The sequence below is a fragment of the Quercus lobata genome, chromosome 2 (assembly GCF_001633185.2).
Source record: "Quercus lobata isolate SW786 chromosome 2, ValleyOak3.0 Primary Assembly, whole genome shotgun sequence".
In the NCBI taxonomy this organism is placed as follows: Eukaryota; Viridiplantae; Streptophyta; class Magnoliopsida; order Fagales; family Fagaceae; genus Quercus; species Quercus lobata.
In genome coordinates this window covers 56,644,278-56,716,366 of record NC_044905.1, presented here as the reverse complement: position 1 = coordinate 56,716,366, position 72,089 = coordinate 56,644,278, and the positions used below count along the sequence as shown (strand labels likewise).

General features: G+C 37.5%; 1 protein-coding gene across 1 annotated transcript; it reads left to right on the top strand.

The window, feature by feature from the left end:
- The first annotated feature begins 23,771 nt into the window (after positions 1–23,771).
- On the top strand, positions 23,772–56,945 carry LOC115966938 (transcription factor MYB114-like). Its single transcript, XM_031086066.1, has 4 exons — positions 23,772–23,889; positions 24,150–24,279; positions 56,450–56,713; positions 56,795–56,945. Exons 1-4 carry the CDS (start codon positions 23,772–23,774, stop codon positions 56,943–56,945), a joined length of 663 nt encoding a protein of 220 aa, XP_030941926.1.
- Positions 56,946–72,089: the final 15,144 nt, after the last annotated feature.

Below are 72,089 nucleotides of genomic sequence, written 5' to 3'. Positions count from 1 at the left end.
TTTTGCTCAAGTTCTGGGCTAGGTACATGGAAAATTTGCCTTTTCCCAAGTCCTAGGCCATGCCACTTGGAAAATTTCTGTTTTGCTCAAGTCCTGGGCTAGGTACATGGAAAATTTGCCTTTTCCTAAGTCCTAGGCCATGCTACTTGGAAAATTTCTATTTTGTTCAAGTCCTGGGCTAGGTACATGGAAAATTTGCCTTTTCCCAGTCCTAGGCCATGCCACTTGGAAAATTTGTTCATGACCATTGAATTTTTCAATCTTCAGAAAAAAAAAAGTTCCTTCGTAGCCCCTCATTTTCAAGTGGGCTTACTGAACTGATCTCTTTTCTTTTCTTTAAAGGGATGAGGATTTGTTTTCTTCTCCGAGGATCTTCTAAAATATCCTTTCTTGGTTGTGAACAGATTCTTTATGTAAAGAATCTTCTTTTATGAGTCATCTAAGGTTGCTCTCAATGGTAGACTGATGGCCAGGAGCTCCACCAAGATGATTCGGTCATGGTGTTTTCTTCAAGTGGGGGATCTTCGTACGGGGATCTTCGTACGGGGATCCTGGAAAAGGATGACTTCCTCTAGGCATGCTCGTTGAAGACTGTCTTCACAAACCTCATAGTCTGTTTCTTTACAAGGATCTCTACCGCTACTACTTTTTTAGAGATCTTCTCACTTAATAGGTATTTCTCTTCTTCGGGGAACTGGGTTAGTGAGTTTGTTACAACTTAGCTCTTGATAGCTCTGGGGATCCTTCAGACCTATATTGTATTGGGAAATTAATATTAACCACCGGGCTACTCTTCAAGATTGCAGGAGTTGATTGAGGAGGGCTTTTATTGGATGAGAGCTTGTCACCAATAGGATTTGGTGGGATGAAAAGTAATGATTCAGTTGTTGAGATGCATGACTACCATACACGCCCTTTCTATGTTGGGATACCTCATTTCAGTGTCCTTCAATGCTTTGTATGCTTGGGATCAAGATCCCAGGTACAATAATAGTGATTTTGCCATGGATAGTACCCATATGGTAGGCAAATGACTCGTGATTTGTTGAAATTTTATGAAAGACATTTGGTTGCCCAACTCCCCATATGAAAATATTCCCCTTCTTCAACAGTTTGGATAGTCCACTAATGACCAAGGTTGGTCTTGGTGTGAACTTCCTAATGTAAGAAACTCTTTCTAAGAAGCTCTTTGAGTCCCCTGATCGTGGTATGCCTCTTTATGGTTGATATTGTTGTTGCCTTAGTTGGATCTATGAGGAGATCGATGTTAGGCGGAGGAAATTTATCCTTTGGATGTGCCTTATTTAGTTTGAAGGAGTTCACGCCAATAAATCTTCATATTTTTTCAATAGCTCCACCAGTTGCTCTTTTTTCTATACTGACTGCTAATTAGGATGGGCCCTGGGTTCCTTGCGTCAGCCCCCAAGTTCACCTTTTCTAGTTTTTCCTTTGGTAGGATTTATGTCTTCCTTTCCATATCTGTAAGTTTCTCCAGGATCTTTGTAAACAGTATATTAGCCTTCCTCCTTCTTTCTTTTTCTGTCCAAGGGATCCCTCAAACCATGGGCATTGCTTCCTTCTTCTAGGATGGGAACCCCTCGGGATCCTGAAGATGGGAAATTCTGACTCATCGTATCCCCAGGTTCTCCCAGGATCTCTTCCTGGGCTATCACGTAAGATGGTGGTCCGAGATCCTCTTGTAGGCTACATTCAGGTCCCGAGTGCCTTCATAAGCAATATTCTGCTTTCCCTCCAGGTTTCTTCTTCTTCTGCGATAGGAACCTCTGGGATCCCAAATATGGGAGCTCCCCGGGATCCTAACAATGAGATATTCTTCAGCTGGAGCAGATTCATCATAAAGTATATTTTCCACAAAGTTTACTTTGTGTTGGATGAAATGACTAAGATTGGCAGTGACTTTTGTGGGCTTCCCATTCAATCCCTCTTTCACGTACTAGTGGCACATTGAGAGGATTAGACAATAGTTGTGATGTCATGGTTGGCCTTCAGAGCTAGTTGTAGGTGTCCTCCAGTGGTCTTTGTATCTCCTCCAAATCTTGTTATTTCCATAGGTGAGCCCAATTATTGAGCTGTAAGAAATGATAGATGCATTGTATAGTTGTTGAGCTTTCAATAATGTTGATTTTGCTGCTAACTTGCAATATAGTGTTTCTATTGATTTTATTCAAAATATATTTAAGGTCCACTACATAATAGGCTTTAGCCCCCAAGACATGAGGCGGTTGTTGAATCATGCTTGATCCACCTTCTCTTGATGCTATTATGGAACTTCTATCCATTTTCCGGATGCCTCCATTTTTTTTTTTTACAACCATTTTACTTTGCTGGATTCATGGAAATACTTCGCCTTTGCTAGAACTAACGATCTTTTAGGCTTTGCTGAAATTGAGGGTGTACTTAGCCTTGCTGGAATTAAGGATCTCCTCAACTTTGTTGGGATCAAGGATCTCCCAAGCTTTACTTTCCTGGAGTTAAGGATCTCTTAGACTTTGCTGGAATTAAGGATGTACTTAGCCTTGCTGGAATAAAGGATCTCCTCAGCTTTGTTGGGATCAAGGATCTCCTCAGCTTTTTTGGGATTAAGGATCTCCCAGGCTTTACTTTCCTGGAGTTAAGGATCTCCTAGACTTTGCTGGAATTAAGGATGTACTCAGCCTTGCTGAAATAAAGGATCTCTTTAGCTTTGTTGGGATTAAGGATCTCTTCAGCCTTGTTAGGATCAAGGATCTCCTCAGCTCTGTTGGGATCAAGGATCTCCCAGGCTTTGCTTTCCTGGAGTCAAGGATCTCTTAGACTTTGCTGGAATTAAGAATGTACTCAACCTTGCTGGAATAAAAGAACTCCTCAGATTTGTTGGAACCAAGGATTTCTTAGGCTTTGTTGGGATCAAGGATCTCCCAGGCTTTGCTTTCCTGGAGTCAAAGATCTCTTAGACTTTGCTGGAATTAAGGATGTACTCAGCCTTGCTAGAATAAAGGATCTCCTCAGCTTTGTTGGGATCAAGGATCTCCTCAGCTTTTTTGGGATTAAGGATCTCTCAGGCTTTACTTTCCTGGAGTTAAGGATCTCCTAGACTTTGCTGGAATTAAGGATGTACTCAGCCTTGCTGGAATAAAGGATCTCTTTAGCTTTGTTGGGATTAAGGATCTCTTCAGCCTTGTTAGGATCAATGATCTCCTCAGCTCTATTGGGATCAAGGATCTCCCCGGCTTTGCTTTCCTGGAGTCAAGGATCTCTTAGACTTTGCTGGAATTAAGAATGTACTCAGCCTTGCTGGAATAAAAGAACTTCTCAGATGTGTTGGAACCAAGGATTTCTTAGGCTTTGTTGGGATCAAGGATCTCCCAGGCTTTGCTTTCCTGGAGTCAAGGATCTCTTAGACTTTGTTGGAATTAAGAATGTACTCAGTCTTGCTGGAATAAAGGATGTACTCAGCCTTGCTGGAATAAAAGATCTCCTCTGCTTTGTTGGGATCAACAGTCTCCTTAGCTTTGTTGGGATCAAAGATCTCCCAGGCTTTGCTTTCCTGGAGTCAAGGATCTCTTAGATTTTGCTGGAATTAAGGATGTACTCAGCTTTGCTGGAATAAAGGATCTCCTCAGATTTGTTGGAACCAAGGATTTCTTAGGCTTTGTTGGGATCAAGGATCTCCCAGTCTTTGCTGGGATCAAGGATCTCCAAGGTTTTGCTGGGATCATGGAACTACTCCATTTTGCTAAACCCATGGGTGGAGCCAAGGAACTTGTCCATTTTGTTAACCTGCGCCATATGATATTATTATGAAGTTGCTGCAAAATTATTTAGCCCCACAACGTGAGGAAATTGCTTTGCTATGTAATTTACATTTCATCAAATCTCTTTGATTCACTTACTTCTCTTTCTTCTTTTTCTTTTTAAACAAATGAAACAATATCATGAATTTTTTTTTTAAAAGAAAAAATACATTAGCCCCCAAATGTGGGGCCATTTCTCTATTATGTAGCTCATAGAATCTTCATTTCATCAATATATTTCGTTTGTTCACTTCTCTATTTTTCTTTAAAGCAATGAGACAATATTATGATTGTTTAAATATTACTACATGACCCCCTGTTTTTCTTTTAAAAAGCAGGGCAATGATCCATTATGTTCAAATTGTAAAGCAGAGAAAATAATAACGCATAAAACTTATCTTGTGTTGGGAAATTCCCCAAAATACTATATAGAGTCCCTCGGTAGAACATTTGTTGGAGGAACCCGCATTTTTGGGATCTTGATGTTGAATGCACTAAGAGGAGCTTTCCTTCCTCTAGGTGTTTCCTAGCTTTGGAGCCGTGCTTGCGAAGGGACTGCTTTTTCCCTCTCCTTTTTCCCAGTCCCCAGTGGAGTCGCCAAAATGTGAGAGTGCTTTTTTCTTTAGCACACTCAGGCCCAAGGATCCTGGGCCAAATAGTTGTATTTTGGTGGACTGGGCTTGGTTCACCGCAGCTAAATATGGGCTGATTACGAACCAAGTTGTGCGCAAGTCACATAAATCTCCTCAAGGCAAAAATGCGATTCCTCCTGGTACCCTGGGCATACTGTCGTGGGATCCCGAGACGTATTAGGCCTGTAAGAACCCAGAATCTCTGGTTCTCTGCACTGTTAGTTGTTTGTTTGTCTACTTGTGCATATTTTTAATTTTGTTTTATCAATCTTTTTGTTTTTAGTGTCAAAAATCCAAAAATCACATAAAAAAAATTAGAAAATCAAAAAGCTTGATTGACTTTGTTGAGCTTTTGTCTCAAAACTTGTTTTGTCTTGTACCTTTGTGCTAATGGCTTTGTGCATTTTCGAGCATTGCTTGTTTTCATGCACTCATATCACTGTGGGAAAAATCTTGAAATCTATGTGATTGTTGTAAATAGATCTTCAAACTTGTCATGAATGATTAGTGAATGGTTTTGTTGATCTTGAGACATGCATAGACTTATGTCTATATATCTTCCCACTCTTTATTTTTGTTTTGCTAAAAAGAGCTCACCAAATGTAAATCTCCAAATGAAAAGAGATATTGAGCTGCAAAAGCCTGTCGCACGTTCTAGTATTCGACTAGGAAAAAGGGTAAGCGACTTTATATTAAAGAAAATATTCATTCAAAAGGCCAAAGGCTTGTTCATTAAAGTGTAATGTCATATATCACTCTCACAATGAGAGATGATTGTCTCAAAAGATCAAAATGATCAAATGATATGTTTGAAAGTGGAGTCAAATGTTAAGATCCAAGTTATGTTATCAAGTTGTGTGGGAGGTCATATATACATATTTCTATAATTGAGATGGGTCACATGATCTAGTGCAATTGTGTATGCCTTGGTTGAATTGATCATTGAAGTTTCACATTAGACTAAGGACTATCTCATTGTTGATATCCACACACAACACACAAGTTTATGTTCAAAAAATGCCATATTCATTTGTGTGATTTTACTTGATGAAATGTGTTTTCACATGCTCAATCTTTGTTAATTCAAGCACAAAAAGATTTTTGAGTGTTTTAGGTGTTTTTGGAAAGTATTTTGTTTGAAAAATCTGAAAATTTCAAAAATCGAGTTTTGCCCTGTTTTGGCGGCTCAGTCGCGGGTATGTCAAGTCGCGTGCCTCAGCCGCGTCTTCACAGGTCGTGTTTAGTGACTTGTTCGCGAGTGGAAGGTCTAGTCGCGAGGGTTACTTAGAGATTTTCACGGCTCAGCTCGCGACTCACTCGTGGGTAGACCGTCTAGTCGCGAAAAACACTTTGAAAATTTTTTAAAATTTTTGTCTTTGAGTGTTTTGGTGGCTTAAACTGGCGACTATGTGGAAACTCAATCAAGTCGCAAAAAACGTGTGTTTGGTAGAAATAGGGGAAGTTTTTAAATCTTTTTCAGTTTTCCCTCGAACATTTGTGACTGTTCATCTTCTCTCTAAACTATCTCCTTCCTAAACACTCCCCTTCCTAAACACTCCGTGCTCCCATTTCCAATCTCCATTGTTGCATATTTTCTGCTCAAATTCTTCAAGTCACAGGTATGGGTTTTCAGTTTTGAACTCATTTCTACTTGATTTTGTGTTTTTCCCCTTGATTTTTCGTATATGTTTATGTTTTAGAGGTGGGTTTGTGTTTCGGCTTTTGCTCTATGTTCATGCTTAGCTTGCCGATGCTGTTGCTAAAGTTTGTTTTGATCTTGGTTGTTTCTTTTTTGGTCTTCATCCTGTGCTTAGCTAAGTGTGTCTTTTAGTTTATCTGATCTTGAGCTGTTGAGTTGTTTCAAAATGTTCCGTTTGAGGATGTGAGTTTTACTGTGTTGAATGTGCATGTTATATTGTGTTAATCTGTTGGGAGCATCTGTTAGTTTCAAAATGCTGATTATGAGTCATATCATTTTTCCATTATATGTCTCAATGACATATATCTGCCTTTAGGATAGTTCCTATATCTGCTGATTTTTTCCCTGCATTCTCCCTGTTGTTCTTGTGTTTTCTAGTTTAGGCTTGTTTATCCATGTGGTTGATCTAAGTTGCTTCTTGTTTAAGTGTTCAAGTTCATTTGTGTGGCTGAAATCTCTTTGTTAATTACATGGTACTGACTAGTTCTACACATAAATTGTTCTATGCTGTTGTGGCCTCTTTTGATTGTTCACAGATGGCTCCCTCACCTCCGAAGAAGAAAACTCCTGCAAAGAAGGCTGACAAAAGATTGAAAATGGATTCTAAACTGTTTAGGTCAGTTCAACACTTTGAGAGATACAAGGATATCTTCTTGAAAGCAGGAATTATTGAAGAAAGATTTTTAGATTTGGAGGACTTAAGACAATCCTTTATCCCCAGCTGTTTTGAAGGAAGAGGATGGGAAAAGTTTCTGAGTGATCTCCCTGTAGTGTGTGAACCCCTTAATAGGGAGTTTTATTCAAATGCTGTGATAAGGGAGAATGAGTTAAGTTGCTGGGTTAGAGGTAAAGAATTCATTTTGGATGCACATGTCATTGATGATGTGCTAGGGCTTGAAGGATTAGAAGATCAGGAATTTATCAATTACAATGATAGGAGTGTTTCTATTGAAACAGTTCAACAAAGGATAGGTGGGCAGAGAGAAGGGAAATGTTTGAATACCACTGCCTTTCCAGTGGACATGAGGTGTCTAACAATAATCATGATGTTTAACCTCTATCCCATAAAGAAGTTGACTATAATCAACTGTGCTAGAGCAATTTTTCTGATGGATCTCAAAGAGAGGAATTTCATTGACATAAGTTCCCACATATATGACACCATTGTGGATGAGACAAGAACAACCTCTAGGCCAAAATTGATCTTTCCCAGTTTGCTAATGAGGATTTTTAGAAGAAAGGGTGTTCCAATCCCTCAAGACATTAGTCCCATGTCCACACCCTCTGCAATTAAAAGCTTACCTGCAAAAGGATAAGTGTTAGGCTTCCAGGAGAAGAAGATGAAGGTGATGAAGGAGAGGGTGTCCCAATGGAGACTGAAGCAGAGGCAGCAGGGCATGCATCAACCTCAACACCCAGGAGGAGTGACAAAAGGTCTAGAGCATCAACTTCTTCAGATACACCTCCAGATGCTTTCCAAATCATTCTGGAACGACTTGATGCGATCAGAGAAGTCCAGACTGAGCACTCTGAGAGGATGAGAGCCATGCAGGACCAGATTGATGTTTTGTCTGCAAAACTTGACAGCTTCACCACTCAGCATGAACAGTGACCCTTTGGCCATTCCGATCAAAAAGGGGGAGATGTTTCTTTCTGTTGTTAATGACATTGATGATGAGAAGCAGAAAAGCAGCTCTTAAGGGGGAGTAATGTGTTGAGGGGGAGTTGTCAAAGTTGTCAAAATCAGAGACTTTGTTTATATATACTTATGTTTTGGGTATTTAATGTTTATATGGGTTTGATACACTGTGGTTTTGGTGTATAGTTGTTTCTAACTCATATCTTATACTCTTGGTTTAATCTTTTATACATTTTGATGATGTTATTAAGGATGTTTTGTGTCTGTACCCATGTGCTTTTGTAAGCTTTTAGGGTTAATGTTTTATGCATAGTTTGTAGGCTTTATGGTATGTACCTTGCTTAATGCAGCCTTTATGCTATGTTGAAATCAGTACTTCAATCTAAATGTCTTGCATTTTGATTTATGTAATGTCACTCTTGTGCCCTTGTAGGATTGTTCCAAGATGCATATACCTCGTATTATGCATTGGTTGAGCGTTGAGCATACAAGTATCTTGCCTTGTGCTTGTTAACTTGTATGTCCTTGTGTTCATTCCAAGTGTGAATGAGCACTGTGATCACTACCTTGTGGTGTTCACTTGGTTGATCAAGCCATGGTTTGTTTCTTAACTCCATCTTTGCTTGATCACATATTGCCTGTTTCATATGCATTTTATGATTTTCTGCTTACAATGATCATGGTGTATTGTTGTGTTTCAGGAGTATTATGTTCATATGATTCAAGTGCTTCACAGCTTCTAGAGTTAGGTGTAAGTGAGTTTTGTTCAACTGTTCCTAACTCACATGTTAAGTCTAGAGTCTGTTTTAGGGTTTTGTCACGGAATAGCCAAATGGGGAGATTATAAGGTTGAATTTATTCAACCATCTAATTGGCTTTATTCCGTGCCAAATTTGCTTGTAATTCAGCATTAAGTAACCCTGTATTTAGGTGGGTTTGATGTAAGGGTAGTGAGTAAGATAGAATGAAGATTGCTCAAGAGTGTTCAAGAAAACAGAGACTCGCGGCTGGGCCTCGAGGGTGACTCTTGGCTTCAAGCCACCAGACGCAGCACATGTGCCAAGCATGCTGGAAGATGAACAGTCATGCAAGCTGGAGCACTACAGGACAAAACAGGACAACTGGCCATACAGTTATCTCGCGACTGGATCTCGCGACTTAGTCAAGCAGCGAGCCACCCCTGTTTTGTAAAACCTGACGTTTCACATTCCTCTTTCACTTCAGTATAAATACCCCTTTTACCCATGATTGTAAGAGAGCTTCCAAAGAGAATTTTGAGAGAGAAACCCTAAAGAAAAACAAGATTGATTCACCCACAATCTATACATTAGAATCTCTTCAAATTCCTCAACTCTCTTCCTCTCCATTGTCAAATCCTTGAGAGGCATTATACCAAACCTGATTCTCACCATTATCATTACTGTGAGAGAGCTGTTTGGATTTCTGGGAAGCAGTTAGGAAGGAACCAATCTTCATTGGTTGATACTACGGTCTAGTAGTGGAATCTGGGAAGCTAGAAAAGAAAAAGGTTCAGCGCAACCTCGTTGGAGCAAGAAGCTTGGAGGGCTTAGGTGCACTGGGTAGATTAGGCCTGGAGGGTCTATTGCTGTCCATGTATCCCAACTATATTTTCTAGTGGATTGTTTACCGCTTGGAGGGCGGCGGAAAGGTTTTATGCCGAGGGCTTCGGTTTCCTCTTCGATAACACATCGTGTGTTGTCTTTGTGTTTGCATCTTCCTTCCTCTTTATCTTTACCTTTAAAAACTTCACTTCTTTAGTGACATTTCCAAATGAACTACTTCCTCCGGTATATCCCAATCCGGATTTGTCTGAAAAGCTCTTTTGAGATGAGATAACATCATCTAGCTTCTTGGTGGTGACCCTCTCTATTTTAGTATTTGCTTGCACAACCTCATTCTCAAGAAATCTCACTTTTGTGTAAGTTTCGAACAACTCACCATTCAGTGTTTCTATCTCACATTTGGCCTCCCTATATCAAATTAGGAGACTTTTGTAGTCCTCCTCTGCCTTCTTCATTTTTCTCACAGCAGCCTTGGCCACCCTTGTGTACTCACCTGACTTCTCCAAGAGTGAGTTATAATTCTCTTGAAGATTTGTTGTGCTTTTATCTTCTTCAGCATCTGATTCTTCAACAATTCCTAGTGATTCATCATCACTATGTTCTCCAAGGTCTTGTACAAGCAGATTCAACTCATCTGAAGACTCAACATGAGCAATGGTCATAAAAGCTGAATAGTTCCCCTCTCCATCACAGCTCTCTTTAGATTCTGAGTCAGACGAATCCGAGTCACTCAATGTCGTGGCATACACTTTACCTTTCAATTTCAAATCATTCGGACATTCCTTCTTAAAGTGTCCATGCCCGTTACATTCGAAGCAAGTGACACCTTGTGTAGGTTGGGATTCTTTTCCATCTTTCTTTTTGAATTCCCTTTTCTCCCTTCCAGAACTTTGGAATTTTCTTTTATCATCAAATTTGCCATTATTTTTGAATTTCAAGAACTTTCTGAAATTTTTGACAAGGTATGCAACATCTTTGTCAACCACATCTTCTCCCGATGAGTCTTGATCTTCCACCTTCTCATTAATGGTCTTTAGAGCAAGAGATTTACTCTTCCGTTGATTGGGCAGCGACATCTCATAAGTCTGCAGAGAACCAATCAACTCCTGTACTTTGATGTCATCAAGGTCCTTGCTCTCTTCAATTGCTGTCACTTTAGCACGAAAACTTTCCGGCAATGATCTAAGGATCTTTCTTACAATTTTTGAATCCTCCGTTTTCTCCCCCAAGTTGAACTTGCTGACAACCACCTCATTTAGCTTCCCATAGAAAGAGTCAAAAGACTCATCCTCACTCATTTTGAGCTCCTCAAACCGAGTGGTCAGTATTTGCAACTTGGTGTCTTTCACTTTCTTCGTGCCTTTATAGGTGGTTTCCAAAATCTCCCATGCTTCTTTGGCAACGGTAATGTGAGAAATCCTGTGAAATTCATCTGGAGACACACCACAAAAAATAGCATTGAGTGCTTTACTGTTAGCATTAGATACAGCAAGTGCTGCCTTATCCCATGTGGATTTGGTTGCCTCAGGTCTGGTCCAACCAATCTCAATAGCATCCCAAACAGATTCATCAATAGATCACAGAAAAGCTCTCACGCGAACCTTCCAAAAAGCATAATTACTACCATCAAAATATGGAAGTGCATTTAGGGACTGAGACCGATCCATCTCAAAAGGGAGTCAAGGATCACACAATGGTAATGAAACCAATAACAGTGTACCCACTCTGATACTAATTGAAAGTTCAAAAACGTGTATAAACACCTTTGAACGTTTAGACCCCCAAATTACAACTTAACCAATTCAAGCAATATGTCAAACAACTAGTGTGCGGAAACTTAACATATGCTATAGTATGAAATTGGTAAAAACTATCTAAGCCGAAACAAAACACAATCCACAGCAGATAATAAAAAGGCAAAGATAGAGAGGAAGGAAGATACAAACACAAAGACAACACGCGATGTGTTATCGAAGAGGAAACCGAAACCCTCGGCGTAAAACCTCTCCACCGTCCTCCAAGCGTTAAACAATCCACTAGAAAATACAGTTGGGATACATGGACAGCAGTAGAACCTCCAAGCCTAATCTACCTAGTGCACCTAAGCCCTCCAAACTTCTTGCTCCAACGAGGTTGCACCGAACCTTTTTCTTTTCTAGCTTCCCAGATTCCGCTACTAGACCGTAACATCAACCAATGAAGATTGGTTCCCTCCTAACTGCTTCCCAGAAATCCAAACAGCTCTCTCACAGTAATGATAATGGTGAGAATCAGGTTTGGTATAATGCCTCTCAAGGATTTGACAATGGAGAGGAAGAGAGTTGAGGAATTTGAAGAGACTCTAATGTATAGATTGTGGGTGAATCAATCTTGTTTTTCTTTAGGGTTTCTCTCTCAAAATTCTCTCTGGAAGCTCTCTTACAATCGTGGGTAAAAGGGGTATTTATACTGAAGTGAAAGAGGAATGTGAAATATCAGGTTTTACAAAACAGGGGTGGCTCGCGGCTTGACTAAGTCGCGAGATCCAGTCGCGAGATAACCGTATGGCCAGTTGTCCTGTTTTGTCTTGTAGTGTTCTAGCTTGCATGACTGTTCACCTTCCAGCATGCTTGGCACGTGTGCTGCGTCTGGCGGCTTGAAGCCGTGAGTCACCCGCAAGGCCCAGCCGCGAGTCTCTGTTTTCTTGCACACTCTTGAGCAATCTTCACTCTATCTCACTCACTACCCTTACATCAAACCCACCTAAATACAGGGTTACTAAATACTAAATTACAAGCAAATTTGGCATAAAATAAAGCCAATTAGATGGTTGAATAAATTCAACCTTACACTTGTGTTTGCATCTCTCTTCCCTTTATCTTTGCCTTTTATTTTTTGCTGTGGATGTGATTTATAATTAGCTTAGATTGATTTCCAATTCTGTTCATAGCTTATGTTCATTTTCCGCACACTTGTTGTTTGTCATAAAGCTTGAATTGGTTATTTTGTATTTGGGAGTCTAAACATTCAAGGGTGTTTTTATACACATAATTTGAACTTTCAATTGGTATCAAAGCGGGTACACTTGTTGTGGTTTAAATACCTAAGTGTGATCCTTGACCCCTTGTGTTTATTTGTCATGGATTGTGCTTTGTATGCCTCTTTGCATGATTTGGTTGGTGATGAATGTAACATGCCACGTGTTTGTGAAAATACCTTTATGAGTGTTAACCCTCATAAGTGTGATGACATGTTATTTGAATCTATGGGTGTTGTTGACAAACTCTTGAAGAAAAATGCTAAGAAGTTTCATAAGAATTTGAGCAAGTTATTTTGTAAAAATGATGATTTGATTGCTAAGCTCAATGAATCCAATAAATTGGTTGAGAAATATAAAAAACTTGCTGAAATTTCTCTTGAAAAGCTGAAAGAGTTTGAATGTTTGAATATGAACTTGGATGCTAAACTTGTTTTGTCTGACAAACTTGTTGATGATCTTAAATGTGAAAATGAATCTCTTAAGATGCATGCCAAGCGCTTGATTGCTGAACCTATTGTTAAAAATGATGAAAATATTTGTTGCAATCATGTTGTGGTATCCGACTTTGTGCCTAGTGTGTGTTCTACCTTAAAGGACAAATCGGTGTACATTACTCCACATAAAAGAAATCAAAAGGTGGAGAGCAAGGTTGTTAAGTCAAAGCCTTTGTTTAGGTCTCAACCTAAGGTTTTGAATGGATCTAAGTTTGTTCCAACTTACCACCATTGCGGTGTGATTGGTCATATAAGACCTCAATGTTATAAGTTGAAGAGGGAACAAAACCATGTTACTAAATCCCTTCCCAAAAAGCCTAGTGGACCTAAACACATTATTTGTCACCATTGTGGTGCCTTTGGTCATCTAAGACCTCAATGCTCTAAGTTTCATACTTTTAAAAGAATCAAAAGAAAAGAAAAACTTGAGCTTTTTGGAAGATGTGCTAAAAAGAATAAACCGGTTTTGAGTGAAAATAGCATGTTGTTAAAGAAAGTGTTTAATACTCTTAACTCCTTGACTATGTGCATCTCCAGTTCTCATTCTTCCAACCCTCGTCTCAATTCTCTTGAGACACTCATTCCAAACTATCATTCCGTTTGGATGAGGAAGGGTTCCTTTGGTTGAGCTTTTGCTCTTTTGGTCCTTGATCTAATTCTTTCGATCTTTGTAGAATCCTTCATGCATTAATTGTCATAACTTCATGCATTTTGTGCATCTTGCATTTATTTGTATGCATTGTTTCGTTTTTTATCTTACTTTTATGTTTCTGTTTTGTGTGAGTAAAAATCCAAAACCACATAAAAAGTGAAAAATTCAAAAAGTTTGATCGTATTTGTTTGAGTGCATATCACATGTGAGTTTGGCCTTGTACCTTTGTACAAATGGCTTTGTGCATTTACGAGCTTAGCTTGTTATTCTTGCACTTATATCTTGGTGGGAAAAATATTGACATCTTTGTGTGATTGTTGTAAATCGATTTTCAAGCTTGTCATGAATGATTAGTCAATAGCCATGTTGGTTTTGACACTTGCGTAGACTTGTGCTTATATCTCTTCCCACTCTTTTATTTTTATTTCTTAAAGAGCTCAATAAATGTGAATCTCAAAATGAAAAGAGATAACGAGCTACAAAAGCCGTTGCACATACTAGTATTTGACTAGGAAAAGGGAAAGCGACTTGTATTGAAAATGTCTGATGCCAAAAGCCAAAGGCTTGTTCATCAAATTGAAATATCAAAAATTTCAGGCATCAATCTAAAAAATGAGATGTATTGCTCAAAATGAGTTGTATTGATTCAAAATGATCAAATGATATGGATTGTAAGAAGCCAAATGAAAAGCTTCAATCTTATGTAATCATTTTCTTGTGGGAGGTCATATATGTTCATTTCTATAATTGAGATAGACCACTTGACTTAGTACTAGTTGTGTATGACTTGATTGAATTGATCATTGAAGCTTCACTCTAGACTAAGGACTATTCCACATTTGATACACACACAACACACTTGCCTAATGTTCAGTGAATGTCTTATTCATTTGTTAGATTGTACTTGTCTAAATGTGATGTGTGTGTGCTCAATCTTATATGGATTAATCCAAAAATATTTTTGATCATTTTATATGTTTTTGGAAGTGATTTTTATCACTTTTTGTGTTTATGTTTAGTGCTTACTTTGTTTTTCAATATTTAAATATATTTTGTTTTGAAAAACAAGTGTCAGAATTTTTGGCCACTCATTTTGGCTACTTGCGTGAGCTGCCAGTTTTGGCTACGCGGTTTGGCGGCTTGCAAGCCGCGAGTTTAAGCTGCGAGTTCATACAGAGAGGTTTCGCAGCTCACTCGCGACTTGGCTCGCGACTCGCCAGTCACGAGATGCCCAGAATCAGCTTTTTAAACAGCCTTTTCATGGGAAACTTGTTTTAAACCTCTCCCATCCTCTCTAAAACCCCTCTTTCAATATTTTTACATCAAAACCCAACCAATTTGCATGGTTTTTCAATCCATTAACATCTCTAAGGTAATTTTAAACTCTTTTTATTGATTTTGATCCTTAGATTATGTTTTGGAGAGTTTTATGCTCTTGGTTGGGATTTTCATCATAGGGGTTGGGAAAACTTATTTTTTGTCAATTTTTTTCATGGGATTGGTTTCTTTTGTTGATATGCATTTGGTTGTTGGCCCCTTGTGGCAGAAAGAACATGTATTGAGGGTGGATTTCATGATGTTCATGCATTGTTTCACATTTTTGTTCATAATGTGCATACTAGGTGTTTGATAAAATGTCTCTTAGACATTTTCTCGCCTGTTTGGACTCCGATGAGTACCAAACTTTGAGGTTTCTCATGTTTCCTCATTAGGAGCATGTTTGGTTCATTGGTTGTGTATTTAACACACCTTGCCCCACATGTGTATTTTTCATGCATTGGTCATGCATTGCACTTAGTCACCTCTTGCACACACCTTTGCTACCCTTGTCATGCATTGGTCTATGCTTTGCTTCTTCATCCTAGCATGTCATGTCTACCTTATGCTCTGTAGCATTTTACATTGTCTTAGGTTTGAGCTTCATTTTCTCATTCATCTCACACCCCTCATGCATCATTAGCATTGTTCATACCTTCATCTCTTGCCCTCGTTTCTTCTTTACCCTTTGTCTATTCCTGACAAAAAGGGGGAGAGTATACTCTAGAGAGTATACCGGAGTGTTTTGTCATTTCTATATAACTCTTGTGCATATCCTTAGGGGAAGAAATTCTATTTCTCATGCACATTTGTAGGGGGAGAGATATTCCATAAGGGAGATGCATATACCAAGGGGGAGTAAACATTGAGATAATAAGAAAACTTTGTTCTGTTTGTTTTCTTGTTGGCTTTATGGTGCTTTGAGTTATGCTTTGTGGTTCTCATTGTATCATGTTTTTGTTTTGGACATGCATATATCCCTATGCTATTGTGCTCCATTGAATGCATATTCGAATGATCATTTGCTTTGCTAAGTGATCTTTGTAGTCATTTCTATATGACTGTTTTGGTGTTTGATCAAGTTGTTCATATTTTTTACATCATGTTTACTTGATCGCAACTTGTTACATTATATTTATCCTTTTATTACTTGCTTTACCTTGAGGGTCTAATGTGTTTTGTGCAAGTGTTTCAGGTTACAAGTATATATGTTCCTAGTGCATCACAACTTCTCATCATTTTGAAGGGGAGAAACTTTAAGCACTTTTAGTTTATATTGTTTAAGTTTTTATTCAATATAATGTGCTTTGTACCCATGTCGCTTCTTTAAGCTTTAAGGGTTTATGTTCTTGTAGGCTTTATGGTTTGTACCATGATTTATGCAGCCTCTATGTTTTTGTTAAATCAGTACCTCTATCCAAATATCATGCATTTTCTGGTTAAGTACTGTCACTCTTATGCCCCTGTAGGATTGTTCCTAGATGCATATACTTAGTGTATTTTTGCATTGGTTAAATGTTGGGCATACAAGTAACTTGCATTGTTCTTGTTAGCTTGTATGTTCAAGTGTTCATTCCAAGTGTGAATGAGCATTGTGATCACTACCTTGTAGTGATTGCTTGTTTGATCAAGTCATGGTTTGTTTCTTAACTCCATCTTTGTTTGATCACATATTGCTTGCTTCATATGCATTTCATACTTTTCTGCATACAATGATCATGGTGTATTGTTGTGTTTTTCAGGAGATTCATGTTCATATGATTCAAGAGCTGCAAAGTTTCTAAATTTAGGTGTGAGTGAGTTTTACCATTGTTCCCAAACTCACGTTTAAGTCTAGAGTCTGTTTTAGGGTATTTTGTCATGAAATAGCCAAAGGGGGAGATTGTAAGGTTGAATTTAATCAACCATGTGTTGGCTTTATTCCATGAAAAATTTGCTTGTAATACAGCACTTAGAAACCCTATATTTAGGTGGGAATCATGTAAGGGTAGTGTGTGAGAGAGTGTGAAGAAATGCTCAAGACAGTGCAGTGAAGCAGAGACTCGCAGCTAGGACTCGCTGGTGGCTCGCGGCTTGCAAGCTGCCAAAAGTTGCACACGTGCAGAGCGTGCAAGGGAGCTGAATAGTCATGCCAGCTGGAGCACTACAAGACAAAAATCCAGACTGGCCACTCAGTTAGCTCGCGACTTGAACTCGCGACTCAATCATGTCGCGAGGTCAAGTCGCCAGCCAGCCCTGTTTTTGGAAAAACTGACTCTTCGTATTCCATTCTCACACCAGTATAAATATCCCTCATTCCCACAAGATATGTGTGGCTATTCAGAAAGAAAAACCCTAAGAGAGGTTTCTTCAAAACACCCACCCAATTAGAGAGAGCTACTCATTCTTAGAGAGAAATCTTTGTAGTCTCTTCTCATTCCCTCTCTCATTGTCATACCTATTGAGAGGAGATTTGTATCCAAATACTACCCACACCCATTTAGAGTGTTGAGTGTTTTTGGAGTTTTGGGAAGCATTGGAAGATGCCAAGGATGGCGGATGCTATGGTCTAGTAGCGGAATCCGGTAAGCTAGAAAAGAAAAAGGTTTGGCACAACCTCGTTGGAGCAAGAAGCTTGGAGGGCTTAGGTGCACTGGGTAGATTAGGCTTGGAGGGTCTATTGCTGTCCATGTATCCCAACTGTATTTTCTAGTGGATTGTTTACCGCTTGGAGGACGGCGGAGAGGTTTTACGCTGAGGGCTTCGGTTTCCTCTTCGATAACACATCGTGTGTTGTCCTTGTGTTTGCATCTCTCTTCCCTTTATCTTTGCCTTTTATTTTCTGCTGTGGATGTGATTTATAATTGGCTTAGATTGATTTCCAATTCTGTTCATAGCTTATGTTCATTTTCCGCATACTTGTTGTTTGTCATAAAGCTTAAATTGGTTATTTTGTATTTGAGGGTCTAAACGTTCAAGGGTGTTTTTATACACATAATTTGAATTTTCACTAGGTGTTTGATAAAATGCATCTTAGAAATTTTCTCGCTTGTTTGGACTCCGATGAGTACCAAACTTTGGAGTTTCTCATGTTTCCTCATTAGGAACATGTTTGGTTCATTGGTTGTGTATTTAACACACCTTGCCCCACATGTACATTTTTCATGCATTGGTCATGCATTGCACTTGGCCACCTATTGCACACACCTTTGCTACCCTTGTCATGCATTGGTCTTTTACCTTGCTTCTTCATCCTAGCATGTCATATTTACCTTTTGCTTTGTAGCATTTTACTTTGTCTTAGGTTTGAGCTTCATTTTCCCATTCATCTCGCACCCCTCATGCATCATTAGCATTGTTCGTACCTTCATCTCTTACTCTCGTTTCTTCTTGACCCTTTGTCTATTTCTGACAAAAAGGGGGAGAGTATACTCTAGAGAATATACCGGAGTGTTTTGTCATTTCTATATGACTGTAAGGTTGAATTTATTCAACCATCTAATTGGCTTTATTCCGTGCCAAATTTGCTTGTAATTCAGCATTTAGTAACCCTGTATTTAGGTGGGTTTGATGTAAGGGTAGTGAGTGAGATAGAGTGAAGATTGCTCAAGAGTGTGCAAGAAAACAGGGACTCGCGGCTGGGACTCGCGGGTGACTCGCGGCTGCAAGCCGCCAGACGCAGCACATGTGCCAAGCATACTGGAAGGTGAATAGTCATGCAAGCTGGAGCACTACAGGACAAAACAGGACAACTGGCCATACAGTTATCTCGCGACTGGATCTCGCGACTTAGTCAAGCCGCGAGCCACCCCTATTTTGTAAAACCTGATGTTTCACATTCCTCTCCCACTCCAGTATAAATACCCCTTTTACCCACGATTGTGAGAGAGCTTCCAGAGAGAATTTTGAGAGAGAAACCCTAAAGAAAAACAAGATTGATTCACCCACAATCTATACATTAGAGTCTCTTCAAATTCCTCAACTCTCTTCCTCTCCATTGTCAAATCCTTGAGAGGCATTATACCAAACCTGATTTTCACCATTATCATTACTGTGAGAGAGCTGTTTGGATTTCTGGGAAGCAGTTAGGAAGGAACCAATCTTCATTGGTTGATGCTACGGTCTAGTAGCGGAATCCGGGAAGCTAGAAAAGAAAAAGGTTCGGCGCAACCTCGTTGGAGCAAGAAGCTTGAAGGGCTTAGGTGCACTGGGTAGATTAGGCTTGGAGGGTCTATTGCTGTCCATGTATCCCAACTGTATTTTCTAGTGGATTGTTCACCGCTTAGAGGGCGGCGGAGAGGTTTTAGGCCGAGGGCTTCGGTTTCCTCTTCGATAACACATCGTGTGTTGTCTTTGTGTTTGCATCTTCCTTCCTCTCTATCTTTGCCTTTTTATTATCTGCTGTGGATTGTATTTTGTTTTGGCTTAGATAGTTTTTAACCAATTTCATATTTTGTTTTGAACTTTCAATGACTCTTGTGCACATCCTTAGGGGGAGAAATTCTATTTCTCATGCACATTTGTAGGAAGAAAGATATTCCATAGGAGAGATGCATATACCAAGGGGGAGAAGACATTGAGATAATAAGAAAACTTTGCTCTGTTTGTTTTCTTGTTGGCTTTATGGTGCTTTGAGTTATGCTTTGTGGTTCTCATCGCATCATGTTTTTGTTTTGGACATGCATATATCTCTATGCTATTGTGCTCCATTGAATGCATGTTTGGATGATCATTTGCTTTACTATGTGATTATTGTAGTCATTTCTATATGACTGTTTTTGGTGTATGATCAAGTTGCTCACATGTTTCACATCATGTTTACTTGATCGCAATTTACTTGTTACATTATACTTGTCCTTTTATTACTTGCTTTACCTTGAGGGTCTAATGTGTTTTGTGCAAGTGTTTCAGGTTACAAGTATATATGCTCCAAGTGCATCACAGCTTCTCATCACTTTGAAGGGAAGAAACTTTAAGCATTTTTAGTTTATATTCTTTAAGTTTATATTCAGTATTTTGTGGTTTGTACCCATATTGCTTATGTAAGCTTTTAGGGTTTATGTGCTTTAATTTGTAGGCTTTATGGTTTGTACCATGCTTTATGCAGCCTTTTATACTTTGTTTAAATCAGTACTTCTAACTAAATGTCATGTATTTTCTTATTAGGTACTGTCACTCTTGTGCCCTTGTAGGATTGTTCCTAGATGCATATACTTAGTGTATTATGCATTGGTTGAGTGTTGGGCATACAAGTAACTTGCATTGTTCTTGTTAGCTTGTATGTTCAAGTGTTCATTCCAAGTGTGAATGAGCATTGTGATCACTACCTTGTAGTGATTACTTGTTTGATCAAGCCATAGTTTGTTTCTTATCTTCATCCTTGCTTGATCACCTTATGCCTGTTTCATATGCATTTCATGTTTTCTGCATACAATGATCATGGTGTATTATTGTGTTTTAGGAGTTTCATGTTCATATGATTCAAGAGCTGCTCAGCTTCTAGATTTAGGTGTGAGAGAGTTTTTCCATTGTTCTCAAACTCACGTTTAAGTCTAGAGTCTATTTTAGGGTGTTTTGTCACGGAATAGCCAAAGGGGGAGATTGTAAGGTTGAATTTAATCAACCATGTGTTGGCTTTATTCCCTGATAAATTTGCTTGTAATACAGCACTTAAAAACCCTGTATTTAGGTGGGTATCATGTAAGGGTAATGTGTGAGAGAGTGTGAAGAAATGCTCAAGACTGTGCAGTGAAACAGGGACTTACGGCTGGATCTCGTAGGAGGCTCGCGGCTTGCAAGCCGCCAAAAGTTGCACATGCACAGAGCATGTAGGGGAGATGAACAGTGATGCCAAATGGAGCACTACAGGACAAAAATCCAGACTGGCCACTCAGTTAGCTCGCAGCTTGAACTCGCGACTTAGTTAAGTCGCGAGGTCAAGTCTCCAGTCAACCCTGTTTTGGAAAAACTGACTCTTCGCATTCCATTCTCACACCAGTATAAATACCCCTCATTCCCACAAAATATGTGTGGCTATTCAGAAAGAAAAACCCTAAGAGAGGTTTCTTTAAAACACCCACCAAATTAGAGAGAGCTACTCATTCTTAGAGAGAAATCTTTGTAGTCTCTTCTCATTCCCTCTCTCATTGTCATACCTATTGAGAGGAGATTTCTATCCAAACACTACCCACACCCATTTAGAGTGTTGAGTGTTTTTGGAACTTTGGGAAGCATTGGAAGATGCCAAGAATGGCGGATGCTATGGATTGTAGCGGAATCCGGTAAGCTAGAAAAGAAAAAGGTTCGGCGCAACCTTGTTGGAGCAAGAAGCTTGGAGGGTTTAGGTACATCGGGTAGATTAGGCTTGGAGGGTCTATTGCTGTTCATGTATCCCAACTACATTTTCTAGTGGATTATTGACCGCTTGGAGGGCGGCGGAGAGGTTTTACGCCGAGGGCTTCGGTTTCCTCTTCGATAACACATCGTGTGTTGTCCTTGTATTTGCATCTCTCTTCCCTTTATTTTTGCCTTTTATTTTCTGCTGTGGATGTGTTTTTAATTGGCTTAGATTGTTTACCAATTCTGTTTATAACTTTTGTTCATTTTCCGCACACTAGTTGTTTGACATAAAACTTGAATTGGTTATTTTGTAATTGGGGGTCTAAACGTTCAAGGGTGTTTATACACATATTTGAACTTTCAGATATGAATTTTGAAAAATAGAGATTAGATCATATTGGGATGAAATGCATTTTTTTTACCAAAAAACGATAAGTTGCGAGTTGGCGTTCAAGAATAAGCATGTCCAAACAAAATTAGTGATATGGCTAACTTTCAAAACCTTAAAAAATTAGGATTTTTGTGTATAGGGTGCGATGTTTTTTTTTTTTTAAAATAAAAAAATTACATGGTTGAATTATATTTTTTTCCTTATGAGAGGGAGAGAGAGAGAGAGAGAGAGAGTCAACAAAGTCACCGCAGTCCTCTGTAGTACATGGTTCTGGTTGCAACTTGCAATATAGGTAGCTGATGGTCCTTGGTTGTCTAAGTTTTCCTATAGATGTCTATCATTAGGAACATAATTAATAATTGAGGAACAGAATTAATAGTTCAAGAATAAGCATGTCCAAACAAAATTAGTGATATGGCTAACTTTCAAAACCTTACAAAATTAGGATTTTTGTGTATCGAGTGCGATGTTTTTTTTTTTTTTTTTTTTTTTTTTTTTTTTTTTAAATAAAAAAATTACATGGTTGAATTATATTTTTTCCTTATAAGAGAGAGAGATAGTATCATGAACGTATGGTCTCAAATCTCCACAACAAAGTCACCGAGTCCTCTGTAGTACATGGTTGTGGTTGCAACTTGCAATACAGGCAGCCGATGGTCCTTGGTTGTCTAAGTTTTCCTATAGATGTCTATCATTAGTAACAGAATTAATAGTTGAGGTATAGACTTAGAGCAACCGCATCAGCAATTGCAAAATCTTGCATAATACAAAAAGTGCATCATTTTACACATTTTAACCCAAAAAATGCTCACATCAGTCAGTATAAAAGTGTGCAAATATGCACCATTGCTACAGTAACCATGCATATATGCACAGTTACTGTAGCTCTTCCATTTAATATTTTAGTATTTGTTTCTCTCTCCTCTTTGTACCTCTGACTCACCTCACTCTCTTTTTCTCATTTACTCTCTCACCTCACTCTCATCGATCAAATCTCTCATTTCATCAGATCAACTCTCTCGTCGACCCAAGCCCTATCGCCGATTTGTTGGTTGCTAGGTTGTTTGTTTGTTTGTTTTTTTTTTTTTTTTTTTCCTCCTGATTTTTTGGTTGATTGTGGGTGTGGGTCGGTGGGTCTTTGGGTTGATCGGCTTGTTCTTTGGGTTGTGTGGGTTCCGATTGGTTACTGGTGTCGATCTTGTTGCACAGTGGAAGGCCGGAGGCGTTGATCTTGTTGCTTAGGGTGAGGCGTCGATCTTGATAAGTGGGTTTCGCTTAGGGTGAGGCACTCAGATCAACTCTCTCATTTCATATGGCTGGGTAGAATTGATAGTGTGTGGGTTGTGTTGGGTCTGTGAGAGAGATGAGTGTTAAAGAAATGAATATTTTATTGAATAAATGTGTAGAATAGATAAACTGATGTGGGTGTTTTGTAAAAGTGGGTATGTAAAATAGAAAAAGTAGGTTTTTTCTTGCAAAAATAAATGAAAATTTTGCATTAACTAATTCTGCTGCTCTTAATAGTAACCTTAAATTAAGAAGATCTAAATAAGAAATAAAAACTAAGCATTAGGAACTGACGCCGTAAATTGAAATATTAAGTTGATAGATTTTTCTTCTTGAAAAAACAGTTGATACATTAACAAACAAGAACTAATTAATATATGTACTTTAAAAAAAAAAAAAAAAAAAAAGTTAAAAATAACAATTTTTTTTTTTGGGATGAACTTTAAAATAACAATTTCAGGCTTACAGCAAGTTTTAAGAGTATAAATTAAACGGATTCCAATTTGAGAGTACACCATAAATAACAAGTTTTCATAGTTGAGGTACAGAATTAATAGTAACCTTAAATTAAGAAGATATAAATAAGAAATAAAAACTAACCATTAGGAAGAAATTATATATAATGTTTAACGTGAGTTTCCAACCCCATCGCATGTGGCACCACAACAACCCCCAACACACCTCGTGGCGAAGCCTGGAACACATGAAAGTTGTGAATATCGGGGACGCACGTCAACCTTAATAGATTTTTAAATATAGGAACTCTGCTAACTGTGATGTCTACAGTATAGATATAAAAGGATACATAACTGACCAGCTGATTCAAGCGCATGCCAGAAAAAGAAAAGTGTAACCCACGTGAACTTATTACTTCGCTTTTTACTAAGAGAAGACTATCACTTTACAACGTGCCTTTTATACCTCCATTTGGGAGGAAATGTTAAACATGGAAGGCTCTTTCGGTGTGAGAAAAGGTGCATCGACTGGGGAGGAAGATATTCGACTTAAGCAATGCATTGAGAAGTACGGTGAAGGAAAATGGCACCTGGTTCCTGTCAGTGCAGGTATTATTCTAGAATATAGAGTGAGTGAGATTGATTTCTCTTTTTTCTTTGGTAAACCAAGTTCCTTTTGTTTATGTCTTTTCTGTCTTTTTTTCTAGTTCATAAGAAAATCCGTGGACACAATTTCTGTTACAATCTTGATGTGGTTTATTGTGGTGGTTTATGTAAAAATGATAGAAGTAGCAACTCACAATACGCCACATCAGAATTGTTGCGAAGCTTCTTATTTTTTTAGTAAATTTGTTTCATGCATTTTGCAGGCTTAAATAGATGTAGGAAAAGCTGCAGACTGAGGTGGTTGAACTACCTGAAGCCAAGTATCAAGAGAGGAAACTTCGCTGCAGACAAAGTTGATCTTATGCTCAGGCTCCATAAGCTGCTAGGTAACAGGCAAGTCTCGCTAGCAAATAGTAGTAACTCCAAACACAAAATGTCATTGGTAAGAGCATTCGCTCCAGGAATATTATCCTATTCTATTTTACCATTTAAAAAAGTTACTTTATTAATTATATAGTACCATTTTATAACACATCTAACATTCCAAAACTCTTTTTTTTTTTTTTTCCCATTTTTTTAAATATTCTTTATATATATATATATATATATATACATATATTTACTATTTCTGTTTTTCTCTACCTTTTCCTCTTTCTCCCTCAACCTCTAGCACCGGCCACAACAGATAAAACCAAAACAGTTCATCACACAGTTACCCTCGTAGCCACTGATAGGAGTGACGAGTTTACGTTCCCTTGACGAAGTTAACGCTAATGACGAGGTCATCCCTATTGACGAGAAAATCAGTCATCACTGACGAGGGTAAGAAAATCATTCAATGAAGCCAGCCAGTGACTTGAGCAGTTACGAAACCAGCTGAGCAGACCGGTGGGAGCCTACTAAAGCCCTATTACTGGGCAGGAGACGTTACTAAGAAAGGCATTAATACCCCAACGGCTAGCAACCAATATCACATATATAAAGCCCTCACATTGTTAGCAGAAGGTACATATATTCACACTCTAAGAAAGTACCCATTATTATCTTGTTCCTCCATTCTCATTTCACAAAGTGCTTTTTTGTTCTAATTTTGGCATTGGAGGCGTTGTGGCAGGCACCACACTGGTGACCCTCATAGAAGATACATTCGCGCTAACAAGGAGTTTCATCTGCCCAACTTGGCTGATGAATTCACGCTTCATCAGTTTGGCGCCATCTGTGGGGAACGACATTTTCAAATTCATATTTGAAAACATAGTTTCCATCAACCCTCTACATTCAGATGGAACCCAATCCAAATTCTGCATCCTTGGCCCAGCAAGTTCAAGCCCTTGCAGCCACCATTGAAGAACTCACCAAGTAAAACCAGGAAAGGAAGCTACGACTCCAGCAGGACCAACAGGCTCAATAGGAAGAGAATCGATCCAAGGGTAACCTGGAAGGAGAAGAGGATAGCCACAGGAAGGGTACCCCTCAAAGGCCAACTACTTCGGACGAGCAGAATTCAGATCTCCTTCAAGAAATGAGGAAGGAGATGGACGAACTGAGGAGCGCCATTAACGAGAAGATGGACCAAAGCATAGACAGAATGGTAAGGGCCACAGATTCGCCTTTCACCACGGCGGTACTTGAATGCCCTATACCGTCGAAGTTTCGCTTACCTCAACTTGAGCCGTTCGACGGACTTAGAGACCCTCAGGATCACCTTAATACCTTCAAGACGACACTAGGTCTTCAACAGCCACCGAACGAAATACTGTGTCGGTCCTTTCCCACCACTCTCAAAGGAGCTGCAAGGGAATGGTTCACAAAGCTGCCAACTTCGTCCGTAGATAGCTTCAAGCAGTTGAGCAATGCCTTCTTACATCATTTCATAGGGGGACAGCATCTAAAAAGGCCGGCAGACCACTTACTCACCATTAGGCAGGGAGAGAAAGAGACTCTGAGGTCATACGTGAAATGCTTTACTCGGGAGACTCTGGAGGTGGACGAAACCGATGACAAGGTGCAGCTGACGACCTTCAAAGCGGGACTGAGATCCAAAGATCTCGTGGCCTCCCTCGCAAAGAATCCACCAAAACGATGGCAGAAATGCTCTTGAAAGCACAGAAATACATGAATGCTAAATATACTTTAGCGGCCATAAAGGATGTAGGGAAGCCAGGAGACAAGGCAAAGAAAGAAGATGACCATAGGGGTCAAAAGAGAGAGCATTCAAATCGTCGGAACAATGACGGGAATAGGAAGAGAGAAGATAAAGGTCCTCGGACGGTAAGATTTACTCCTTTGGTTATGCCTGTTGACAAAATTTTAACGCAGATCAAGGACGAGCATTATCTCAAATGGCCAAGACGATTGCACTCATCGCCTAATGTCCGTGACAAGAACAAGTACTGCTGATTCCACAAAGATCACGGCCACAACACGGAAGATTGTAGAGACCTAAAGGAGCAGATAGTGGAGTTGATACGGAAAGGAAAATTATAGAAATATGTGAAGAAGGGAGAATATAGTAAGTTCAGGGACGGTAACAAGAACCAACATAGGTCCTCTTCTCAAGATGACGACCACCCGTCCCAACCTCTGCAGGATGTGATCGGGGAGATAAAGACGATTACAAGAGGGCCATTCTCAAGGGGATCATTTAAATCCCTCAAGAAAGCATACCAGAGGCAGGTAAATAGTGTCCACACCATCCCTCCGTCTAAGCAGCGATAAACAGACAAGGACATGTCCTTTAATGAAGGAGACGCCAAGGGAGTGAAGCAGCCCCACAATGATCCTTTGGTCATAATGCGGAATATAGAGGGATTCAATACCAAGAGAATCCTCATGGACAACGGAAGCTTTGCAGAAATCATCTACCTCCTCGCTTTCCAGCAGCTAAGGCTAGATCCAAGGAGACTGCGCCCGTTTGACTCCCCTCTCGTCAGCTTCAGTGGAGACAGGGTATACCCCAAGGGCATAGTGACATTGACAACAATGGTGGGGGCCTACCCGGTGCTGTTGACCCGTCAGTAAGACGTCCTTGTGGTGGACTGTCCCTCATCCTACAATGTCATCATTGGCAGACCCACACTCAACAAATGGAAAGCGGCCACATCCACCTACTGTTTGAAGGTGAAATTCCCAACAGATAACGGTGTTGGTGAAGTAAAAGGAGATCAAGTCCTGGCCAGATGTGAGAGACCGCGCCCCCGGCCCCTTTTTATGATGTGTTGGGCCAAACCCATGTGAATGGGTGGAGTCGTATTATTGTCTCTCAAAATGGAGGTTCGACTAGTTATATTTTCCCCTTTAGATTAAGGGTTTTACAATGGAGTCGTCACTTATTTAATTATTGGAAAAATAAGAAAACCATGAATGAAAAATTCCTCATTTTATTAATTTGAAATTGAATTTACATTGATAATAGGAAAATTACATGGCTTTGGTCCTAGATACAATCTAAAATAAAGTACACGGCTTTATTTCCTAGTTACAATCTAAAAATTGAAAATTACAAGGATAAACATTGGTCTATCAACCCTTGATCTAAGTTCGGAGGCTATGTTACAAGGTGGGAAGGTGTTACGCACCCACCTTGCCCGGTGAAACCGGTCTTCTTGACTATGGTGGCCAACATTCATATCACATCATCCAATATGTCAATCAATTTGTATATTGAATTTAATGTGTGTGCATGTGATAAACCCTAATTCAATTTATTAAGCATGACATTTGAATTGAAAAATAAACTCTAGTGAATGTGTGTGGATAGTGATAACCTAGATTCAAGGATTTGAAAGAATTACTAAACAAACATGTTTTTCATATTTTTGATGTGGATTTAAGATTAAATCTAGTGATATGCATGAACATGTGATGAACAACTAAGAACATGTGAAGAACACATAAAAAAAATTAAGAACATTCAAATATATTCAAGAGAATTATCATGCTTTAATCTTAAATTCTCATCATGACAATATAAGCAAACAATTAGGGAAGGGGATTATACCTTTATGCAAGATCCATATGATGGAGGAGGGGATTCTTGATGGAGGTCCTAAGGGCGGAGGAAAAGAAGAGCTAGGAGAGGGAGAGTGAGTCTCACTCAATACCTTGAGTCTCAGGAAGATCAAGATATGACAAGACTACTCAACTTCACTAGAACTCAAGAGAAGAGAAGAGAGGGGAATTTTTTGTGTCCTTTAGAATGAAGGAGAGAGGGGTTTATATAGTAGTGGTGGAGGAAATATGAATGGAAGGCCATTTAATGAGAGTTGACAAGGAATCATGAACCTAGACCTTATTTTAGCCTTTAGGGAAATTTGGTGCATTAAATGAAAAGATTGGTAGGAGTGAGGAGCAAGCCAAAATTCGGTTTTCCCGTAGCTGCTGTCACAGCCTATAGAGCCAACTTTGAAAAATCATATCTGCCTCAATTCTGATCGGAATTGTCTCATTCTTGTACTCAAATTGAAGCCCTAGATGTCTAGTTTCTGGAAAAAATAACCTCATTCACATATTCAAAATATTCTGAGAGATATTAATGAAATGGTAAGCAGAGGTCATTTGTTAGAAAATGGTTTCAGCACAATTAATATTAATAGGTCCCCAAATTAGCTCCCAATTAACATTAAATGGCTTCAATCACTCCCATTTCAGACTTAATTGGCTCTATATTTACTCTAATTAAAAGATAATTGCACAAATTACTCATTGAATAATTAATGTTCAACTATCTAGTTAATTAGGTGTATGCAACTCTACCATAAAATGTAGTCCTAACCAATCAAATTATGACACATCATCGATCTCAAATTGATTATATTTATAACCAATTGAAATCAATTGTTCATAATCACATATAGTCGGACTCAATTTGTAATAGTGCGTCTCAGCCATTAAAACTTGATTTGATGATAACTTTCAATCTAATGGTCCGATTAGGGCTCATGACCAATCGATTTGATCGTTACAACATCAAGATCATTTTGGTGAAATGAGATTAAGGATCTAATGACCAGAATCAAGATACATATTTCCAATGTAAAATTACCCGTTTACCCTCCATGTGAGGTTAAATATGGGTTGCAAAACAGGATGTCAACAGAATGCCCCTCATTGGCAAAACTTGAAAAACGAATGCCAATGTATGGAAGAGACACCTAACTTTGCAATCAGTATTTAACCGTGGTGAATGTATGATGCATGTAAATAAAAATGCAGACGGTCATGTTCTGGATCAAAATGTGGACCAAATCTCGAGGGAGATTGCCTACGTACCTCTTAGTGGGAGGATCAGGTCTAAACGTAGTTCATGCATGCATCCCCCCCTTTTGTTTTTTTTTTTTTTTTTTTTTGTTTTTTTTTTTTTTTTTGAAAAAAATGAGTACAAGACATACTTACTAGTGGTCTGATGGACTTGAAGTTTTGGACATGCTTCCCAGAGGTCCGTGGATTTGAAATTTGGACGTGTTTCCCAAAGGTCCAATGGTTTGATTTTGGACATGCTTCCCAGAGGTCCATTGAAATTGAATTTGGACGTGCTTCCCAGAGGTCCGATGGATTGAAGTTTTGGATGTGCTTCCCAGAGGTTCGATGGTTTGAAGTTTGGACGTGCTTCCCAGAGGTCCATTGAAATTGAAGTTTAGACGTGCTTCCCAGAGGTCCGATGGATTGAATTTGGACGTGCTTCCCAGAGGTCCAATGGTTTGAAGTTTGGACGTGCTTCCCAGAGGTCCATTGAAATTGAAGTTTGGACGTGCTTCCCAAAGGTCCGATGGTTTGAAGTTTGGACGTGCTTCCCAGAGGTCCGATGGATTGAAGTTTGGACATGCTTCCCAGAGGTCCGATGGATTTGAATTTGGACGTGCTTCCTAGAGGTCCATTGAAATTGAATTTTGGACGTGCTTCCCAGAGGTCCAATGGATTGAAGTTTGGACGTGCTTCCCAAAGGTCCGATGGATTGAAATTTGGACGTGCTTCCCAGAGGTCCAATGGTTTGAAGTTTGGACGTGCTTCCCAGAGGTCCGATGGTTTGAATTTGGACATGCTTCCCAGAGGTCCGATGGATTGAAGTTATGGACGTGCTTCCTAGAGGTCCATTGAAATTGAATTTTGGACGTGCTTCCCAGAGGTCAATGGAGAAGTTTGGACATTTCCCAGAGGTCCGTCTTTCCCAGAGGTCCAATTGGGACCCAGAGGTCCATTGAAATTGAAGTTTGGACGTGCTTCCCAGAGGTCCGATGGATTGAATTTGGACGTGCTTCCCAGAGGTCGATGGATTGAAGTTTTGGACGTGCTTCCCAGAGGTCCGATGGTTTGAAGTTTGGACGTGCTTCTCAGAAGTCCATTAAAATTGAAGTTTGGATGTTCTTCCCAGAGGTCCGATGGTTTGAAGTTTGGATGTGCTTCCCAGAGGTCCATTGAAATTGAAGTTTGGACGTGCTTCCCAGAGATCCGATGGTTTGATTTTGGACGTGCTTCCCAGAGGTCCATTGAAATTGAATTTGGATGTGCTTCCCAGAGGTCCGATGGATTAAAGTTTTGGACGTGCTTCCCAGAGATCCGATGGTTTGAAGTTTGGACGTGCTTCCCAGAGGTCCATTGAAATTGAAGTTTGGACGTGCTTCCTAGAGGTCCGATGGATTGAATTTGGATGTGCTTCCCAGAGGTCCGATGGATTGAAGTTTTGGACGTGCTTCCCAGAGGTTCGATGAAATTGAAATTTGGACGTGCTTCCTAGAGGTCCGATGGAATTGAAAGGTATTATTCATATCGATGTGTGTGGGCCTTTTACCCTAATACCTGCAAAATAAATACTTTCAATTAGTAACAGAGTTATTCATTGAAAAATTTTTGGCATACCTGGAGAATGCCCTTAGTTTGGGACATATTCCATGCTTCAATGAATGTTGAGGATGGGCAATTGACTTGATGTTGCACCACTGGAGAATATGGAAGAGGATGATAGCTTTCTGTTCCTGAAGAAGAATTTAATGAAGATTTTTTTTTTTTTTTTTTTTTGAAATATGAAGATTTGTTCATTATCAAAAAGTGAAGAAGATGAAGATGGAGTAAAAGTGATGAAGATTTATTCATGATGATGTTTTTTGAAAAACCTATCCTTTGAATGAGAACAACTTTGGTTGGGAGTTGATGCAGATTACTGGATAAGTCCTTGCTTAATTCCTGTAAAAAGATAATTTCAATTAGCAATGGATTTATTCATTGAAATGAATTGAAAGTATTTAGCCAATGCCCCTAGTTTGAGGCATATTCCATGCTTAAATTGAAGTTGAGTTCATTTGATGTTGCAACAATTGGGGAACATGAAAGAAGATCACGGTCCGTCATCATTGGTTCCTGCAAAAAGGCTTTCTTTCTCTAGCTTGTTAGAAACCAATTATCCTGAAAACTTGCATACAATATAAATAGGCCAATGCTCTAAGTTTAAACATGCTTAATGCAAAACAAATGAGTTTAGCCTAACATGCACCCAAACAATTTTGTCACATTATTTTGACTTTGTTCTCCAAGGTTGTTTGAGTGAAAGGGATCGAGCCTCTGCAAGGTTGCCTATGTACCTCTGTCACAGAGGATCAGGTCAAGACGTAGTTCAAGAGAACTGGATTTTGAAAAAGATTGATTTTTTTTTTTGAAAAAAAGCAAATTTCCATTTTTTTTTTGAACAAGATGTGATCCTTTGAACAACTATTTTGGAAAATCAATGTGTTTAAGAACCAAACAAATCTCTTTGATTAGGAAGGATCAAGATCATTAAACTCATGTAATCAAATTTCCTACATCCTTTTGAACATCGTCAGATTAAGTCTCCAAAGGCAATCAAGAAATGAAATGTGATAATATTTATGAATCACATTGTTGGGTGCAAACAAGGAGAGTGCTCCAGGTTTGGAAGTTCTTTTGAGGATTTGAGAATTTGAGAAATTTTTCTTCGGACATGTCATCCTGTGGGGTTTGACAATTTTAAGCATTTTTCCTTTTTAATTCAAGAGAAAATATTATTAGAGTTTAAGATGCGCCTACAACTAGCAAGACTTCAAGGAGGTCTTTACTCATGGGTTGTAATGTAGGCCGAGTTTGGGTTATGAAATGAAAGATATAAAAAGGCTCAAAATTCCCTATGATGTTCCCCCAAGTATGCATTACTCAAAAATCAAGTATTGGAGGAGTTGTCCATTTCTTCTTTGTCATCTTCTCACTAGTCTTCATTGGTCACTTGTATCAACATTTGTTTTTATGCTCATTCATCTTGAATCATACCTCTAGACTTTCATCTTGTAAAATTTTTCTTTTTAGGTTGCTTTTCAAGTTTCCAACTTGGTAGGATTTTCCAAATTTTTTTTTTTTTTTTTTGGCCCTAACTTTTTGCCTAGACCACCCTTTTGGGTTTTCAGCCTAGCGGGCTCTTTTTTTGCCCTAACTTTTTCCTAGACCGCCCTTTTGGGTTTTCAGCCTAGTAGGTTCTTTTTTTTTTTTTTTTTTTTTTTTTTTTTTGGTCTTTCATCTCTTGATTGAATGAACTTTTGGGGACCTTTTGCCCTCGTATTTCTCAGCTTAATGATTTTTGGTCATTTTGATGCACTCTCTAGACTTCTTTCTTACCTTAATGCACTTGCACCTTTCTGTGCTTGATGAATCTTTTCCTTTTTTGATAAAATCTCTTTTAGATGAATCTTGTATTCCTCTTGGTATGATGAATTTTAGGCTCTTCAAACTTGATGCACACTTTTTTGTTTTCTCTCACATTGATGGAATTTCATTTCTCTTTCCTTGATTGAGTGAAAACTCCTTTTACTTTGATGATCTCTTATCTTTAGCTTAATGAATTCTCCACTTGTCTTTCATGTCTTCTAGTAGAGCTTTATCAATTAGCTTCAAAGATACAAGGTCGACTCCTCCTCAACATGAGATTTAAGCATGCATACTTTGAATTTTTCCACCCTAGGTTTAGATTTTAGTGGGTTCATGCAAAAAAAAGGCTAAGTGTTTAAAGGCTCAAATGGGCTAGCAATGGATAATGATCATTCTAGGTATTAAGGTATAATCTTGTTTTACCAAAGACGGCCTCCTATCCCTAGTAATGCTTGCTTGTAGGCACAGTGACTCTAGCTCTTTTAATAAATTCATCTTAAAGAAAAAGAACAAATGCTCTAATGTTGTGAAACAAAAGACTTTTGAAAATTGGATCAAGTGCATGGATTCTTGGGATTTTCCAATGGATGGATTCTTTTTGATTGCCTTTTAAGACCATTTCTTCTTATATTCTAAGTCAAGTAGCAAAAGTTTTTACATGGATCGAATGAAATTAATCATTCCTTGGTACAAGTTGATTGCTTAAGCCTTTAAACATTAACATTTAGAAAATGTTTTGTCAAAGGGATCCTCATGTACCATTTTGAAAAGGAGACTTTTTTTCTTTTTTAACCTTGAAAGAAAAAATTGGGTCTTTTTGAAAAAGTCACTAGGAAGTTCAATGGTCCTAGTTCAAAGAATTTTTTTTTTAAATGACTTAAGGGCTCAATGCCCCTAGTCCAAAGACATTTTTCATTTGAAAAATTCTCTTTTTTTTGGGGAAAGATTTGGAAATCTTGATTTTTTTTTTTTTTTGAATTTTTTTTGTTTTTTTTGTTTTAAATATATATACACAAACAAAGCTCATTAGATGCTACATGAAATTTTTGAATTCAAAAAAAACATAGAAATAAAACTTTAAGCTTAACCATGATGTTGCAAACCAAATGTGGAGTAAGGCAAAGTTAGGCCACTTGCTTCTTCTTAGTCCATTTAGGATGCTTGAGGCTTGGTGTGCTTGAACCTTGATTATGATGAAATGGCTTGGGCTTGCACTTGAAATGCTTGAACCATATGATCATTTGGAATTTGCTTGAAATGGCTTGACCTTACACTTGGAAGGCATGCATCTTGTGAGCTTTTGGCCTTTGATGTTGATCATGAGTATACACCTTTGATGGGCTCAAGTGTTGGGCTTAGACTCATTCAAGAAAAAATTGGGCTTCCATTTCAAGTAGAGTTCAATCTTAGGCTTTTGGGTTTGAGTTCATTCACAACATGCAATGTTCAAACAATCATGATGGGCTCAAGCGTTGGACTTGAGTCATCATGGTTCAAACAATGGCCAAACAAATGCGTAATGAAATGCAATTTACATGGACCGACCTAAAGGTAGGTTCTATGGGTCATTACAACATGGGTAGAAGGTAGGTTAAAGGTCCCCACAAGCGAGAACGTCGTACCTCCCAACTTGTGACGCCAAGAGCGCCGCGTTGGTCCGAACGGTACAGTTTGTCCCTATGAACCACCATGGCATAACCATGATGATCCTTGTCGCGGTGGGTGGTAGGTTCACCATTGGGTATGTGAGTCTCAGGAAGACCACAATCCACGGCTAATACTACCGGGCTTCCGGGCTTGCACACAAATAAAATAAATTTCATTCAAGCAAATGATGCATGACATGCAAAATAATGACATATTAGACATATTATATACAAAAAGCAAAAACAAACAATAACATGGTTGGCCACCATAACCTAATTGAAGCTTAGCCCTCAATATCCCCAGTGGAGTCGCCACTGTGAGAGACCGCGCCCCCGGCCCCTTTTTATGATGTGTTGGGCCAAACCCATGTGAATGGATGGAGTCGTGTTATTGTCTCTCAAAATAGAGGTTCGACTAGTTATATTTTCCCCCCTTTAGATTAAAGGTTTTACAATGGAGTCGCCACTTATTTAATTATTGGAAAAATAAGAAACCCATGAATGAAAAATTCCTCATTTTATTAATTTGAAATTAAATTTACATTGATAATAGGAAAATTACATGGCTTTGGTCCTAGATACAATCTAAGATAAAGTACACGGCTTTATTTCCTAGTTACAATCTAAAAATTGAAAATTACAAGAATAAACATTGGTCTATCAACCCTTGATCTAAGTTCGGAGGCTATGTTACAAGGTGGGAAGGTGTTAGGCACCCACCTTGCCCGGTGAAACCGGTTTTCTAGACTATGGTGGCCAACATTCATATCACATCATCCAATATGTCAATCAATTTGTATGTTGAATTTAATGTGTGTGCATGTGATAAACCCTAATTCAATTTATTAAGCATGGCATTTGAATTGAAAAATAAACTCTAGTGAATGTGTGTGGATAGTGATAACCTACATTCAAGGATTTGAAAGAATTACTAAACAAACATGTTTTTCATATTTTTGATGTGGATTTAAGATTAAATCTAGTGATATGCATGAACATGTGATGAACAACAAAGAACATGTGAAGAACACATAAAAACAATTAAGAACATTCAAACATATTCAAGAGAATTATCATGCTTTAATCTTAAATTCTCATCATGACAAAATATAAGCAAACAATTAGGGAAGGGGATTATACCTTCATGCAAGATCCATATGATGGAGGAGGGGATTCTTGATGGAGGTCCTAAGGGTGGAGGAAAAGAAGTGCTAGGAGAGGGAGAGTGAGTCTCACTCAATACCTTGAGTCTCAGGAAGACCAAGATATGACAAGACTACTCAACTTCACTAGAACTCAAGAGAAGAGGAGAGAGGGGGATTTTTTGTGTCCTTTGGAATGAAGAAGAGGGGGGTTTATATAGTAGTGGTGGAGGAAATATGAATAGAAGGTCATTTAATGAGAGTTGACAAGGAATCATGAACCTAGACCTCATTTTAGCCTTTAGGGAAATCTGGTGCATTAAATGGAAAGATTGGTGGTAGTGAGGAGCTAGCCAAAATTCGGTTTTCCCGTAGCTGCTGTCACTGCCTATAGAGCCAAATTTGAAAAATCATATCTGCCTCAATTCTGATCGAAATTGTCTCATTCTTGTGCTCAAATTGAAGCCCTGGATGTCTAGTTTCTGGGAAAAATAACCTCATTCACAGATTCAAAATATTCTGAGAGATATCAATGAAATGGTAAGCAGAGGTCATTTGTTAGGAAATGGTTTCAGCACAATTAACATTAATAGGTCCCCAAATTAGCTCCCAATTAACATTAAATGGCTCCAATCACTCCCATTTCAGACTTAATGGGCTCTAAATTTACTCTAATTAAAAGATAATTTCACAAATTACTCATTGAATAATTAATGTTCAACTATCTACTTAATTAGGTGTATGCAACTCTACCATAAAATGTAGTCCTAACCAATCAAATTATGACACATCATCGATCTCAAATTGATTATATTTATAACCAATTGAAATCAATTGTTCATAATCACATATAGTCGGACTCAATTTGTAATAGTGCACCTCAGCTATTAAAACTTGATTTGATCATAACTTTCAATCTAATGGTCCGATTAGGGCTCATGACCAATCGATTTGATCGTTACAACATCAAGATCATTTTGGTGAAATGCGATTAAGGATCTAATAACCAGAATCAGGATGCATATTTTCAATGTGAAATTACCCTTTTACCCTCCATGTGAGGTTAAATACGGGTTGCAAAACAGGGTGTCAACACCAGAGAATGTTATCAAGCCATCCTAGTTGTGAAGGAGAACCACACATGGATGATTGAAGAGAAGGACGAAGACAAAATGGAAGCTTTGGAAATAGTGGAACTGGCTGAAGGAGAAGCGAATAAGATGACAAAAATAGGGACGACGCTAAGCCCTGAGATGAGAACAAAACTTATCCAATTCCTTAAAAAGAATATAGACGTCTTCGTATGAAGCCACGAGGACATGCCGGGCATAGCTCCAGAAGTCATCCAGCATAAGTTGAATGTGGATCCGGAGCGGAAACCCATCCAGCAAAGGCAAAGAGTCTTCGCCCCAGAACGAGATCAAGTAGTTACAGACGAAGTTACCAAACTATTAGCGGCAGGGTTAATCCGGGAAGTGTACTATCCTGAGTGGCTCGCGAAGGTCGTCTTAGTGAAGAAAGCAAGTGGAAAATGGAGGATGTGTGTAGACTTCACAGACCTGAACAAGGCGTGCCCAAAGGACAGCTTCCCTCTACCGAGAATAGACCAGCTTGTCGATTCTACAGCCGGGCTCAAGTTACTGACGTTCATGGACTCTTTTTCGAGATATAACCAAATAAGGATGGCTGAGGAAGACCAGGAGAAGACTGCCTTCATCACGAGTCAAGGACTCTATTGTTACAAGGTAATGCCTTTCGGATTAAAGAATGCCGGAGCTACATACCAGAGGCTGGTGAACAAGATGTTCGGCCAGCAGATCGGAAGGAACATGGAAGTATACGTGGATGATATACTCATCAAGAGTAAGGAAGAGCTCACACACCTGGACGACCTGAAGGAGACGTTTGCCACCCTCAAAAAATACCAGATGAGGTTGAATCCAGGTAAGTATGTTTTTGGGGTAGTTTCAGGGAAATTCCTGGGATTCATGGTGTCCCAAAGAGGAATAGAAGCAAATCCAAAGAAAGTGTGAGCCATCATCAACATGACGTCACCTAGGACCGTCAAGGAAGTTCAAAAACTTATAGGAAGGATAGCAGCTTTAAACAGGTTCATCTTCAGAGCTACAGACAAATGCCTGCTCTTTTTCAAGACCTTGAAGCAGGCTTTCGCCTGGACCGACGAATATGAAGCAATGTTCCAGGAACTAAAGCATTACCTGAGCAGTCCACCCTTCTTAAGCTCGTCCAAAGAAGGGGAAGACCTATACTTATACCTGGTAGTGTCAGCCTCAACAGTAAGTGCAGCCCTGATTAGAGAAGAGGGCACGAAGCAGCTCCCAGTTTACTACGTTAGCCAAGCCTTCCAAGGGACTGAGTCCAAGTATTCAAGGATTGAAAAGATCGCGTTTGCATTAATAGTAGCCTCGCGCAAGCTAAGGCAATACGTTCAGGCAAACCCCATCCTCGTAATGACGGACTAACTGATTAAGAAATCAATGAACAAGCCTGAGGTAGTCGGAAGAATGGTCCAATGGGCGATTGAACTTAGTCAATTTAACATCAAATACCATCCTAGAATAGCAATCAAAGCGCAAGCTCTGGCGGACTTCATCGCAGAGTTCACCCTTCCGAATGAAGATAGCCTTACCGACGGAGTTGATAGATGGACAATACAAACTGATGGTTCGTTAGTCCAAAGAAAGGGGGGAGTAAGGGTTGTCATAACCACCCCCGACGGAGAGGTGCTGAAGTATAGGGTCCAACTAAAATTTCCACCTACCAACAATGAAGCTGAATACGAGGGGATACTGACAGGATTGAGGCTGACACTTGGAGCTAAGAACTTGTTAATCCAAAATGATTCGAAACTAGTGATCGGGCAGATCAGAGGGGAGTACGAAGCGAAGAAAGAAAGGATGCAGAAGTACCTCAGGCTGACGAAACATCTAACTTGGGAGTTCGATATAGTGGAGTTCGTGCAAATCCCAAGAAGTCAGAATATAGGGGTAGATGAAGTCTCGAAACTAGCGTCATCAGAAAAAAGGGAGATTAGCATGGATTTGGCGATGGAGGTCCAAAAACACCCCAGCATTGAAGAGGTCCCAACATTTACCATCTAGAGCGCAAACAGCTGGATGGCACCCATAATGTCCTTCCTCCAGGACGGGCACCTCCCTCAAAACACAGAAGAAGCTAAAAAGGTCAAGAAGAGGGCGGCCAGGTTCACGATCCTTAATGACGTCTTATACAAGAGAGGCTTCTCTATGCCTTACTTGAAGTGTGTCGACGAAGAAGAAGCTAGATACATACTAGAAGAAATCCATGGAAGAGTTTGCGGCGACCACACTGGCACGAGATCCCTGGTGAACAAGGTAGTACAAACAGGATATTTTTGGCCAACTATGTAGGTGGACGCTGTTGAAATTTTTAAGAGGTGTGACAGGTGCCAGCGATACGGGAATGTGCAACGGCTTCCAGCAGAGAGATTGACGACGATAGCCTCCCCGTGGCCATTTGCACAATAGGGGATCGACATCGTCGGCCCACTATCCCAAGGTAAAGGTCAGGTAAAGTTCCTACTAGTTGCTATTAATTACTTCACAAAATGGATTGAAGTAGAGGCTCTAGCAACGATCACCGAGGTAAGAATTCAGAGTTTTGTGTGGAAGAATATAATCTGTAGGTTCGGGATTCCCTTGACGATTATATCAGATAATGGGAGGCAGTTCGACAGCTAAGGCTTCAGAGACTTCTGTTCAAACCTTGGGATCAAGAATCGGTTCTCGTCCCCGGGGCATCCCCAGGCAAATGGACAGACGAAAGTGACCAATCGAACGTTGCTCAAGATTATCAAAACCAAGCTGGACGATGTGAAGGGTGGCCGGCCAGAAGAATTACCTAATGTCCTGTGGGCTTACAGAACCATAACAAGAACTCCAACAGGAGAGACCCCCTTCAGGCTTACCTATGGTATAGAAGCAGTAATCCTAGTCGAAGTGGGAGTAACAAACGTCAGACAAGGGACGTTCAACGAAGGGTGCAATGACGATGAACTGTGACTCAACTTGGACTGTCTGGACGAAGTAAGAGACAATGCATCCAGTAAGATGACGAAGTACCAGCTGAAGATGGCCGAATACTACAATAAGAGGGTTAAACTCAGATGACTGGACATAGAAGACCTCGTCCTACGCAAGACCACCACAGCAACTAAAGACCCTACTCAAGGAAAGCTGGGTCCCACATGGGAAGGGCCTTACCGAGTCATTCACTACTCAAGACAAGGCAGTTACCACCTGGAAACCATGGATGGACAAAGACTCCCTCGTCCATGGAACATTAAGCATTTAAAAAAGTACCACCAGTAGATGTAATAAATGGATGTGTTCATTCTTGAAGTTAATAAAAGAATTATTCCTCTAATGTCTTTGTGTAAGCAGGTCTAGTCAATCGTAAGAAGTATAAAAGCTAAGTAACAAGATTCCACCTTAACGGATGTAAGTTACTGACGATCCCTCCAACATATATAAGGCATATAAAAGCTAAGTGATAAAATTCCGCCAATTGACGATATAGTCAATCGTACGTTCTCAACTCTGGAGACGATAGGAGTGGCGTCTGTAGCTAGGGGAATGGATAGACCCTTCCCCGTGATACGAACCACCTTCTTCCCAATATTCGCCAAAGGTTCGTCCTTCTTGTACCTCATCTTAGCGTACATGTCCTTGTTAAACTTGGTTGTCATCTCTTTAAAAGAAAAACTCAGAGATCCAAGTATAGACGAGAAAATGAATACTGACGAAGTCAATACTTACACTTCTTTTCCTCAATATTGATGCTGCGCAAGACATAGGGAGATAAGTCCGGGCCTAAGCAATAGAATGCAAGCATTCGTGGTTCCACGAGGTCCTTCCAACTTTCAATCGATTTGGCGTATTCTATCGCCTTCTCAACACAACCCTGGTACTTGCTCTTTAACTTGGGGTGTCTTTTAACTGCCAAGAGAAATGACCAAAGGGATTAGGGACGACCACATATGCAAAATGGAGATTAACAGATGAGGAGAAACATTGACGCATCTAAGTTTGGGGTTCCCCACCGACGGAGCAACCTTGGGATATCACCCCAAGCCTCACTAGAAGGGGTCTCAAAATCGTCCCCAGACACAAAAAAGAAACAGGACTTCCGATACCTGAATGACGAGGCTAAACCCTTGATGATTCTAGTCCTCCTTGCCCAAGGGACTAGCTCATAATACCCGTACTCTTTTGACTCTTTTAGGCGGTAAAGGTAGACGAGTTCACTCACCTTGATCATATCCTCGTTAGCGGCCAACCATATCTCCATACAGTTGATCACTATCCTCCATGAATTGGGCATAAGTTGCCCCGGAGCAATACCAAAATAACCTAAAAGCTCCATCACCAACGGATGGACGGGTAGTCTAAGCCCACAAGTGAAAGCAGCCTCGTAGAAGCATATTTCACCAGGGAAGAAGTGGCAGGCCCAATCCTCAGTACCGGGCCGACGAACACGGACCCGTGCAGGAAACTGAAATCTATCCTTGAACCTAGCCACGGTGTCAACGTCCAGCCCACACTCCTCCCCAAGGGCGTAAAAAGCCCTAACCTGACGAGGGACGGAGACGGCTGTATTGCCTTCCACCGGGCTTTCGCTGGACGACAACCCAATTTCTAGATCTCTAGATCTCACCTCCGACATCCTTTTCGTTTCGCCCTCAAACCAAGCAAGTGACTGGCCTAATATTGGAGATAGTTCCCCCTAAAACTACACTCAATCCACAACCTTCAAAAATATAGTCCCCAACCAAAGGGAAAAAATCACCGGAAACACCCAAAGCCCCCCCTAAGCGAGCAAAAAAGAAAGAGATTGAGGGGCAAGCTACCCTAACCTCAGCAGAACTGACCATGAAAAGGGAATACGATCCTAAAAACCTAAAAATCAGACACAAAAAACAACAAAAGCAAAGGGCAAAAGAAAAATCAGGAACTCATAAGAAGATTATTAAGGAAAGGGGAACAGAAGAGGAATAAAAGAGTAGCGTACCTTGAAGAGTAAAGCGATTGAAGCCAAGAAAATTTGAAGAGAAACATCGCTAGAGCAAGGTCGGAGCAATCGCAGGAATAAACGAGAAAAATAATACTCAAAGCAAAAATTAAAGTGAAGGAAAAGAAAAGTTTTGAAACCAAAAATCTAAGGAAACTGAAAAATAGCGGGAAACCCAAGGGTCATGCCATTAACGCCCTCAATCAGCACACGCCACGTGGCCACATTGCGTGTTACACCGCCACCATGCATTAAATTCGAAGCAGAACCCCAAGAGTCACTAACAACTCAGGAAAACTTTTTATCTTCTATGGTCCTCATGACACGTCACAGAAGACCACAGAACCTGGAGGGCAATTGATAGGAGTAACGAGTTTACGTTCCCTTGACGAAGTCAACGCTAATGACAAGGTCATCCCTATTGACGAGAAAATCAGTCATCACTAACGAGGGCAAGAAAATCATTCAATGAAGCCAGCCAATGACTTGAGCAGTTACAAAACCAGTCGAACAAACTGTTAGGAGCCTATTAAAAGCCCCATTACTATGCAGGAGGCGTTACTAAGAAAGGCATTAACACCCCAATGGCTAGCAACCAAAATTACATATATAAAGCCCTCACATTGTTAGCAAAAGGTACATATATTCACACTCTAAGAAAGTACCCATTATTATCTTGTTCCTCCATTCTCATTTCACAAAGTGCTTTTCTATTCTAACTTTGGCATCGGAGGCGTTGTGGCAAGCACCACACCGGTGACCCTCATAGAAGATACATTCGTGCTGACAAGGAGTTCCATCTGCCCACCTCAGCTGACGAATTCACGCTTCATCAGCCACCATGCCACCACCAACACACAGTCACCCCCACATATCCCAGCACCACCCATGGGACCATCAAACCAAAACCAAAACCACACACACAGCACACCAACGAACCAAAACCAAAACCAATATTTCATACCGACGAAGCCACACACACACAGAACACATCACAGCAAGATCTTTGATCTCCATCGATCCAAACACACGCCACCACGATCTCTGCCAATCCAAACCCACGTACACATCACAGCACACACCCAGCTCCAGTCATGCCCAAATCAAACCAGAAACCACACCTAACAAATACCAAATCAAAACAATCACTTACCCAAACCACAACTTACCGATTTGTTTTCTGTTTCACTCAATGGAGATATCTCACAATCCACACTGATCTAAGCTCCATGCCGATCTGAGAGTGAGGACCGTTTGGTTCTCCAAAAAAAAAAAAAAAACTAAGCTCCAATCTGAGAATGAGGAAGGATAGAGAGACTGAGACAGAGAGGGTGGGAAGAGAGTGAGGGAGGGAGGCTAAGATGAGATGAGATGAGATGAGAGGGAAGTGAGAGACAGAGAAAGACAGAGAGAGATAAGAGAGAAAACCAGGAATAAAATATTAATATTACTTTTAGCATAGTATTACAGTATCATCATATATATTGTAGTACTATGCCAACAAAATTTATAATTTTCCGTGTTTTCACTTCCGGATGTTGAGATAAATTGGGCTTTAATGCTAAAATATGTTTACATTTGGCATTTGCCAACCCGAATATGAATGCTCTTTAAGACAACTACAGCTTACTGAAGATACAAGAACCATTAAAGAACCAAAGATTAATTCATTTATAATTTGGGTGAAAACCAGGACAACTAATTCCAAGCTCTCTCTGTCTTTGAAGTTTTCTTTAGACCTCTTTGTTAGAAGGGAAGTAAGTGAAAAGATGTCATCATAACCATGCGGACAACAACTATAATTATTAATGGTGATGCTTAAAAAGAAAAAAAAAAAAACAAAATTACTCCCTCCACCCCATTTTGTTTGTCATGTTTGAAAAGTCAAACTTTTTAAGGGAACATCATTTATTGTATTGTCTACCTTTTAAAAATTGTATAAGTTTCCAAAACTACCTTTAAATAAATTTATCAAAAAATTGAATTTGCTTGTTTTCTTTTCAAATAGTTTTGAAAATAAAATAGGGGTATAATAGGAACATTAGCAAATTAATAACTTTTATTTTTAGAAACAGGACAATATTTTGGGACATCCTAAAATGGAATAGAGAACAAACAAAGTGGAACGGAGGTAGTATACTAGAAGAGGGGGATTTAAATTTTGGATTTCTCTAGGTGGTGATGATGTCTGTTACATTTAAATTAATGGTAATGTTTTTTCTTAGCTTAGAGATTGGGGACAAAGCCAAATATTGGTCCAAGGGGGCCTTGGACCTCCTATGGTTTAGGAAAAAAAATTACTCCCTTTGTCCCACTTTTTTTGTCCTGCTTGAAAAGTCAAACTTTTTAAAAGGAACACCATTTATTGTATTGTCTACCTTTTAAAAATGTATAAGTTTCCAAAACTACTCTTAAAAAAATTTATAAAAAAATTGAATTAGTAAATTAATAGGGGTATAATAAGAACATTAGTAAATTAATGACTTTTATTTTTAAAAACAAGATAATATTTTGGGAAATCTCAAAATGAAATAGAGAACAAAAAAAGTGAGACGGAGGGAGTATATATTTAAAGTTGATTTAGAATTTGAGCCTTAAAAAATTAAATTGGGCCCCTTGAAGTATAAAATAGTCCAAATAACAAAAAAAGTTGACTCAAAACGATAACAAAATAGGCCGAAGACCACCGTAGGGGTCATGTTATTTTGCCATTTGATCTTGACGAATTCCCTTGCAATAAATAAGTAAATAAATTTCTCTCGCCATACATGAATATTTTTTTTTAATAAATAGTCCTATGGGTTCCTTGACATGTATCATTATATAGCTAAAACGGCTAATCCTCGAACAATCTGGGATCTTTCCTAAACCTCATGTCCTAAAACATTAGGACAGAATGGTCAAGTCAAAAACACATTTTAGATATCGTTACAACTCTCACCCTGTCTACATCACTTCCTACAATTTTTTGAAGGCGGGTTGATACACGATGATGTTCACACAATGAATAGATTACCTTCTCCAATTAATCATAACCACGAGCAATGAAAAAGGAGTTCAGTGCACTTGGAAAGACTCATACATATTGTTTGGTTGATGTAGATCTAGGGAAATCTGCTATTGGACGTCAATAGGCATTAAAATAAAAAAAATAAAAATCAAGATTCATTTTGATATATATATATATATATATATATTTTTTTTTTTTTTTGAGCCATATATTCCAGTTAAATGGTTCATATAGAAAAAATGGGATTATGAAGAGACATTTGCTCTTGTTTCTCATCTCCTCTATGTGCTCACACTAATCGAAGAATATGATTCTTAACAAAATAAAAAATAATTGATAGGCCAAGAATGTATTGTTCTCTTGTAATAAACTAACCAATTAATTAGTCTAGTTAATCAATTAATTCAATTAACATGTAATATGCGTGGTAGCACAAACAAATCACCAACTAAGTTAATATGTAGCAAAAAATAAAGTTGACATGGTGATTTGTTTAAAAATGAGGAAAACCTCTAAGGCAAAATCCAACCAGATGAATTTAAGGTCATCACTTCCGAGAATCTACTATTATCACAACAAGCGGTTACAAGTAAAAGAATCCAAGTACAATATACTAACCTTCAGTTGAACCCTTACCCCAATACCCAATTGGACTTGTTTTGTAGTGACATTTTATCATTTTCAATGCACGACTTCCAGTACATGACTAACGAATTGCTACACGGATCCAAGTATGTAACTAACCACCAACTTGAGAATGATGTTGCTTGCAAAGTTCTTCAGTTCATCGACACGATGAAGATCACAAAACTCCTTTATTACAAAACTTTACAGTGTATAAACGCAGCAGCTTCTTCAAGAGAAAAATAAACTAGGGCATATGTCTCCGATCACAATATGCTTGTGAAAAACTTTTGCATTAAATTGCATCCACTGTGACTGCTCTTAAAATAATCCTTATATATGTTTAAGGTTGTGAGAAAAAAAAGCCTAAACAAATATACACAGATTGGTGTGAAATCAGATCTGAAAAACTGATTTTCATAAATCTCGATAGATAGATTATCTATCGAACAGTTGTTGAGTATTGGGCTAAACAAGCCTTTTAAACTTTGATAGATGCTATTTGTCGAGTTTTAAAATCTAGCACTTCTTCACTTGTTTCTTGGACAGATTTATATGGCTTTAACACTTAGACTTGACAAAACCATAGTCACTTATGAAAGAAGTCATAAATCACTCAACTCATAGTCACTTATTAAATACAATAAAATCTAATCCTAACAAAAACTCTAGAAAAAATTTGCAAGAAGAGATTTCATGGCAAGAAAGACTTTGACAACTTGTATTTCTGAAACACTTTAAACAAAACTCATCACGGCATCTTAGTATGAATCAGAAATGTCAAAAATTGTATACAATAAATACAAAGCATGCACATAAAGAGAGAAAAGAAACAACACATGAAGAGATAGGTGAAAGAATGTAATAACAACCTCAATATATATATATATATATATATCAAAATGAATACAAGGGTTGCCATCACAAAGTAAGAATAATGTATCTAAAAAGTAAAGAAAAGAAAAGATACAAAAAGTCCTCACTACATCCTTCAAAAGGAAAACACTTCCCCTAACAAAAGTATCTCCTATACTAACTCTCCCCCTAAGAATATGACTTCTCTCATACCCAAAACTACTCCTTTTTGTCATGAATGACAAAGGGCAAGCAACTCAAGCAGTCATCTCGTCGTCACCAGAAGAGCTAGCATCCTCATCCTTATCATCATCATCATCGTTGGAGTCACCATCATCATCCTCGTCCTCAGATGCCTCTGGAGAAGGAAAGGGAGATGCCATGAAGCCACCAAGGGGAGCCTACCATCGTGTAATACGACCAACACGGGAGTTCACTTGACACAACTCATCACTAAGTGTGTCAAGGCGAGCATCCATAAGCTGAAGCTGCGCCATGACCACCTCGAGGATCACATCACCCACAAAAGAAGAAGGAGCAGATGTGGATGGAGCGAAAGAAGCAGGAGGAGTCGCCGTCTCGGTCGGTGGCCGCTTCGGTCGGAGCTAGGCCTCACTCCGATGAATGGTCGCTGCATCTATGGCACACATGACAGAGAAGTGTGTAGACTCAGGATATGAGACAAACGTATGGCGAGAATCTGCGTGATAGCCGAATGAAAAATTCGCTTATCATGAGTCACCGTATTCTTCTAGACATATATAAGGGAGAGCATGAAGTAAGAGAGAAAGTCAATAGCAAGTCCCTCAAGTAGGGATAACAAAAATCGAGCACGAGGCTCAGTAATAGATTTGTAGTGAGACAAAGGATGGAGAACAAATGTCATCACCATGTTAAGGAACCTCGAACCTTTTGCAAGGTCCAAGCAAGGGGTGTTTTGATGGTCACCCCAAGATGAAGGTGTCTCACAGAAGAGATACTAGAGTTCGTCTTTGGACACAGTCCTAAGACGATCACAGTCGGGGTAGCCAGGATGCGCTACCCTCGATACATGTAGCATCTTAGATATAAGATCCAGAGTGACTACAATGCACGTACCCTAACGCGAATGAAGAAATGAGGTACAGAATAATCAAATTCGTGCATTTTGGAGTAAAACTCTTGTATGATTATGGAGGGACAAGTAACTGGGATGCCATAAAGTGACTCCCAACCCCTACTGTAGATGATAGTGGGAATGACAGTATCGGAAAAATCCGATAGGACGACTTGGCGTTCCGAATGAATGCCTCATCGAGAAAAGGTCTCCGAGAAGTTCATACAGGCCTTCTCATCACGGAACTGAACATGAGAGGGGGTAGAATCAAAAGTAGATGCCCTGGAAAGAAGAGGGTTCCAGGACGGAGCAGACTTACGTTTAGGTGCCATAAAGCAACTGACCAAGAGAGAGAGAAAGAGAGAAATAGAAAAGTACCAACACAGATCAATATCAAGAAGATAGAGAAAAAAAATGGAACGTATGCATTAAAAATGCATGAACATGTGACATGCAAAACTAAAAATATCATGGGCTCAGCCCAATCCAATCCTACCAACAGTCATGATTTCAACATAGTAAGCACACATCTAAAATGCATGATTCATTGTTAAAATGCAAATATGATGCAATGCACGAACATTTAAGATCATTTAAACAAAACCCAACCCAAAAATTTTGCAAAAACCTTATCAATTTTGAAAAACCCTAAAATTTATCAAAAATGTAACACCCGCCTCACTTAAATTTAATTTTATTGCTTCTAAAGTGAAATTGATGAATTATTTAATTTATTTTCAAGGTGATATTATTTTATATTATGATATCTACAAAGAAAACAAATAAAAGATGTAATGTGAGAGTTATTTTATGGATTATTCATATTAAACTTTTAGTCTCCTTATTGTTTTAGGAAAACGATAAGAGACTAAAACCTATTTGGATCAGGAGTTTAAGTGTTATTGGAATTCTTTAGAGTTTTAGCCCATCTAAACAACCTTGATTTGAGTTTAATTGGGAATTAAAGTCTTGGAAGCTTATTTATGTTTTAGTGGGTCGTAAACTCTAGCCCAAGTAGGAGTGTTATTTAAGAGTACTAATTGGAGTCAAATTGATCTTCCTAGACTGAATTGGAGTGTTATTTTAGAGGTTTATATACTGGGTCTTTTAAGTCAATCACATGAAAGGGAGAGTGGTTAGCGTATAAAAGATTAAGAGAAGAGAATTAGGGTTTCTCAAAATTGAAGGGATAGAAGGCCGTGGAACTGCTAGGGGCAGCCAGCAAATTCGTTATACTGAGGTAATTAAACATCAATATATGCACGCCTTAGTGATAACATATTTGATTAAGGAACCTTCATCTCTAGGCTGCTTGAAAATATTGGAATGATACTAACAGTTGCTTAGGAATTGAAGTTATCATGGAAGTGTATTTTAGACTTGGATTATTTTATTTGATTTTGAAATATATCCTCGTATATGTACGTGGAGTAGCATCACATCCTACATAGCTTAAGCTAGTAGATGTTTTGTTGTTGGGATTTACGTAGATGGGTAGCGGTGCTAGCTTCATAACTTTTGTAATCTATATAATTGTTTCAAGTTTCTAAATTATTGTCATTGCATGATACAGGTTACTAGGTCCTACGGGTAGAAATAAATTTGTAAACCTATAGCATCCTTTCTATGTCTTACGGGTAGGAATCTTATTGGATGCCATGTATATGTAAGGTGGGATAATATGATCTATAAGCATAAAATTATTAGGAGGTGTCCCTTACATCCTTATGGTATACGTCAAGGTGGATTATTTATATAATTATGTTACACTCCTTTACTTTTAGGTGTGGAGGAAAAGCTCATTTGATTTTGGATCTAGACTACGAGTATTAGCAACTAGAGGTAAGTGGACTTCAAAACATGACGTCTCTCAAGGCGTGTATATTTATATATATTTTTGGTAAAAATATATTTATATATATTTTTGGTAAAAATAGATATATATATATATATATATACATAATTGCTAAAGTGAAGTTTTCAAAAACTTATACCATTATCAATACTTTGAACACATACTTGAATTTTATTATTTCTTAAGTATTACCGTGAAACTCTATATGTTATGAATGACTCAAAACTATATTTTTGAGAAAGTATTTGTTATATGATATATGATTGGTATTGACAATATTGTAATAACGTAAGAATGTTTTCAAATAGTCAGCTAGACAGTCTGCAACCTTTGCCAACACAGGGTTGTTGGTCTTCGGCCGATGTAGTGTTATTGTAGTGTGGTGTAGTTTTATTGTTTGCTCTATGGAGCCAGTGTTGCCTCTTTGAGGTTAGTGTTATTGTTCCCTATGGGAATCACCCACCAAGTGTTTAGCAGCTTATGTTTTTGTCTAGCTAATGTTTAATGTTTTCCGCATCAAACTATTTTCCACATCAAACTATTGTTTTATTGTTATTGGCTGTTGCAAGTGGAAAAATTGTTTATTACTATATTGAATTGTTTCTACCTATCTAGTGTATTTTGGCCAATTAAAGTGGTTATTATAATATTTACTGATTACAATGTTATAGTAAATGTTTTCTTTCTAACAGTTTTATAGAATATATTATATTACCGTTAAAGCTATATAGTAAATGTTTTGTAAAGACTATATTTTGTTAATGATACTAATGTTTTGTTTTGAAAGACATCCTTATGTTATGTAGTCTCTTATTGGGCTTCTAGCTCACCCTACTTTCTCCACCCTTTCAGATTAGAGCAGTGGAATATATTTTGGTGGTAGATCATTGGAGACATAGATTGAAGACTTCTTTTGGAGCTATGTTAGTTGATGGATTGTTTTAGTATATTTTTCTTAGGATAGTAAGTTTGGCATTTGTGGAACTCTTTGAGATTGTATTTGGAGACTTTATTGTTAAAGTTTTTGTTTTATGGATTTCCTAGGAAAGATTTTGATTATTTGAAGTTTATTTGTGGATATTTAATTACGCTCTGTTCCATTATATTATTGTTAAGTATTTCTAAGATAGGTTGTGCATCTAAATCTTTGGTATGGGTTTGGGGTGTTACAAAAAAAATCCAGAAGTTAGGTCAAAAGGATGAAATGCATGATTAAATGTGAGAAAGAAGATCATACCAAAGTAAGAAATCACCCTTGAGGCCAAAGATTGAGTGGGGAAGAGGTTTAGAGTGAAAGAAAGGAGTTTGGGGAGGTAAAGAGTTAGAAACAATTGAGAGAGATCGAGAAAAATGAGAGAAAAATTGAGCTGAGGCTATATATAGGAAATCATGATTCTCGATGGATCGAGAGGTGTCGAGATTTAAATCTCGCCAGATGTAGCTATTGAGGAGCTATTGAGAGGTGTCCATAGCAAAGTGACCTTAATGGATCGAGAAGCTATCGAGCATATAGAAACTTCCTCAATGGATCAAGAAGTTGTCGAGAAGCTATCAAGACAAATTCTCAAAAACTTCTATGGATCAAAATTGTGATAACAGCTGTCAAGAAAGGAAGATCAAGAGGTTCAATAGATAGCCTAACTGTCGAGAGGTATCGAGAAGTTGTCAAGATTGCTCAAAAATAGTATTTCAAAGAAGAGAAAAACATAGATATGGATGCAATTAAGCATGCTACTCAACCAAATATCCAAACAGCATTTTAAGCTCTCAAAAACATCTCTCAATAAGAAAATGTCAAGCATTTAGATCCAAAACACACCCACACACACACACACTAAATGAGTCTAACCAATTTTATACTTCAAAAACAAGTCATGATAGTTTAGTGAGCATACATTAACACATGTATTCCTTGTGATGACTAAATCACATTATACCTGCACATGTATCAAGAGTAGCAAAGAATATTGCGTGTATGAAAAACATTGCAAGATTACATGAGTGTCAAGATTGCATGAGTGTCTACATGTTATGACAATTTGAGATATGAGAAAATTACTTTAACTCACACACAATCATAACTGCTTGATGGTGACTATCACCTACGAGGTACATCCTATAACTCACACATCTTCTAGAAGACACGCCTGCAATCATATATAAAACATTTTGATTCTATTTGCTTTTTATTTTTCTTTGCATATTTTCTTTTGTTAAGCATATCATGCATGGGCATATAAGAAAGAGAAAAAAAAAATACCCAATTATGTTAAGTTTTTAACATTACACTTTTGCTATGCCAAAGCATACAAATGTCATTTCATGATTGGTGAGCAACAGTGGTGAGATGGTTATTTATGCCTTTATCTTAGGATTTTCTAGTCCTTCCCATCAAAAAGAGTGATACGAGTGTTAAGTACAAGAAATTACTTAATCTTACTCATCACAAACACGAGCCATAAAGCTCACTTGCTTAGTTGTGCATAGAGATACTTATCTAAGCGACAAAAGATACAAAGTTTAGAATTTTTTTTTTCAATGGCCATCCAAAGTACACAAGTACCAATGTACACAAAACATACACTCTTTTTGTATTTTCCTGATTTTACAATTTTTTTTTTATAAAAAATAAAATAAATCAAAACTGAAAACAAACAAACAAAAACATGTTAAGCAAAGCAAAGCATAAACTATGTGCAAATGCATGAGGAAGGAGGAGGAGAAGAGGAGATCAGTCCATGGAGATAACACCAATGTTTTGGAAAAAGAATTCAAACTGTTTGCTATCAAGAGGTTTGGTGAAAAAAATCAGCCTTCTGATCATCAATGTGAATGAACTCAAGAGTGAGAGTACCATCTTCGACAAGCTCCTGAATGAAGTGATGTCAAATCTCTATGTGTTTAGTTCAAGAATGTTGAACAGGATTCTTAGAGATGTTTATGGCACTGGTATTATCACAATAGATGGTAAGATGTTCTTGACAAATACCATAATTAAGGAGGAGTTTTTGCATCCATAGAAGTTGGGTGCAGCAGCTACCGGCAGCAATGTATTCAGCCTCTACAATGAATAAAGAGATGGAATTCTGCCTTTTACTCATCTAGGAGATAAGATTATTACCCACATAGAAACAACCCCCAGATGTACTCTTTCTCTCATCAGTATTCCCAGCCCAATCTATGTCAGAATACCCAGATAAGACATCATCTGTGTCCTTGCTGTACCACACACCAAAGTCAGCAGTGGTTTTGACATATTTTATGATTCTTTTCAAAGCAATCATATGAGACTCTTTGGGATTAGCCTGATATTTAGCACACACTCCCACACTATAACTAATGTCAGGTCTAATAGCAGTAAGGTAAAGAAAACTACCTATCATGCTTCTATATAAAGATGAATCAACACATTTACCTAATAAATCAATAGTGAGTTTAACATTTGGGCTCATAGGGGTTCAAATAGAACTAACAGATTCCAAACCGAACTTTTTCACAAGATTTTTAGCATATTTAGATTGAGATAGGAATATACCTGACTCTTACTGATGAATTTGCAACCCAAGAAAGTGATTCAACTCTCCAGTCATGCTCATCTCGAACTCAACTTGCATAAGTTTGGAGAAACTATGAGCAAGTTCATCCTTAGTCGACCCGAAGGTGATATCATCAACATAGACTTGAGCAACTATTAACTCATCGTCTTCCCTTGTGATGAAGATAGTTTGATCAGCTTTTCTTCTTGTGAACCCATGTGACACCAAGTATTGTATGAACCGATCATACCAAGCTCTGGGGGCTTGATTTAATCCATAGAGTGCTTTCTTTAGGTATAACACATGATCCGGAAAGTATGGATCAATGAATCCTTTTGGTTGAGCCATATAAATATCTTCTTTAAGGAACCGATTTAACAAAGAAGTCTTTACATCCATTTGGTAAAGCTTGAACTTCAAGTGACATGCCAAGGCTAGGAGAATCCTGATTAACTCTATACGGGCTACTGGAGAAAATGTCTTATCATAGTCTATTCCTTCCATTTGAGAGTATCCTTGAGCCATAAGATGAGCCTTATTGCGGATTACATTACCCTCCTCATCAGTCTTATTGCGGAAGATCCACTTTGTGCCAATGATGTGCTCGCCTTTTGGTCCAGGTACTAGAGTCCAGACATCATTCTTTTGAAACTGAAGCAGTTCATCATGCATAGCCTCAACCCAGCTTTCATCCTGAAGAGCTTCCTCAACCTTGGTGGGTTCAACCTGCAACAAATAACAAGAATATGATACAAAGTTAGCAACACATTTATCAACTATATGCTTCCTTAGTGTAAGTTCATTCATGTTTTCCACAAATAACTTCAGGAAGATGATTCAACTTAATTCTGGCGGAAGGTCCTTTCTCTTCATGGGATTCAAAGTTAGGTGAGGTAGATATGTCTGTTGAACCTTCTACAATACTTGGAGTGTCGGGAGTACTTGGAGATACGGGCTCTTGATCAACAATTTCTTGAACATCTTTAGGCTCAGGAGGAAGAATTTCTTTGGAGATTTCCTCACTAATTTTCTCAAAACCGAACTCTGAAGCTTCATCGATCACAACAATTACAGTTTCCATCACCTTCTTGGTTCTCTTGTTGTATATTCGATAAGCCTTGCTTGTAAAGGAGTACCCTAGAAATATTCCTTCATCATTTCAGGAGTCAAATTTTCCCACATTCTCTTTGTCCTTGAGAATGAAACAAGTACTTCCAAAGATTCTGAAATACTTAACATTTGGCTTCCTTCCCTTCCATAACTCATATGGAGTCTTCTTGGTACCAAGTCTGAAATACACCCTGTTAACTGTATGACACGTAGTGTTGACGGCTTCTCCCTACAAGTTTCTAGCCACATCCATGTTGTGCAACATGGCTCTAGCCATCTCCTAAATAACACTGTTCTTTCTTTCTACTACACCATTCTGCTAAGGAGTAATAGGAGCAGATAATTCTTGAGATATACCTGATCCAGTGCAAAAGGACTCCATGTAAGAGTTCTCGAATTCTTTACTGTGGTCACTTCGAATTTAATCAATCTTTAAGCTCTTCTCATTTTGCAATCTTGTGTAAAAGGCTTCAATGTTCTCAGGAACATCTGACTTTGATCTTAGGAGAATGACCCAAGTGTACCTAGTGAAGTCATCTACCACAACCATGATGTATCTCTTCCCACCAAGAGACTTAATTCTAATTGGACCCATTAGATCCAGATGTAGTAGCTCCAATGGTCTAGATTTAGTGGATGTCTGAGTGCCCAGATGTTTGGCTTTCATCTATTTCCCAAGCTGACATGATCCACACACGATATTGTTTACTCTACTGAGCTTTGGTATTCCCAAAACTGATTCATGCTTAGATACAATTGAAATATGTTTTAACTAGCATGTCCCATTCTTTGGTGCCATAGATATTCATTTGGCAAATGAATGCTATTACACACAATATCAACATCAGGGACCAAACCATAACAATTGTCTAGAATGCAAACACCACTTATGAGTTTCTTTCCAGACTCATTCAATACAAGGCATTTCCCTTTTGAGAACAGCACCATAAATTTTTAATCACATATCTGACTTATGCTCAACAGGTTCACTCTTAGACCTTTTACATATAGCACATTTGCAATGTCTGGTAGTCCAAGTAGAGAGATGGTTTCCTTTCCTTTAATCTGTGATTTGCTCCAATCACCAAAAGTGACATTACCACCTTTCTTAGACTCGAAAACCTTAAAGAGAGATCGGTCTCCAGTCATGTGTCTTAAGCAGCCGCTATCAAGGTACCATAAACACATGTCTATAACCTTAAATGCAGACTTCATCATAAAGCACACCTCATGCTTAGATGACAAATCAGTAGGAATAGTGTTTTCTCTCATCTGCCATTTATGAACAAAACTTTTAACTTTCACTCTTCTCAAATGAACCCATTTTCATTCTATGACAGTCTAGTTTCTTCTTTGTCATGCTAAGATCTTTTCCAATAATCATCATGATGGATTTCAAATAACTTTTAGACTTGCATTTTCTGATACACTCAATCAAGTAGAGATTAGAAAAACAAGATGTATTTGAAAACAAAGATCTTTTCATGCAGTTTACAGCTATGACAACAGGGGTCAATGGATCACACAACAAGGATTAACCCTAATCTGAGTATGCCTGCTCTGATACCACTTGATAGGCTAAGAATGTATTGACCTCTTGTAATAAACTAACCAATTAATTAGTCAAGTTAATTAATTAATTCAATTAACATGCAATACGAATGGTAGCACAAACAAATTACCAACTAAGTTAATATGCAGCGGAAAATAAAGTTGACACGGTGATTTTTTTACGAATGGGAAAAATCTCATCGGCAAAACCCCACCAGGTGAATTTAAGGTCACTATTCCCAAGAATCTATTATTATCACAACAAGCGATTACCAGTAAAGGAATCCCAGTACCTTATACCAACCTACAATTAAACTCTTACCCTAATACCCAATTGGATTTGTTTTGTAGTGACAATCTTTCCTTTTCAATGCATGGCTCCCAGTACGTGACTAACTAATCAATGCACGGATCCAAGTACGTGACTAACCACCAACTTGAGAATGATGCTGGCTAAAAAGTTCTTCATTTCATCAACACGATGAAGATCGCGAAATTCCTTAGTTACAAAACCCTACGGCATAAAAACGCAGCAATTTCTTCAAGAGAAAGATGAACTAGGGCATATGTCTCCAGTCACAATATACTTGTGAAAAACTTTTGCATTAAGTTGCATCCACTGTGACGACCCTTAAAATAATCTTTATATATGTTTAGGGTTGTGAGAAAAGAAAGCCTAAACAAATATACACGAATTGGTGTGAAATTAGATCTAAAAAACTTATTTTCGTAAATCTTGATAGATAGGTTATCTATCGAGTAGCTATCGAGCATCGGGCTAAACAAGCCTTTTAAACCTCTATAGATGCTATTTGTTGAACTATCTGTCAAGTTTTAAAATCTAACACTTATTTACTTATTTCTTAAATAGATTTGCATGGTTTTAATACTTGGACTTGAACTCTTGTTTCTTGAAATATTAAACACATCCTAGATCTACCTAATTACAAGTAAAATGTGTTTTGCCATAGGATTAGCCAATTCTAAATGATATATGTTCCTAACATGATTCACATATGTCCTAACAATAATGCTAGAGATTTAAATTATTTTACAAATTGATGATGTGATAAGAGATTATTGATAAATGAAAAAGAGATATAAAAGGTGAGCCTACATGAAAACTAATAAAAGGTTGACCATATCAATATTTTGTAAAAATGTTGTAAAATAGTTTGTGCTCGTAACATTACTCAATAATAAAATAGTATAGAGAATAATCTATTGTACTATTTAATGAAAATATGACATGGCAAGATTCTAGTTTAAATATAGCTCTCCCTCACTAAAAACCTAAAGTCATTTGCCACTAATTTTTTCCCTTACTGTTTATGCATGATAACATGGTCTTCTTTAGTAAACAGATTACAAGTTAATCAAAAATTATTTGAACTTTTTTTTTCTTTTTTCTTTTTTTGTATAGATGGTCACTTATTGCAGGTAGACTTCCGGGAAGAACAGCTAATGATGTGAAAAACTATTGGAATACACACCTCCTCAAAAAGGGAAGTTCACACATCACCAAACTGAAAGAAAAGCCCCAAGATATGGTGAAAGTGAAACTAATAAAGCCACAACCTAGGATCTTATCCAAAAGCTTAACTTGGTTAAGTGGGAAACCTGCAATTGTAGGAAGCTTTCAAAAAAAGGAAGATATCATAGACATATCTCAAACATCAATGCAATCGTAGAGTAGGATTAACTGGTGGGAAAGCTTGTCAAATTGCGGGGAACTTGATGAGAGAGCCACATGTGCGCAATGTGGCAGGTTGAATGAAGTGCCCAAGGAAACCTTTTGGGCAGAGGAAATAGTACCAGAGGCAAAAGTTGTGGGGGACAATCTAGATGAGGATGTCCTGAATTATTGGGGTGACTTTTCCCTTGATATGGACCTTTGGGAGGTTCTTAATGCAGAATAGGAATAATCATATAAGGCCAAAAAAACTTGTTTTACAATGTATCTGTGTATAAAACGGATTCATATCTTCTGAATTTTCTAGAGTACTTTACTAATAAATTTTCTTAAATCCTAACCATTCTTTTTATGATTTGAAAGTCTAGATTCTGCCATTTAAGTATTCCACTGACAATACTCTTAAAATAATATAATAATATTTATTGTTAATGGAATACTGACATGACAAAATCTAAACTATTAAATCATTAAAGAATGGTTAAGATTTAAGGAAATCCATTTAGTGGAATATCCTAGGAAATCTAGAGGATCTGAATCTGTATAAAACATATTACTATGTAAAATAAATACCGCCCCTAATATAATAGTCTTTATATAGTTTTTCTTATTATTATTGATCCAGTGTTTTTCCTTATTATCATTGTCCAAATTAATTGGATGTGTGGAGATTTATGAAATAAAAGGACTAGAGGTGGCGTTTATGACAGTTTAAAGTCTATCTCTATGTTTCCAATGTAAAGCTAAGGACAAATAGTTCCTGTACTGAATTTGTTCGTGATTATAATTTTTCTACACTTTCCTCTTGTTATTTATTGTGGTCTATTGGAATGACTATAGCTGTTGAGATGAAAATATGCTCCAACTTCTACATATAAACTTTTGCATAGAACCTCTAGCTTATACATGGCTCCACATAGTTTTTCTTTCCTGACGAATGCTCCAAAAGTTTTATTGAATTTACACCACTATTTTGAGTTTATACGTGGCATTTCATAGCCAAATCTATGATAGTATTTAAAAAACAAAGTCGCATTAAAATCCCTTCCAATCTTATAAGGATAAAAATGGTTAGAATACATTGTTTCCCTCTATCTTCTTTCATTAGTTTTATTGTCTGACAGAGAGAAATGAGGTGACAATTTTACTAACGTGACAAATCATTTTTATTAAATAATTGCACATATACAATCATGATTTATTATGGCTTGAATCGGTTTCTTTTCTCTAGTTCAAACTCATACTCATGGCTTATTTTCACCGCCAATCAGGGGCAGAGCCAGTAATTTTGTTTGGGGGCTAAGTAGCAGTACTAATATATTTATCAAGACAACTCTCCTACACACACATATATATACACACCAAAAAAAAAACAAAAAAAAGTTTAGTATTTTCAATCAAATTTTTTTTTGATGACGAACCTTCATAAAATAAAATTCATTTTTACCATTGTCATAGTGAAATTCTTAAAAAGTTTTACTTTCAATACAAATGATCAAATTGTATACTAAAGTAATTAAAATATATTTCAATTGAACTAATGAAATTTTAAAAAACATAACATGAATGATCCAAAACTAGGATGAATAAGTTAGGCTCCAAACATATTTGAAGTTATTTTGCTCTAATCCATTATATATGTGGCAACTAAAGAGACATTTCATGTGTAATTTTAGTATCAAAATTTTTTAAGGAGTTAATGACTTGTTAATATCCATATAACAGTGTTGGGAAATTTAGACCCCGGTTGATAGAGTTAACAAGTTTTAAACCCAAGTTGTTAATTAGATTTATTATGAATAAACCGTGTTAAACAAACAAACATCAATATCATGCACAGCGAAAAATTAAATAAGACAAGATATGATAACCCAGGAAAACCAATAAAACAAACTAGTTTCACAGTAAAAAACTTGGAGGAAAACTTTCCCGAAAAGCAATCTACTATAGTAAAAAGAAGTTTTAGATCCAGTACAAAATCGTTGTCCCTAGACTCTACAATCCCCATAGATGAACTTACAGCAGAAACCTTCTACCGCTTCAGAACCTCTAAACTCTTCAATATATGAACGCCACCCTTTTGTACGAATCCCAATACGTGACTAACCAATGATGCACGGCTCCCAATACGTGACTAACTCACCAACTTGAAGAAGATGTTGACTACAAAGTTCTTCACTTCATCAACAATGAAGATCAAGAAACACTTGGTTACAAAACCCTAAGGCACAAAGACACAGTAGCTTCTTTCAGAGAGAATAAGGCATCAGTCACCTTTTTCATATGTTCTCCTTGTATTCTCATATGTGACGGCCTTTAAAATAACCCTTATATATGTCTAGGGTTGTGAGAAAAAAAAAACCCTACACATACATGTCAGCATGGGCCGAAAATCAAATCTAAAAATTCTAATTTCGTAATTCTCAATAGATAGTATCTGTCAAGCAACTATCAAGACCTCAATAGATAATATCTGTTGAGAAGCTGTCGAGATTCATTAAATCTCAATAGATACTATCTGTCGAGCAGCTATCGAGACCTCGATAGATAGCCATCTGTCAAGAATCTCTCCAGCTTTAATGAATAGTCTTTCTTCACTTAATTCTTGGACAGATTTGCATGACTTCAATACTAGACTTGAACTCTTATTCTTTGAAGTATGTTCCTAACATAATTTACATATGTTCCTAACATAATTTACATATGTCCTAACAATCTCCCCCTTTGGCAATCTGTGACAAAACCACAACAAACAAATAAACATGTGAGAGAAGTCATAAATCACTCAACTTTTACTCACTTGTTAAATACAATAAAATCTATCCTAACACAAACTCTTGAAAAACTTTGCAAGAAGAGAGTTTATGGCAAGAAGACTATGACAACTTGTATTTCTAAAACACTTTAAACAAAACTCATCACGGCATCTTAGTGTGAAACAGAAATAAAAAGATTGCATACAATAAATAAGAAGCATGTGAATAAAGAGAGAGAAAAAAACAACACATATAGAGGTAGGTAAAGGAGACATACATCATATATATATATATATATATATATATCAAAGATAATCACGATGTATGTAAACATGGTCACAAGACCTGTGTACAAGAAGAATGAGGTAAACACTCCCCCTTACAAGGGCATGTATTTCTCCCCCTAACATGTAGAATGTTAAAAAAGAAACCACAGTTTCTTCACAATTTCTCCCCCTTTTTGTCATGATTGACAAAGGGTACAAGAAGCTACAAAACTTCACCCAAGAAACATAAAGATGATCAAGGGGGCAGAAGGAATCCATATAAATGCATGAATGTTGAAAGCTCGAAATGTGTGAAAACACAAGAGCTTGTTTAGACCCCCAATTCAAATTTCGGCTTGATTGATTTTACACTAACTTAATACTAAGTGTGGAATAGTGTAAACGCAAGCAAACAAGCAAGAGAGCTACTCTAATTCATATTTAAAGCAACACAGCAGTAAAATAAAATGAACAAGAATAAGGAAGAGAGATGCAAACATAAATAACACCGAGACGTGTTACATAAGAAGAAACTGAAGAACTCTGCAAAAGACCTCTCCGCCGCCCTCCAAGCAGTAATCGATCCACTAGATAATCAGTTGGGATACATGAATAAGCTAGAGACCCTCCAAGCCTAATCTACCCTCTGTACTTAAGCCCTCCAAGCTCCTACTCCAACAAAACTTCTCGGAACCGTGTCTTGTCTAGCTCTCCGAATTCTGCAACTAGCTCCATGTTGCATATTCCATTCTTGGCTTCTTCCAATGTTTCCCAGCAGCACCAAAACCTCACTAGACACTCTCAAAAGGTGTGGTAAGTGTTTGGGCTATTGAACTCTCAATGGTATGGAAATGGAGAGGTAGGAGATGAGGAAATTCCATAAACAAATGTGTAGAGAATTGTTGGTATAACAATTTCTAACTCTCAAGTGTTTTAGCTAGGGTTTTCTCTCAGAATCTCTCTCTCTCATTTGTGGGTAATATGGGTATATATAATGAGGGTATAGAAAGTGTATATCAGGAAGTACAGACTGGCAGAACAGAATGTCTCGCGAGTGTCTCGCGGGAAGGCCTTACCCGCGAGATACTCGCGAGACACAACTGTCTCCATCTATACAGACTCTTCACATTCAAGTCATGTGCAAGGCACATGCTTCACTTCGCGGGAAGCTTAGTCGCAATACACCCGCGAGAAGTCTTCTAGCTTCACTTGCTTGAGTCTTCACACTCTCTCTCTAACACACAACCCTTACAATCACATCCCACAACAAATACAGGGTACACAAGATTGAATAAAATTACAATCAAATTTGACACGGAATAAAAGCCAACAAAATACATATTTGTAAATCACAACTTTACAAATGTAATGAAACAAAATTCTATGGATGACAAGATAAAAGAAAGATGCAAAACATGTCAAACACAATGCATTCAAGAGGATCTCGACAGATCAAGAAGCTGTCGAGCAGCTATAGAGCAAAAGCCAACCTCGATGGATCGAGAATTTGTTGAGGATCTATTGGCCAAACAGAAAGTTTATCGATGGATCAAGAATCTATCAAGAAGCTATCGAGAATGCGATAAGGAGAACCTAAAAGGGCTCAATAGATAGCCTAGCTGTCGAGATAGCTTAAAAATAGTTTTTCAATGAGAGAAAAACACAGATATGAATGCAATCAAGCATGCTATACAACCAAAGATCCAAACAATATTTTAAGCTCTTAAAATCATCTCTCAACAAAAAAAATGTTAAGCACAAAGATCCAAAACACATACATACACTAAACACATCTAACCAATTTTATATTTCAAAAACAAGTTAAGACAGTTTAGTGAGCACACATTTACACAAGTATTCCTTGTGATGGCCAAATCACATTGTACCTGCACATGTATCAAAAGTAGCAAAGAATATTACGTGTTGTGTGTAAAAAATATCGCAAGATTACATAAATGTCTACATGTCATGATGATTTAAGATATGAGAAAATCACTTTAACTCACACACAATCATAACTGTTTGATGGGAACTATCATCTTCGAAGTACATCCTATAACTCCCACATCTCCTAGAATACATGCTTGCAATCATGTATAAAGCATTTGATTCTTTTTGCTTTTTTTTTCTTTGCATATTTTCTTTTAAGCAAACCATACATGGGCATATAAGAGATAGAAAAGAAATACCTAACGATGTTAAGCATTTGACATTCCACTTTTGCTATGCCAAAGCATACAAATGTCATTTCATGATTGGCGGGCAACAGTGGTGAGATGATTATTTATGCCTTTCTCTTAGAATTTTCTAGTCCTTCCCGTCAAAAAGAGTGATATGAGTGTTAAGTACAAGAGATTACTTAACCTTACTCATCACAAACATGAGCCACAAAGCTTACTTGCTTAGTTATGCACAGAGATGCTCATCTAAGTTACAAAAGATACAAAATTTAGAAAACTTTATTTCAATGGCCATCTAAGGTACACAAGTACCAATGTACACAAATACCTGTTTTTGTATTTTTTTTTATTTTTCCATTTGTTTATTTAAAAAAAAAAAAACAAACAAAATAAAAACTAAACAACCAAACAAAACAAACAAACAACATGAAAGTATGAGGATAGATGCAAATGCAGATGCATGAAAGCATGATTCTAAAAGCAGATAAGAAATCAAGTAAAGAGAGTCCTACTTTAGATAGAAAGAATTAAAGTAGATAACAAACAGAAAAGACAATTAAGCCTTAGGCTCTTTTCTCACCCACACAGCACAAGTCTTTGGCTATGAAGATGAAAAGGCACGTATCCTAGTATGTCTACTAAAGGATATAGAAGAATTAAAATTCTCTTGAATTTGAGTTTAAAAGCTCAAAGCTATTAATAACTTTCCAAACAAAGGTGTAAGTCCTTGAGAGGAAACCTGTGACCGTTTGGACACTTGCTTTTAAGGATAAAACTTAAAGCAATTAGGACGAATGTGTCCAGAAACACCACAATGGTGATAAACATGAGGTCTAACAAGGGATTTAGAATTAGAAAAATCAATTGTGGATTTCATACCTTTATCACCTTTCTCAGATTGGGGCACAAAGACATTCTTTGATCCAAAAGCCGTGGAAGAGGAGGGGCCGAAGGAGAAAGCATATCCTAAGCCAGTCTTATCAGAATTAGGCTTTTGAGTACTCAATACCTCATCAAGATTTGCACTAGACATCCTCTCTATTTGAGTTCTAGCTTGACTAAGCTCAACCTCGAGATTCTTGACCTTCTCTTCTAATGAGGTGTTCTCCACAACAAGAGTCTCAACTAACCTTATAGTCTCATCTAATTTGACTAATAAATTAGTTTTTTTTTCAGTTTTTACTGCATTAAGCTCTTTTCTACAAAAATAAGAAGTCTTTTCAGATTTTATAAATTTAATGCAAAACTTATCATAGGCTTCCTAAAGGGTCAACTTCTTGGGTACTTCATCATCAAAAGAATCTTCATTGTCACTTGCACTTTTCACAATCACCTTATCAGTTATGGCAGCAAAAGTCATAAAGTGACCACATTCATCCATATACTCATCAGAAGAGTCATTCTCAGTATCACTCCAGGTAGCAACCAACCCTTTATCTTTTGACTTCTTGGTCTTTTCTTTCATAAGGTAGTTTGGGCGCTTTATCCTCATATGACCAAAACCTTTATACTCATGGCACTGGATGAGGGGTTTCTCATTCTTGCCCTTCCTAGAGGATTTAGATTTCTTAGGAGGTTTGTCCTTATCCTTTTTCCTAAATTGAAGAAGCTTGCTAATCTCATCAGCTATGAAGGTTAGATCCTCATCCTCATCATTATCTTCATCTTCATTTTCACTTTCATCTTCATCTTTAGAGTCATCAATCTCTTCCTCTATACCCTTAAGAGCCAAGTTTCTACTCTTTCCATATTTTCCCATTAAACCTAATCCCATCTCATAGGTTTGAAGGTTCCCTACAAGCTTAGTCAAAGGAATTTGATCAATGTCCTTCACTTCTTCAATGGCGGTTATCTTGGCATGGAATCTTTCAGATAAGGACCTAAGGATTTTTCTAAAAAATTTGGATTCTGCAATAAATTCTCCAAGATTGAAGGTAGAATTCACAATATCCTTGAGTTTAGCATAGAACTTGTCAAAGGTCTCATCTTCCTCCATCCTTATTTCTTCAAAACGACTAGTGAGTCTTTGAAGTTTCACAGTCTTTACTGCCTTGGTACCTTTATAGGTGGTCTCAAAAATGATCCATGCTTCCTTGGCAACTTCCGTGGATGATATTTTCTTGAATTCCTCATTGGTCACCCCACAAAAAATAGCATTCAAAGCCCTATTGTTGAAATTGCCGCTTTGATAGTTGTTTCATCATAATCTACCGGTGCTTCCTTTGGCTTAATCCAACCAACTTCAATAGCATGCCATACCTGTTCACCTAAAGCCTGAAAAAAAACTTTCATACGAACTTTCTTGTATGCATAATTAATGCCATCAAATAAAGGAGGAATCAAAAGAGATTGTCCATGACCCATGACAATGGGGGTCAAGGATAACACTTAGGAAATTAATCCAATTAGAGTGTACCTGCTCTGATACCACTTGTTTGGAAATTTAAACCCCAGTTGATAGAATTAACAAGTTTTAAACCCAAGTTATTAATTATATTTATTATGAATAAACTTTGTTAAACAAACAAACATCAATATCATTCACAGTGGAAAATTAAATATGACAAAATATGATGACCCAAGAAAACCAATAAAATAAACTAGTTTCACAGTAAAAACACCTAGGGGGAAACCTTCCTAGAAAGCAATCCACTATAGTAAATAGAATTTTCAGATCTAGTACAAAACCTTTGTCCCTAGACTTTACAATCCCCATAGATGAACTTACAGTAGAAAACTTCCACCGTTTCAAAACCTCTGCACTCTTCAATATCCTCTGCACTCTTCAATATATGAACACCACCCTTTTGCACGAATCCCAATGCATGACTAACTAATGATGCATGACTCCCAATACATGACTAACTCACCAACTTGAAGAAGATGTTGGCTGCAAAGTTCTTCACTTCATCAACAATGAAGATCAAGAAACACTTGGTTACAAAACCCTAAGGCGCAAAGACATAGTAGCTTCTTTTAGAGAGAATAAGGCATTAGTCACCTTTTTCATGTGTTCTTCTTGTATTCTTGTATGTGACAGCCTTTAAAATAAGCCTTATATATGTCTAGGGTTGTGAGAAAAGAAACCCTACACATACATGTCAGCATGGGTCAAAAATCAGATCTGAAATTTCTAATTTCGTAATTCTCGATAGATAGTATTTGTTAAGCAGCTGTCGAGACCTCAATAGATAGTATATATCGAGAAGCTGTCGAGATTCATTAAACCTCGATAAATACTATCTGTCGAGCAGCTTTCGAGACCTCGATAGATAGCCATCTATCAAGAATCTATCCTGCTTTAATGAACAGCCCTTCTTCACTTGTTTCTTGGATAGATTTGCATGGCTTTAATACTAGACTTGAACTCTTGTTCTTTGAAGTATTAAACACATCCTAGATCTACCCAATTACAAGTAAAGTAAGTTTTGTCAAATGATTAGCTAATTCTATATTTGACATATGTTCCTAACATAATTTACATATGTCCTAACAAACGGGTTGGAAAAGATAAATCCAAACAAATTTAGTGCCAAAATTTATCAAATATTTAACATATATAAGAGCATATTTTACAATAAAATATAAAGTTGCAAAAAATAAAATTATATCTCTATAACTATTAGACCAATTACTTTTTTAAAGAGTATCATTGGACTAATTCAAATAATTCAAATAGTTGGGAGCCAACATTTATTTTTTTAGGTTAAATTTTGAAAACATTAAAATAATTATATATATATATATATATGTGTGTGTGTGTGTGTGTGTGTGTGTGTTAGGTTCTAAAAGTTTAGAACAATTGGCAAATCATGAACTCAAACTTATTTAGATATAGATCCTAGAGTCTACAAGTATTATTAGACAATGCTCAAGGTGATTCAAGTCAAGATTCAATAATATACAAGCTATACAAAGAAGAATTGAGAATCCGCCTGGTTCAACCGATCGAGAGACAGGTTCGATTGATCGAGAGTCGTATCTACAAAATTTTAATTAAGTTCAAACAACAGTTCAAGCCCAAAAGGATTAGGGTTTCAGATCTACTTCTCCTAATATATAAAGGAAACTCTAAACACATTTTTATAAGGCTTTTCAGAGAGAGAAGAGTGTGCCTCTTTTGTATCTCGGGTTTTGTACTCAAAAAGCTCTCTCATATATTCTACCAATGTTATTCTTTGAAGAATCTCAAGATCTGGTGTTATAAAAGTTACTGCCTTCTCTAGTCATCAAAGGTGCTGATGATCTAAACCTTTAAGGGTGGTCTTGGAGTCTCAAACAGAAGAGTTTGTGTTGATAAACCTTTAAGTGGAGTCTCAAAGTCACAAGTGTGGGTGCTTGTATTACAAAGGTCAAAGAAAGAAGTAGTTCGTGGATTTAGAGCTTGCACGTGATCGTTTCAGTAAGTTCTACGTGTAGTAGCAATAGGATGTTAGTTGTCTAAGTCTTATTGTAAACTTCAATTCTTTCTAGTGAATTTGCTTTTTACCTTGAAAATAGTTAGGTTAAATCCTCTCCAGGTTTTTTACCGGTTTGGTTTTTCTGAGTCATCATATCGTTGTGTTATTTAGTTTTCCACTGCTTTGCATGATATGATTGTTTTGTTTTAACCTAAATCTGAATAATAAACCTAAGTATTCACTTGGTTAATTAATTAGGTTAAATAATCTAGTTTACAAGGATCTAAAACCTAACAAGTGGTATCAGAGCGGGTTAGCTCTTGATTTAGGTTATTATACTTAGAGTTGATCCTTGAGCCTTATTATCATGGATAATTTTAAGTGTCTTATTGTTTTTGATTGTGATGTTTTGAATAAAAATGACACTATTGTTTCAGTTGATCTTATTGAGGCTTATGAAAGGAATTTGCAGGATTTCAGTCTTTCTTAGAAGATTGGTGTAATCCCTCAAATACACTCTACTTCACATGAATTTTCATCTACAAAGCCGAAGACTCGTGCTATTTGGGTGAGAAAAGATTCTCTAAGATTAGTGTTGCTGACTTGTCCTTGATTTAATTCTTTTAATTATTTGTGGACATGTTTACTTTTAGTTTTTGGCCTTTATTTTCTTAGGTTGTTTTGATTATTCAAAAATCCAAAAACATTGAAATTTTTCAAAAAGGAAAAAAAAAATTATTTTGTGTCTTGTTTTATTTGTTTTGAGGATTACATGAGTTATAATCTCTCTCTTGATTTAGAACATGCTTGACATTGTGGAGAAACTTGAATAGTATGTGTTATATAAGTGCTAAGCTATTTTTGATTTTGTGTGAGTATATACTAGTTTGTACATGTACTCAAGGGTTAATTAAGAAATTGATATTTCTTGTTTGTGTACCCTCTATAGCTTAGTTAAGCACTATCATGCATTGCATTTGCATTTTTAATCATTTAGCATAATGTGTGCTTTTAGTTTTGGTCATAAAAATTTTTTTGAAACCAAAAAGATTTTTATTTCTTTTGTATTACACATCAAGAATATGTAATTGAGGTTGGCCTATTATCTTTGCATAACATGCCTATGTACCTTGTTTAGCTTAGATAAGCTTCTTTTTCTACACTTTGCTAGTTTTAGCTATGTAGTGCATGTTTGTGTGAATGCTTATAGTTTTTGTTCACATGCTCTTGATTTTGTATTCACATACTTTTGATTGTAAGGACTAAAAAATTCTAAGAGAAAAGTATAAATAATCATCTCATCACTGTTTACTAGCCAATCATGAATACCTTAGTGCATATTATAAGATTTTGTGCTCGAGAAAGTGTAGCACATGCACAAAAAGAAAATAAGGTGTAGCTTTAAAAGAAAAAGAAAAAGAAAAGAAAAATAATAAAATAAGGCAAAATAAAATAAAAATATGCATGATTGCAAACTTTTTTTCTAGGAGATGTGAGAGTTATATAATGTAATTCTTTAGGTGATAGTCACTTTCAAACTTATGTGATGAATAATGTAGAACTTTTGATTGATTACTATCTACATATCACTTTATATGTATCTCATGCTCTTACTAGTTGCACACACATCACAAGTAATTCTTTGCTAAACTTTGTACATGAGATTGTGTGAATCTAGTTTGGCCATCCGAGATTATGCACTTTGTGATGTTTGATGCAAAATTCCTTAAGGGTTGGTTAAAATTTTTGATAAGAAAAATCAAAAACTTTGGTTTGAAAACTCAAGTTGAAGATAATGTGTTTTGAAAATTTTTTGGAATCATTCTCATGCATTACATGTCATGAAAAATCTTTTGAAAATTGATTCTACAGAAAAATTTCCAGTTTTCCAAAAAACAAAATTCTGTTTATCTAAGTCTCAATCGATCGAATCTATTTTTCGATCAATCGAAAAAGTTAAGTTCTCAAAACCTAACCTTCTGCTTAGTTCGATTGATGTTCGATCGATGCTTGATCGATCGAAATTGAAAAAATTTTAGTTTTTAAAATTTTTGACCAATCTGTTTTTTTCATACATCATTTATGATAGGATTCACGTGCATTCCATTGTTTTCTGTATCCATCTTGCAGTTTTGCAGTCATATCTCTCATTGTTTTCACTCATAACATGCACACACTTTGCTAAATTGTGTACTCAACTTAATTTAAAAATTGATTGATTAATTTTTGAGTTATGTACTTTATAGTATATGCTATTTTTATGTGTGAACTGCAGAAAATATTTTTCTTAAGAGATATAATGGATAATCAATGTGCAAATATTTTCTCTTAAACACACTGCATGTATACATTTATGGGTCACATAGTGTCAAGTTTGCATTTATTGAAAGAGAGAATATTTTTTTAAGTGTATCCTTAACTTATTTTTCTTTTAGTTTTTCCCCACCTCCTAAATTTTCTCCAAAACATTTTTTTTTCCTATTTTTATAGGGGGAGAAAAGTTATTTTTAACCTTTATTGTTCTTAGAGGAAGTTGTTGCTCTTCATAGGGGGAGTTGCCTCTATTCTCTATAGAGCTGGATTCATCTGTTTTCTTGATTTTCTATTTTCTCTTATCCTTTTTTGTGTATATTTACTATCTACTCTTTGTTTGAGTTGTCTTTGTCAATATGTAACCAAAAAGGGGAGAAATAGATGAAATTTAAAAAAGGTTTTTAACTGTTTTTATTTAGGAGAGATAAAATTGTTTTTGTAAAAGGGAGAAAATAAAAGGTTTTTGATGTATCTAACTTAGGGGGAGAGTTAGTTTGCATATTTGTTATTTGCTTTAGTTTGATTATTTATTGTTTATGTCTTTCTTTCCACACATGCATTGATGTGTTCTTTAAGCATTTTCAAGAAAGACAGGTACGTTCTGATCAAGATCTTCTACCTCTTCTTGCAACTTCTAGGTTAGGAGTCTTAGGTTAGAATTTTTGTTGTATTTGGGCATTTTTATTGTATTGAGTTGTTCTTGTATTTGAGCGTTTCATATTGTATGTAAGTTTTGTCACGAATTGCCAAAGGGGGAGATTGTTAGGTTCTAAAAGTTTAGAATAATTGGCAAATCGTGAACTCAAACTTGTCTAGATATAGATCCTAGAGTCTATAGGTATTATTAAACAATGCTCAAGGTGATTCAAGTCAAGATTCAAGAATATACAAGTTGTACAAAGAAGAATTCATAATCTGCCTGGTTCGACCAATCGAGAGACAGGCTCAATCGATCAAGAGTCATATCTGCAGAATTTTAATTAAGTCCAGACAGCTATTCAAGCCTAAAAAGGATTAGGGTTTCAAATTGATAGGCCAAGAATTAGGGTTTCATTTTTCGATTATGTGTGCCATAGACGCTGATACCGTCAAACGAAGCAAGGCCCAGCTTCGACCGAAGCGGCCATGGACAGAAACAGCGACTCCTTCAGCTTCTTCCACTCCTTCCACATCCACACCTTCTTCATTGGCGAGTGGTGTGACACTCGAGGCGGTCATGGCATAGCTACAGTGCATGGATGGTCGTCTTGACACACTCAGTGATGAGTTGTGTCAAGTGAACACCTGTGTCGGCCGTATTGCTCGATAGCAGGCTTGCCTTGGTGGCTTTGTAAAGTCTCCCTCTCCTTCTCCAGAGGCATCTGAGGACGAGGATGATGATGGTGACTCCAATGATGATGATGATGAGGATGAGCATGAGGATGCTAGCTCTTCCGGTGATGACATGATGACTGCTTGATTTACTTAACATTTATCATTCGTTAAAAAAAGGGGGAGTAGTTTTGGATATGAGAGTAGTCATGTACATAGAGGGAGAGTTAGCATAGGAGATTTTTGTTAGGGGAGTGTTTTTTATTCTTTTTGAGGGATGTAGTGAGGACTTATGTATTTTCTTCTTTTCTTCTCTTATAGATACATTGTTCTTACTTTGTGATAGCAAATCTTATAATATGAGCATATCTTTTCATGTGTTGTTTCTTTTCTCTCTTTATACACATGCTTTTTATATTTTTTATGCAACCTTTTATTTATGTTTCACACTAAGATGCCGTGATGAGTTTTGTTTAAAGTGTTTCAGAAATACAGGTTGTCAAAGTCTCTCTTGCCATGAACTCTCTTCTTGCAAAGTTTTTCAAGAGTTTGTGTTAAGATAGATTTTATTGTATTCAACAAGTGAGTATGAGTTGAGTGATTTATGACTTCTTTTATATGTTTATTTGTTTATTGTGGTTTTGTCACAGATTGCCAAATGGGGAGATTGTCAGGACATATGTGAATCATGTTAGGAACATATGTCAATATAGAATTAGCTAATCCTTTGACAAAACGCACTTTATTTGTAATTAGGTAGATCTAGGATGTGTTTAATGCTTCAAAGAATAAGGTTTCAAGTTCAAGTATTAAAGCCATGCAAGTCTATCCAAGAATCAAGTGAAGAAGTGCTGGATATTAAAGCTTGACAGTAGTATCTACTGAGGTTTAAAAGGCTATTTAAGCCCGATGCTCGACAACTGCTCGATAGATAGGGTATCTTTCAAGATTTAAGAAAATTAGTTTTTCGGATCTAATTTTCATCAAATTCGTGTATAGATGTTTGGGTTTTCCTTTCTCTCAACCCTAAACATATATAAGGATTGTTTTAAGGGTCGTCACAACAGATGCACCTTAATGCAAAAGTTTTTCACAAGCATATTATGAACCGAAGACATATGCCCTAGTTCATCTTTCTCTTCAAGAAGCTGCTACATTTGTACGTCGTCGGGTTTTGTAACCAAGGAACTTCGTGATCCTCATTTTGTTGATGAACTGAAGAATTTTACAGCCAACATCCTTCTCAAGTTGGTGTGTAAGCCGCATACTGGGATCCGCACATTGAATTGATTAGTCACATATTGGGAGCCTTGCATTGAAATGAGAGATTATCACTACAGAACAAGTTCAATTAGGTATTGGGGTAAGAGTTCAACTATAGATTGGTATAAGATACTAAGATTTATTTACTTGTAACCACTTGTTGTGATAATAGTGAATTCTCGGGAATAGTGATCTTAAAATCACCCGATAGAGTTTTTGCCGTGTAGGTTTGTAAGGTTGAATTTTATCAACCATCTTGTTGGTTTTATTCCGTGCCTAATTTGTTTGTATTTTAACAATTAGTAACCCTATATTTAGGTGAGAATCATGTAAGGGTAGTGTGTGAGAGAGTGTGAAGAAATGTTCAAGATTGTGCAAAGAAGCAGGGACTCGCGACTAGATCTTACAGGTGGCTTGCGGCTTGCAAGCCGCCAGAAAGTTGCACACGTGCCAAGCATGCCAGAAGCTGAAAAGTTGCGCCAGCTGTTGCACTACAAGACAAAAGTCCCAGGCTAGCCAGGCCATTAGCTTGCGGGTTGAACTTGCGACTCAACCTAGTCGCAAGGTCAAGTCGCCAAAACACCCTATTTGGGAAAAAATGACTTTTCACATTCCTTCTCACCCTACTATATGTATACCCTTATACCCACGATTTGTAGAGAGCTTCTAGAGAGAATTTTGAGAGAGAAACCCTAGAGAAAAACAAGATTGATTCATCCACAATTTTCACATAAGGACTCTTTAAATTCCTCTACTCTCTTTCTCTCCATTGTCAAATGCTTGAGAGGTACATTACCAAAATCTTTTTTCACCATACCCATATCTGTGAGGAGGCCATTTGGTGTTTAGGAAGTAATTAAGAAGAGACCAATTTCATATTG

Coding starts and splice junctions, on each gene's coding strand:
- LOC115966938 (XM_031086066.1), top strand. CDS start 23,772: ATGGAAGGCTCTTTCGGTGTGAGAAAAGGTGCATCGACTGGGGAGGAA. Junction 24,280..56,449: donor CATAAGCTGCTAGGTAACAG/GCAAGTCTCGCT, acceptor TTTTTTGTATAG/ATGGTCACTTATTGCAGGTA. Junction 56,714..56,794: donor TCTCAAACATCAATGCAATC/GTAGAGTAGGAT, acceptor GCAATGTGGCAG/GTTGAATGAAGTGCCCAAGG.